Here is a 72,089-nt window from a genome sequence, read left to right on the forward strand (position 1 = left end):
AAAGATTTGTATAGCAGCAGTGCATAAAATCGGTGAGTTTTAGTTTAGGGTGGGGGAGAGGAACGAAAGAATGTGAGACGAGGAAGCGTTTATCGTAGTGCTAGTCTGTGGTGGTAACAGACTACTAGTCATCCGGTCAGCACACAATAGAGTACCACGTGGCTTACTATTTCCTAATGTTGTTCGAATTTTTCGCAGTCGAAGCCGCCATATCAAAATGACGCATCCTTTCTGTTCTCCAAAATAAAAAATAAATAAAATTAGGAATGAAATACAAATACTAGTAATAGAAAAATCCAGAGTTTTATTTTTGGTTGCTATTTTGCAAAAGAGAAAGTGGAGAGAGAGTGGGAGAGAGCAAAAACACGACTCCCATTTGTGTATTCTTCTTCCTTTTTCCTTTAATCACACACACACACAGAGAAATAGAGAAAGAATGAAAACCCTAGCTCTGGTCACTGTTTAAACTACTGAAGAAATCATCGATGAGGTCAGTCTAGATTTATTCTTAATTTTTAATCTCTCCATTTACAAAATTGATTATAATTTTTTTTTCCTCTTTTTTTTTTCCTTTTTTTTTGTTATGTTTCTCTTTGAAATCTGTCTTTGATTGAGTATTTGGGTTTTGTGTTTTTCGTTTTCCATAAGAAATGTGTATCAGGGTTAATCCTTGTTTGTTTTACTGTAGTAGTATCAGAGTTTTTTCTTAATCTGTTTGGTGGGTGATTATGGAAATGATTAGAATCTTTATATTAGGGTTTACGGAAGTTTGTTGGTGATGCAGCTGATGGAATTTCTTGTGTGTAAGATAGATATGGCTATGGTCATAATTTGTGTATGTTATACAGAAATGTAATTGAGAATTTCTGATGTTAGGGTTAAAAAGTCTGGTTAGTGAAATGGATATGAAATCTAGAGAGTAAAGGAAATAGTTGAGGTTTAGGGAAAGATGGTAGCTGAAACCATAGTGTTGCCTAGCCCTACCTTATGAACAAGAATTGATACAACTTAGATGGATTGGTAAATTTGTACCACCCTTTAAAATGTTTTCCCATTATTACTAGTTCATTTGGAAAATATGTGGTATTCATGATGCTGTTAGAACTGGAGAAATTTCCATTACGACATACAACCGCTCTTCAAACATTTTGAGGGTTTATATGCCGTCTGTCGATAGATCTTAGTAATCATATGGGATTGAACATACATGTAACTATTATGATAGTATTCAACTAGTGAAGACACTTCAAGTAGATATGCTTGTGGTGCCTCTGTGTATGTTTTTGTAGTAGCATGGCACAAACTCTGGGCTGTTGTGACCTTAAAAAAAAAGGGCAGCCTCGTTCGAATCTCCTACTTTGCCCATGCATTTACTAATGTGGTCATGTATGGACTAGGCGTGAGAATAGAAGTAGATGGACTAAATGGTCGATGAGTCTCGCCTATTAGGAAATTCACTCTTTTGAAGAAGGGAAAATTAACACCAATTATGTGTCTTCTTGAAGTGCTTTTAACCCTAGCGGCTATGAAACTTTTCCGCAACTGATTATCTGAAAACTACAATCAATAAGTACATGTAAATGGTATTGACTGGTTTTCTGGTTCGTGTAAAATAATACAAAACAAGACTCTAGACACTCACAGATGGTTCTTACTTATCTGCAGTCATCAAAACTCAATAATACCCATCGATTAGTGATGCATCTTTTTCTCCCTTTCTTTCTCATTTTCCAAAAGATATTGTCTGATAGGTTTTTTCATGTTTTAAATTTTTTGGTTTCTGGTTCTGGTTTGCTTTCTGGAATGTTAAGCTCATTGCTGTTGGATTTGTAAATTTCTGGGACTGGGTCCAATACGGTGAGGATTCTGTTTATTTGTGGATGCTCAATTTCTTAGAAGTAAAACCGGCTTGTGTGAATTACATCAGTATAGTGTTTTTCTTCTTCTTCTTCCATTATTTCCTTGTTGTACTCTGATTTTGTTGAAGTCTACTGTGTGGTCTTGCTTCTGTGATACTTGGCTCAGAAATGCTATTGTTTAATTAAAAAAAGAAATTGATAAGTCATTTTCCTTTTGGTTTTGGTTTATGGATTAGGATGCTCAAAAAGCAATCCATCTAGCACTCTGCTGTTTTAAATTCCCCAATTGACAAAAGGAGTGGAATTTTTAGAGCTCAACAGGCATAGAGCAATTGGTAGTACTGTTTCTAGCACTAGAGTTTTGGAAAGTCTGATTATATTGTGCTTTGCTTATGCATAGCAGCTTGTGATGCATCTCATTTTGTTGGTATTTTTTCTCAAAATCTAGAACTATTAAATAGTGTACTTTTTGTTGTTGTTTGACTTGACTGTGCCATAGACAGAGAGCAATATCATTAACACGCATTGTTGATGTTGAGTGATCTGGATGCTCCAAAGCATTTGAGTTCAACATTTTGAATCCTCCTAAAATGAAACCAAGAACAAATGGGACACATAGAGTCCAGAGATCAAACAGTTCGCAAGGAGAGGGTCCAAATTGGATCCTTATAGCAGGCGGTGCTTTGTTGAGTACATTATCAGTTCGGCTCGGATACAAGCTCAAGCAGGTTATGGATACAAGACGGATGGAAAATAACAGTGACTCATTGAAAGGTCTTATACTATGTAACTGATTGATATTTGTCTAATGCATAGAAGGATCTAATATGATATAGTTTCTTGGTTGCAACTATTCTCTGAACTTCACTAAACTAAAATTTTGTTAGTTTTTCAGGAAATCGAATATCCAGTGACAAAAGGAAGTCAGGTGTGTGCACGCTGCAATCAAACCAATTTTCCTATACCCAAAATGGAGATGGGTACTACAATTGCCTTTCAGGTGCAACACTGCGATCTATTAGCTTAACCTCCATTGAGTCCACACCCAGATTAAATTTCCAGTCTTTCTGTAGAGCTTGATTCCCTAGTCTTGGTTACATATGTTTTTGGTATGCAACCATCTTAACCCTGCAACTGAGAAATACGTGTTTCATTTTCATAGGATCACAGTTAGTTTTTCCAAGTAGCAAGAAGAGGGGTCCAGGTCACGTGTAAATATCACATTTTGTCTCGCACAAACATGGCACGTTGTGCTGCTGTATGCAACATTTTACATGATTTCCAACAATTAAATATACCAAATTCAACACTGGCCCACTGGGAGTCTTTTTTTTCTTTGTTTTCTTTTATGTGTGTGTTTGAGAGTGTGCGTCCATAGTGTCAATATACTCCCATGTTATGCGTCATTATTCATTCTAGATGAGCAATTCAACTATATTATGCTGGTAGTGGTAAATGTGCGCCTTATATTTTCTCTTGGTTCTTAAAAACTATGTATAGTTTCCTATATGCTATAGAAGCACCCTTCCAGTGAATTAAGTGTCGAGCTGTGATTCTGCAGATGTATTGTCTCCTCAAGAATCCACATTGAGAAAAAATCTCATGTCCAAGAGCATCAGTTGTTTAGTTATTCAATATAAATCAGATAGTTATCTTTTGGATTTTTCTTTTGTAATTATGATCTGATTGTGTTGTGCAATTTATGTAGAATGGCATGTGTTATCTGATTTATTTCTATTTTTACGTTCTTGTTCAATTTGGACAAAGTTATCTGGATTAAATGCGTAAATCTTATTGTAAACTAAATAGCATATATCTGCTTGTGTGACTTTACAGTGGATAATCCAATCTCGATTTTGAGAGACCCTTACCCTTCTTTTCGTTCTCTTCGTTTGGTCTGTATCAGGGAGTGCAGAAGATCTGGTGGAGGTTAAGTGTCAATCAAATGGCCCTATGATGAAAGAAACTACCATGCCACTTCCGTTAGTGACTATCCGTCCAGAACCTAACAGAGAAAATGGTGTTATGTGGTCGACATCTCCCGATCGCCTAGAGCTGCCTCGGAAGCCATTCCACCATTCAAACAGTTCGGACTCTCCATGTGTTTCTGAATCTGGGTCCGATATCTTCACCAAACGTGAAGTGATACAGAAACTGCGGCATCAATTGAAAAGAAGGGATGACATGATTGTGGAGATGCAGGATCAGATCATGGAGTTGCAGAGTTCACTCGGGGCTCAGCTAACACATTCTTCCCTCTTACAGTCCCAACTCGATGCTGCTAACAGGGACCTATTCGACTCAGAAAGAGAGATCCAGAGGTTGAGGAAGGCAATAGCAGATCATTGTGTTGGGGAAATGAGTCATCCTGAGGATCCAACAATGGCCAGGAACTGGTCAGCGGAAGGACTAAGTAATGGGCATGTGAATGGGTTCCGTGATGGAGAAAATGATTTGGAGTTTGTGGCCAGGGGGAGAGGAGATATAGAAAGATGCGGACTGTTGAAGAGAGAAGTGGGCGATTTGAAAGAAGTTATAGAAGGAAAAGACTATTTGTTACAGAACTATAAAGAACAAAAGGTGGAGCTTAGTTTGAAAGTGAGGGAATTGCAACAAAGATTAGCTTCTCAAGTTCCAAATATTTTGTAGACCTAGAAGAACAGTTTTGTGCATTCTTTTGTGTTTCTTTTTATTACTCCCAACTGGAAAGAAAAGCTTTCTTCCCTCTTTCTTCTACCCTCTCATTGTCTAGGTAGTACGTGTTTCATGTTGCGTTTGTGTGTCGTATCAGAGAGAGAGAGAGAGAGACAGTGGTTAAAGTTGTAGGCAAGCTTCATTAGGATCAATTAACCTTTTGTAGACAGACCAGAATTTCTGTTCTGGCGTCTCTAACCAATCTATCAAGGGAACGGGAGATCAATTTCACTAACACAACCCTTAAAATATATAATCATCACGGTAGTTCCTGGGTAGTACCAGAATTTTTACCATTGTTCTTTTATATATATATATATATATATATATGTTGTTTATATTGGTGTTTTTTTTCGTTTATGGCTGTGAAATTCATATTGGAGTATCTTTTAGTTACGGCTGTGTTTGTGAAATTCATTTCTAATAGGCAGATAAGATTGTGATTTGTGATGAAAATGTTATTCCCCACTTTCTTATCTTCAAGGATTAATTTTCTCTGCCTCTCTGATTAATTTCTGTCAATCCTGTTAAGTTCCACACATATCAGTTACACATGCACCGTGTTAAAGTTATTTTGAGACCACCCTGCACCCAACACCAGTATCAAACTAACACACACTAGAACAGATAGAGTCTGTACATTTGGAACGTAATTAATCATCTCTTAACTTGTTATAATAAATTTGAAACGAAGCCCCATTACTGCAGCTTCCAGAATTGATTTGCCAATTTCTGTCTAGATATAAAAAATAGCACGTATTTGAAGCTCATTGATAGATCGAAATAATAGAGGAGAACAGGAGATCAGGAACAACGAGTAAACTGTACTAGGCTGGAAAAAGGAAGCTTCTCTTGATAGAATCTGGGTGGTACGTAAAATGGTTTAGATAGAGGACATTAACTGGCTATGCAAAAGCGTATTAGTGTCATCAACTACTCAATGTGAAGAGGGTATCAGTGGCAGAATTTTATCCTGCTTCCGCAGAGGGAGATATAAGTAACTGAAGAAAAAAGAACGCAGATTGATATGCTTACTCATGATCAACTCTATGAACACCTGTTATAACCTAAAAACTTATATCTATGTCAACAAACTTACTAGGACTTGGAGAATAAAAGGAAAAATGAGACTCAGCAGATCCAATCCTCTTTCTGTTTAGATGAAAAGTACCATTCTACCGTGCAGAGTGGTGCCAGTAAGTTAATAGATAAATCCAACTATTTTAGAATCATAACATGACAATCTGGTTTTCAGAAATCTCGTACAAGGATTAAACCCACATTATACCATTGTTTCCAGACAATTATACTCTGCTCTACCAAGATGTTACCATATTATTATGCAAGACAGGTCCCAAGACTAGAGGAACTCCAAGACAATCGAGGGTTCAAGTACGAAGGTAAACAATGAAACACCTTGATTTATCAGAAGACATGGTTGAAAATAAATTAGGCAAACCGAATTCCATCTATTCAGCTCACAGCCACAAATTTGGACGGCTAATTCCAAAAAAATTAACATGGTAACAACACCTTGTTTTTGGTTAGGACAAAATCTGGACAATAGAGCCAAAACTGCATTGTAAAGCAGCCGAAACAAGGTGTCGACCTCTTTTGATACTAGATGCTCAATGAAACTTCCTATTTGGTGTTTTCTAAATACCTGTTATGACCATAAAACATATATAAAAGCAATGAAAGAAACAAGAATTTCACACATAAGATACAATATAGGGTTAAGGAGTGATGATACAGAATAAATCTAGCAACTAAAGCTATATTTATTTATTTCATGTATTTTTCACCTTCAAGTGTTGCCACCGATTATAAAACAGGGAATTGCCTGGTACAGATGATTCTGCCTTTTCCTTCAATTCTTATGACAGGGGTTCCAGGGTAGCAAACTTAAATAAGATAACAGTTTATGAAATCGAGCTAAGTTTTAAATATTATTAAGTCATATAAAGTATGTCACATTACATAACCAAATGAAAAAGCTTCTGTGGCAATTAAATTTGACTGAATAACAATCTTTGATTACATAAAAATATGCAAAGAAATGAAGAAACATTATATTAGTACAGCACATAACAAGTGTAAAAGTGATGCCTATCATATCATTGAAGAATACGTGAAAAGCCCGCTCTGTTCTTTCATGATAATTTGTCTGAGCAGTGGAAGTACCACCCTCAATAAAAACAGCAAGCAGAGATATTGAATAATAAATACAACAAATGAAGACGGAAAAATAATACCTCTATATAAAACGCAGAACTAATAATTCCACTGCATCACCTGCTGCTAACTCTAGTTCTTCAGTTCTTTCCATCCTGTTCAAACTTGCTTTGTTTCCTTCTTATACGCTTCCATTTCACTCAACCAAAGATCTGCAAATTCGCAATTCTTCCACATCTCAAACCAAGGTCCGCCTGTCGTATAATGTATAGCTTTTGGTTGTGTGGAAGGATCATTCTCATCAACCTTGTTATGACCCACGAGAAAATTCCAAATAAAAGGGACTGATCCAATTTCACTATCTTCAAGCCAAGTGAAGCGATGAAGAAAAGCACCTGTTTGGGTATTCACCAGTTCAGGCGTCAAAATCTTATTTTTTGAATGACCACAATTATACAAAACCATTGAAGACCAGTTCTTTCTTGGGTACACAGTTTGAACAGCTCCATCCATTTTAGTACTTTCCTTTGGGGTATAATCATGTTGAACACACATTAGCGCGTAACTATCATCGATAAGCTCAGTTAATTCTTTAATATCTGTAGTATATAAAAAATCACAATCGACAAACATTGCCCATCCTTCATAATTTGCGAGATACGGTGTTAAGAAACGAGAGAATGAAAATTCTGTACTTTCAGTTGGACCTCTTTCGCGCCAATACAAACCACTAGTCCTTAGATCTGATTGTTTAATAGGAATTACTTCAACAGGAATTGAAGCTCGTTTCAAGATCGAGTGTTTACAAACCTCATAAGCAAGATCTTCACGTGGATCGTATCCGACAAAGATCTTAAACACCTTTTTGTTTCCATTATCAACAGGGTGGTGAACATCATCTCCGTTGCATGAATTCATCACTGCTGAATCATTTGAGGGATGTTCAGATGGCATTTTGAAAATGCTAATGTTGTCCTAGAGAGAGAGTAAGTTCCAGATCTGGTAAGAGAAATTCATAAACCAATATAAGCAAAGATTATATTGACATTTGTGATTTTTGTTAACAAACTTTACTAGGTAAATGAAAACATTAAATTGAATAAATATCCATACTTAAAAGGCCACAAAAAAACTCAGAATCACTTAAAAAGGAAACGAAAATCAGACACAAATGGAAACACTAAATTGATTAAATTTCCCTTGGCCGCATAACAACTCAGAATAACTTATAAAAGGAAATGAAACACAGACATACCAAATAGTTTAAAACTTCGGAATTTCTGCAAAATAAACTAGTAATCGACTCAATATCTCTGATTAGAATGAATCCTGATTGTAAAATTTTGGAGTAGTTTACCCTAATTGAGATAAATCCAAATCTAAAAGATAGCAAGATCTACAATAGAAAACATTAAACGGATTACCAGATCTATGGTCTTAAGGATCTACATTCCTAATTAAATTGGTGAAGTAAAGAAGATAATTGGACCATGAAAACGTACCTTGGGATTTCTGTGATTACTTCCGAATGCAATCGAATCACTAGCTACAATCTTGATCTTCAATCTAGAAATCTAATCACAGATTATGTGTTCGACGTAAACATAAACGATTTGCTAATAATTTCTAGGGTTTAGAAATTAGATTTTGCGTTTAGAGAGGGAGGGAGGGAGGGAGAGAGGGAGGAGAAGCTTAAATGAAGGAAGTGAAGACTCAATTTAGTCTTTTTCTTTCTTTTCTTCTTGTGATATTTTTCCCGCGCCAATGGATATTATTGGTCCGTGTTTATAGAGTGTACATATTTCCACTACCACCGACACATTCGGTTATCATTATTTTTTATTTTTTTATTTTTCTTTTATCGGCTGTATTAAAACAGTTGGCGGGTTCCTTGCGTAAAACCAATGGATGTAGTATAATAATCAGATGCTACACGTCTTCTTCTATGCTCTCCAATTCTCTGCTTATATGACTTTTTATTTCCGAAAAAAAAGTTAAAATATTACTCCGTTCGTTCCTAGGCTGGTTTCTATAAATGGATGTTTCAAAAAATAGATTGGGAAAGTCAAATGTTACTTTAGTTTTTTGTGGTCATTTTTCTCTTAACTTCTTTTGATGACAAGTTTCATGTGGACCATTTCACTTTACTTCTTTTGCTGACAAGTGTCATAGGAACCATTTCACTTCACTTCTTTTATTGACAAGTGTCATGAGGACCACTTTTAATGATTAGTTCTCTTAATATCCTTAATTTTCTCTAAAAACAAAACCAGCCTATTAATTAGGAACTGAGGGAATAACTTTTTGATTCAGACTTTTGCTTTAGAAGAAGTAGAAGGACTTTTCCAATTGTAAAGAGTTAGTACTCCCTCGTCCAACTAGAGATTTTCAATAATAAATGGAGAAAATATTTTTGCTTGCCAAAAACACCAGTACAAGCACCACTAACACCGCAATCGCATACAACATAAAAATTAAATTTCCCTAAATCACTGATTCATAATTTTCCCCAAATCATTAAACACCACTATTAACATCCACTCATCTCCACCACCACTAACATCCACCACCACCGAAACTCACCACTACCACCACCATAATCAAGGAAAAGAAATCCAGTTTACCCATCTCCAATTTCACAAATCGTTCTTAATATCAAACCCCCATTAACAAATTCACAATCAAATAAACAAACAGCTACAACCCATTATCAATATCTCCACTCAAACAATCCAACCAAAACCCAAATCCAACCAGCTATTAACCAATCTAATACACAGAATTTGATCAATATCCCCACTAAGATCCCCTTTTCAAACTCAATCAACAGATAAAATATCAAATCAACAATCTAAAATCTTCAAAACCTAATTTCCCCCTCCACATAACCCCGAGATGATTCATTAAATCGTAAAAAAATATAATCAAAACCCTAAAAAAATCACTACCACTGATAAATCAAAATCGATATACAATCAGATTCAAAAAGGAAATAACATATTGAAGTAATAATTTTCTGAAACCTTTCTTTCACCATTATTTTTGTTCTTCTTCTTGTTCTGAAATTAGAGACCTAAATTATTTACATACGAGCATCAAGGTTAGATTTAAAATGGAATTAAAAATCCTGTAATTGGGTGAGGAGTTTTCTTTTTTTTTTCGTATCTACGTTCAGTTGCAGAGAGATGAGGAAGACGAAGAGATGAGATTGGGAGTATGGTTTCAAGGTTTGATTAGGGTAGCTATAATCGTGGCCATCTATTCGGGTGTGGTGTTCAGATTCGGACACGTGTATACAAGTATAACTGGACGTTATGGCATTTTTAGCAATTTTTCTAATTCTTAAGGCTAACATGGTAATAAGATAGGTTCTGTTACAGATATAGTATTTCCGTAAAGTCAATGTCTTGACTTAACAGTCAACGACGGATCCAGGTACCAACCCTTAATATTTGAAATGTTGGGTACCAAAGCAATGTGTTGGACATTTGCTGGGTACCAAACATTAAATATCCCATTTATGTACTTTGAAATAAAATGTAATGTAGTGAGACTGTTTAAATTAATTGATAGGATAAAAGCATTTACATTAAATCTAAGTTAAGTTCAACCATTACATTACATCTAAATAAAACTAAACAACTAAATTAAAAATAACTAGTATATTTAATCAAGGCGGTATTCATCTTCATCTTCTTTTGGGGAATCGGCATCGTCTTCCCATTCTCATATTGGGCAGGTTGTTGATTTCGTTGTTCATTCAGTTGTTGTTTCACCCTATATACTTCCTGCTCCCATAACCTAAGTTATCGTGAATTCATTACTTTTATGTTTATGAACAATAGCTTGTTCCTGTTAAAATATTTGTAATGTTGTCTCGCGAAAGATGACTTTTTCTAAATTTCCTTATTGCTAAGCCCCGGTCCTTACTTCTATCTTGTTCGACTAGATGGTCGTTTTCCATGTACTCGGAGTAGTTGAACTCGTTTGAACATCCATCTGCTAACATTTGGTCTGCATCTCTCGTTGTTTTTCCGGCTCTATGACCCCCTCCTCTTCTTCTTTTGACATTGGTGTTGAGTTGTTCCTAACTAGCTGGAATCCCAGCATGTGGAGATGCATTTCCTTCTGGTGAGCAGGTGCACCATTTTGAAAATCCTGCGAAATTGGACCATGGGGTGATCTTGTTGGCATTTAATTACCTTCCAACACGCATGGATTAAAAAATTTAAGTATCCTCGAAATGTTGAAATAACTTTCATGTTGGATACCAGTTTTGTGGGATCTTTGCTACTCTTCTCGACGTCCACTTCTTTTGCATCGGAACATTTGTATGATCAGATCTACGTATTCAGTAACATCCTTGTTAGTTGCATGAAAACGATGAGACAACCCTTCGGGATCGCGATTATGGATGTTACCGGTTTTTTCACGAAGTTTTTCAAAAAACTTTCCATAAAGCGTATTCTTTTCCTACTGGCAACCATTGGTTTGATCTAATATAAAGAGTACATAATTCCTACAAATTGATTCATATTCATTCATCGTAAACTCGGCATCATAGACTCGACTAGATCTTTGTTGCGTTTGTTGTTGTGATTGTTACATTTGTTGTTGTGATTGTTGCAAGGGGGATGCCATATTTGTTGTAGAAAGGGATTTTTGAAAAAATGAATATTGAGATGGTATGAAATTTAGAAATTTAGAAATAGAGGGTATAGAAGGTGTGAATTTTAAGTTTGAAATGAGATGAATTTATAGAAGAAAAAAAACTAGAGCAGTTGGATGATTAATATCATATGTAGTTGTTGGCGGACGAACAACGGACATGCGGGTTAATTAAGTCGCCAGCTAATTTACTAAGGCCGCTGGAAGTTAACGGTGAACCGCGTGGTCAGAGACGAGACGCGCGGCTGCTCAAGAACCGGAATTGTTAAATCATTTAAAAAATTGTTGAATCCATAGGAACACCCCTTACAGTGGAAGAAGTATAGTATTAAAAATAAGTGCTTATATTGTAATCTTATTTCTTGTTTAGTATTTAGTATCCCACTACAATCTTTTTCTTCTAATCTGTCCGTTTGTATACCATTTTTGTTCTTCAAGTTAATGAAAAAAAGAGTTAAAAATTATTAAAATCCTATTAGTCCAAAAATATTTTTGGATTAATTAATGTTGGAATTGCCCTCATTTGTAAAGTGAATGTCTTCTAGCATTGTGTGATATTTATCATAAAATTATTTCTTATAAATGAAATATGATTAAAGGTCCTTATTTCACTTATAAATAATATACTAGTTTTTAGAGCACTGCTCGGTCGAACTCGCAAGTTTGTTTATTTCAAGCTTGTTGTCAATGTAAGATGCACAAAACTATATCTTGATTTCTAGTCTACTTAAGTCAAGTCTCGGATTAGGATTAGAGTATGGTAGTTAGGTATCAGACATCATTGAATAACACTCGAAGATTGAAGACTGGAGAACAAATGAAGACATTTGCGACCAAGGTTGTGAAATCGTGAATCGCAACACGAATCGATTTTATTTTTATGAATCGAATCGCATATTGAATCGCGAATCGAAGATTCATGATCGATTTTTATATGACTTGAGAAAAAAATTACACAGATATATACACACACATAAAAACAAATAACATACATATATATACGCTTCATTCATAAACATTTAAGTATCACATACTCAAAAGTGATATAGAATCTATGGTTAAGTGTCTAACTATCCCCAAAAAGTATGCTTCATGTGCCGAACTAACCCAAAATATCTGCAAAATATGAAGCCTTAACCAAAATATACGCAAAATATATACGCCGATAACTATAAGCCTATATCTACTTATATGTAGATAAGTACCCAACAAAATATAAAATATGTTCTCATGTCATGATAAAGTTATTGATCTCCCATATCATAACCATCACCAGAAAACCATTTATTGTCACTTTCTGCATCTATTTCAGCTTCACTCATTTCTTCCACATAAGCCTCTTCCTCTATTTCATCCTCTTCAACTTCTTCCACATAAATTCAATGAATTACAGAGGAATTGAATCAAAAAATTAATGAGAAAAATTTGAAAAACATATCTCCTACGTAATTATATTGTCTTACCAAAAATCAATTCCATGAAAACCTCTTTTATTAAGAAAATAAGAACCCAATTTTGAAAACAACTATGCAGAAAAATCAACTAAGATCACACAATTGCAAACAAAGATCACTAAATACATGATAATATGATATCATTTCAATCACTATACAGCCTAAACTAATCAATATAAATAACATTTTCCTTAATGATTCCACTTCCACTTGACTTACACGATTTCGATGATTGAATTTGTTGATTTCATCATAACCCACTCAAATAACTCCTAACTTGCATCTTTGATGGCTTATTTTGGGGGATTTATTTTGTTTTGCTACTAGAGTGGATTTTTTTGGAACCCTAGAAATGGGTTTTGGAAGGGAGGAAGAGAGACGAAATAGACTGTAAGTCACTGCATATTTGTAGACCCCTTTTTTGACCTTTAAACTTAATAAAAAATGGAAATATTCAAAATCGTAAATCACATCTGTGAAGCGAATCGACGGTTCAAAAAGTGAATCGTACGCGATTTGAGAAAAACGATTCATAAGTACGCTTTGAATCGTTTTTAATTTTTTTGACTCGAATCGGACGATCCGAATCGTAAATCGGTCGATTTTAAAAACCGTGTTTGCGACAACTTCATCAAGAAAAAAGGTATGTGAAGATTGAACCGTCCTATTATCTCACGATATTTACCATTTTATATTATGAGACTATATCGTATGAGTTTAGTAGAGTTAATATTGCAAAGAAGAAATTTTGAGTCAAGCTTGTCTTGATAGATCTCTCGAAATATGATTCAAGCAATGGATATTCTTAGATCCTTAACAATCTTGGTTAAGAACAATTTGTCGTTCATGAACTATTTTTGTTTCAAGACGACCATTTAGAAATTTCCCAAGCAATGATATTTATTATTTATGACTATTGGCAATGTTTCAAATCTTTTAATGAGAGTTTCAGAACAGTCTGAATTCCGCGAACAGGAAGGTACTCATACCAGGTACGCATACCCCGTTGATCTGGGTTCGAGAATGAGGGAGGTACACATATCCAGTATGCGTACCCGTGGGGTCTGAATTCGTGAACTGGCTAAGATACACATACCTGGTACGTGTACCCCTGGAGCTTGTATTCTTGAACTGTCCATAGGTATGCATACCTACCCAGCTCTGATTTAAGCAGAAGCTCACGAACTGTTTTACAATTATGTTCGGGTTTGCTACAACTCTCATAGGCACTTCTAAGACAACTTTTTTCACAGAATCTCTTGATCTTGTGGATTATAATTTAAGTCTTGAATACTTAGCAACATGAACCATCATTATGCACGGTTCTAGAACCCTAAACCATAGTACATATTCTTCTGCTTAATTTCATGGAGTACTTCTCACATGCTTACATGAATTCCTAATAATAATTTCATCTAAACTGAAAAAGTTTTTACTTGAATTCCAAGCAATCCTACCTTGAACGCAAAGCTACTTAGAGCCTTGAAAATCTATAAATAGAGAGATTTCTGCAACAATATTTCTCAATCCCGGGAACTATTGTGTCCTAGTTGCTAAGATAGAGTCATCCTCTATAACCTAGGTTTCCTATGTGAAACATAATCAGGTTATGACTTCGAAGACTTCACTTAGGGATTCGTGAAGCCCGGTCAGAATATCTTTTACCTGATAGTTCGTGTATCCAAATCTTGTTTTTATTGATCTTTGATGTTTTAGTAATCTCAGATCTGGAACGAGATCGATTGAAACCATAAAGTTCTCTTCATCTCAAATTTTGTGATTCCTCAAGATAGATACGTAAAGTCTTCTTTGATTTGTTTGGATTTTTCTTGAGAGGTGGTATGTAATCCAGGCTTCTCAGTTAACTGAGTATAAGTATTCCAGATTCTTGAGGTTTACTGCACTTTGTCTACTGCAAACAAACTTTCAAACCTTGGTTAAAAAATCAAAAGGGAAATCAGATAAGCTTATCTGTTAGAGGAAGATTGGTATCAAAAGTCTTCACCTAGGTTGAAAGAACTCTTAGGATATAAAGGACATCAGTTAAGGGAATCAAGTGAGCATAATCTTGTGAGGTTCAAGAGGAGTAGAAATACGGCTGTAAATGAATTGATTGGAGATCTAATGTGGTCTCAACTACATTCCAGTCTGAAGTCTAATAGTAGGAAAGTAATTGTAGTGGTTTAATACAATGTGGTATTCAATGCTGGACGAGGTCCTAGGATTTTTCTGCAGGTGCAGTTTTCCTCGTTCACAAAACTTTTGGTTCTTGTGTTTTTTATTTTCCACATTATATCGTTTTATCTTTATCACAAGGATTACACAAATAGTACGTAGTCTATCTAGGTAGTTTAAGTCCATATTGATTGAGATTAAAAACAAGGATCGTTCTTGTAGAATTTGCATCTTGAAAGATAGATTATAAGTTTCGTACTTGTAGAATTCTAATCCTCTTAATTAGGATACGACAAAATTGATTTTGGATATTGATTTTTGAGATCGTCCAAGAACTCTTCTACACAATCAGGTACGTGGACCTTTGATCTGTCTATATATATATGTATATATATATATATATATATATTGATTGTGGAAGAGAAAAGATAAAAACTCTACATATATTTTTTTCAAGGTTCTTTGCTTTAAACCTACTTGCAATGTATTGGATTTTGTCCATACAAGTTTCCGAACAAAAATTTGGTGGTGTACTTGGTACCTTCTCCTTTTCAATAGTCATCAACGCTGATCTGGAAGCCATGTGATGATGAAAGTGCTTTGGATTATTTCTTTAACTCCCGTATTTTTCACATGACGCATGCTCAAAAATGCGTCATGGCCTGATGTTAGAGCACTTCTCGGTCGAACTCGCAAGCGTTATTATCTCAAGCTTGTTTGTCAAGTTTAGTTGTCAAAACTACAAGTCTTGATTTCTAATCTACTTATAGCTATGTCTCGGATTAGGGTAGAATGTGTAGTTGAGCTTTAGACTTCACAACGTTCATCGATTGAAGACGAAGATCTACTAAGGGGAGCTTGGAGGAACTTCTTCAACAAAAGGTATGTGGAGACTTGAACTCATCTATCACTCAGAAGTCTATTATATTCTATCTCCTATTGAGACTAAGTCGTATAGCTATATAGACTTTAACATTATACACATTTGATATTTCTAGTTGAGTTTAACTCGCTTATATCTTTCTCGAAATATGTGTTGGAAAGCTTTTTGCTTTAACTACGTTCATCATTATTCTTGACGAAATTCAAAAGATGATCATGTGAAAATCGCCTTGTAACATTTTACATGAATTGTGTGAGACGGTCATTTGTTGTAGACTCGGAATGTATCGTATAGATCATTCGATCACTTGAAAATTTACTTATAAGCTAATAGATTGTGTGAGACAACTATTGTCGTCTTCTAAGAATGTTTCAATGATTGAAATGGGAGTTTAGAACAATTAATCATTGTCTGGATATAGCACGGTATGCATACCCGTATGAAAATTGTTGTAAGAATGATGATTCAGGTCCGGGAACCAAGTATGCATACCCGTATGTGAACGATTTTAACTGTGAAAGTCCAGGAACTAAGTTTGTGTACCCGTTTGCAAGCTGTTTCACCTGAATGTGGTCTAGAACGACAGTATGTGTACCCGTTTGCGAACTGTCGGAAAATATCAAGTCCGGAACGACAGTATACGTACCCGTTTGCGAACTGTCGGAAAGGATTGAGTCTGAAACTTAAGTTTGCGAACCCGTTTGCAAACTTATGTGGCTAAGTTCTAAAATCGGTTAAGTATGATTTCATACTCATGAACAAATACATTTATAAATTATGGAACGCAATCTTTGCAAACCGTGGATAAAATGTTCATGAACTGATTCTTTTGAATTCAATCCGATTTTGCTTCAATTGTGTCTTGTATACTTCTATGAGAATATAAACAATTGAACAACTCTATAAGTAACACAATTAGATTCATTTTATTATCATGTGGTCTAGAAGTTGTTAGAGCATAGCTCGGTTGAACCCACCAAGCGTTGGTATGTCAAGTTTGGTTGTCATATTTTAGTGAATCAAAACTCATTTAAAGAGTCGCTTGATTATGTACTAAAGTCAACTTCGTATAGGTTAGATTGAAAGTATTAGGATATGAGACATTACAATTATTACGAATATTTGAATAAGTGAAGAAGTATTTCCACTTGAGGTTAGTGATATTTGACTTGAACTGTTTCATTCCCTAACATATATTTCAAGTCGTGCATATTGAAAACAAAACTGCGAAGCACGAACACTCTAGTTAGACATAGTATTAAGGAATACAATACGAGGTTTATTGCTTAACCATTAAACTTTGTAGATAAGACATCGACATAATCGTTTAAATGCTATTTTGATTATGTAAGGGTATGAGGTGAGGATTTCATCCTAGGAAACAATGTTTTACATGTGTTTTAAGGAAGTAAATTCATGAACTTGTTTTGTGAATCGAAAAAGAAATCGCCAGGCGTTATTGGTATTGTTATTCATTGCATATCTTGTGAACAACCAATATGTGTGATTAGTATAACTGATCATGACTTTTTTGTGTTATTGGTAAAAATATTCACAAAGACATGACTTTTTTATTGGTATGACTTTTATTAGTGAAACCGATCTTAAATAATCACCTGAGATGGTATGATCGATTTTTTGTTATCGGTAAGACCGACTCTGGGTAAAACGGATCCGATCCTAGTAAGAGGTGCAACCTATAACAAAGAGGAATTGATCCTTGTATGAGGTGAAACATGTTTTAGCAGAAAGGGGAACCGATCCTATGGACATGTGCAACACGTTTTTAGGCAAAAGGGAACCGATCATATGGACATATGCAACGCATTCAAGTTAGATACCATATATATGTGGGGAACCGATCCTAGTACCTTGTCAACCGAATTTTGGAAAGCTAGTGTGACTATGCACAATACTCACATGGAGGTAGAACCGAAACTTGTTTTGGTAGAACCGTTACACCCATGATTTGTGATTGAATGTTATTTGATCAATCGCATAGTTCTTGAAAGTCAGATGAACTAATTCTAAACTTTTTTGGAAGTGTGGAAAATCGGTTTCAAAGTTGTAAGTATGAAAGAGGACTTACAAAATAAGGGTCTTGACATACTTTGAACATGTGCAGTAACGCTAATCTTTAATTGTTCAAACTTATTCCTTAATAGCTAAAGGAAGAAAATCCAAGGATCGAAACATAAATAAGTTAAGAATATTTTATTTAAGGTCTTTAATTTTATTTTCGGAAAATGATAATTAGTAATGTGCATTTACTAGTTGAAGATTTTCCAAAGAGATTTTCGGTCCATATTTTGGATAGAGCATTTCCAGGAATTATGAAAACCGATTTTGGAATATATTGCATATCTTGAGAATATTTTCGGTTTTGGAAATTCCTTGGTGTCCAAACTTCCTTGTCTATAAATACTTGAAGTTTGCATTTCTAGCAAACCAATCCTTCATGACAGCAAACTTCCTCGGTTGTGTTGTTACTTGTGAAGCCGCCTATTCGGAGAGGGGAGTAACCTAATTAGGCGAAATCTCTTATGGCCGCTCAATTTAAAGTCTTATTTGGGATTGAGAAGCTCTATTGGTACCGTTGGTGGGAAACTAGATAATTGCGGTTTATCTTTTGTTTTCGATTGATTTGATTGATTAACTGTGGTTGAACTTTGATTTCACCTAGTTTGTTTATGCTTGAGAATCTTCTCTTCTGATATAAGATTCACTCAAACTAGATCGAAGTTTCCACAGGGATCTTTAGACTGTTTTTAGATCTAAAGACGTCTTGTGATAATCCCTTGTTAACAGACTTCATTTTGTACGTGATTGATCACAAGAGATTCAAGTTGTTGTGTGAATGTGTTTATTGAAGATCCAAGAAGATTTGAAGACAAATAAGATATTGAAGATATCTGATTTGGGGTTCATAATCTTTGGTGTGCACAATACTTGTTTCGGTATAGAGGATCCAACTATAATCGTTTTATCCATGTGGTAGATTAGATTGATTAGTTGTGTGGATCGGAATCTATACAATTCTTTGTGATTAAAAGTATTGATTGCAAAATCTTAACAATTACTTCGGTAGTTGATCATAAGATAGATCTAAGAACCTGACGAAGGAGTTTATTCAGATAAACAGAAGAGCCTTTGTCGAACTCACATAACTTGGTTGAAAAGAGTTGCTACCAAACAGATTTGTTGTTCCTTTATTGTTTGGAATACGAACCAAAGGGATTGTTCCAAGTACGTGACTTATTCATAAGTTGGAGGCGTGGGAATACAAACGGAACTATGTGAACTATAGGTTTAGTTGCTTGGTCTCAACTATACGAAGTTGGTTTGATTTTGTATAGCGGCTTAATCCTGAGAGTATTCAATTTTGGACAAGGTCCCGGGGTTCTTCTACATTTGCGGTTTCCTCGTTAACAAAATCTTGTTGTGTCTTTTACTTTTCTATTTCCGCAATTATAATTGTTTTTATTATAGTTAAAAGTAAAATACACAAACATTAATTCCTATTTACTTTATAAGTAATCCTATTGTGTTTGGTTAAGACCGAACCTTTTTATCAAGTAAACATACTTCGTTGTTGTATTGTCTCGATCTCGTATCCATAGACGATCACACGAAGTGTGAACCGATTAGTTGTATTGTCTCGACTCATTCCATAGACAATCACTTTCGGAGAAAGGACTTATAGGTAGGAAAAATTTTATATTGAGGTATATTTGGGTACCCTCTTCTTTTCAATTGGTATCAGAGCAGGCAAACACGAAAAGATCTAACAATTTGTGTTTGGTGCGATCCAACCTATAAGATATGGGCCAAAGCAAAGTTAAGCGAGAGCGCAAACTAAAGAAAGGCTCAATTAACGTATCACAAGATATGAGCTCAAAAGGAGATTGTTCTTCAATCTCGGATTGGTCAATTGATGAGATCTCTAATGAGACATTTTTGAGTTATATTCTTAAGATTTCTAATGAAATATCAAGTGTGAAAACTTCTGAACTAAAGGAATTGAGTAAACAATTTCTTTTCTGCTCTAATTAACTTATTTCAACACTTGAAAGAAAACGATATTTAACATCAAAGATTGAAAATCTCTTTGAAGAGCATAAATTGCTAAAAGAAGAAATCACACAACAAGTTTGTGACTACGAAAAAAGGATGAATATTGAACGTCATCATGTAGAAGCTTTTGAAAAAGGTCTGGAAAAATCTCGAATTTTTTTTGTCTTCTGGAAAAAGAGCTTGATGAGTCTAAAGTAAAAATGAACTCTCAACAAGAGTGCTTCAAGGAAAAAGAAAAAAGTCTTCTTTCCAACATAAAATGTTTAGAGAAAACTCTTAACTCCACTCTTGATGAAAATACTTCATTAAAAGAGGAAATCTCTATGCTGAGAAAACTTAATGAAAGCTCAACCAAGTGATCTTCCTTGTTGGAAATAGGTAGAAGTCATGGTGACACACGTGGTTTAGGATATGAAGGTAGTAGTACTGTTGTTCCCAATTGTGAAATAAAGTTTGTCAAATTTGTGTGTACTCAAGCAGAAGATTCTCTAAAAGAAAATGCTGAACATAGCAGTGGAGAAACTAGTAGGGACAAACAAACAATTGATGTTCTTTCAAACCAGAGGAAGAAAGCTCATGAAGACATGAAGAAATCGAAGCCACGAAGATTAGAGAAAAACAAAGGAGTTTTTAACAATCTTGCACAAACAGGTAACAACCAACATTGTAACTCTTATTATACCAAATGTTGTTATTCTTGTGGTAGTAAAAAACATGTTTAGAAGATGTGCAAGATTCGTAAAATGCAAAATGCTCTCTGTTTTGTTTCAAGAGAGCTGGGGAAAATAAACCTTATTCCTCGACTCTTAACCAACAGAGTAAAGGACTATTTTACTGATTCTTGGTCTACCCAGTATATACCAAAATCGTTTAGAAAAGAGCATAAGAGAAATGACTTTAAACGAGCAAGGTTTGACTCTCATCCTTTTAAAGGTACAGACTCTGAACCATCCCTTCATTATGATGACTTATCGTATGGAAAAGGAAGAACAGTCAAAAATAATGCATTGTTTCTTAAGAACAAATTTCTCTGTACCCAAGCACTCCGGTGTTGTAGAGATTTGTTTAAAATGGGTAATTCCAGTTATTTCCTTTTGAGAAAGATTACTGAAAAATCTCTGTATAAAAAGTTTCTTTTTATAAGTGGTTAAAATTTTATAAGAACCAAAATTCTTATTGGAATTTTTCATGGTTTTCAATAATGAAAGACTTAAAGAATGCCATATCTGATTTGATATACTCATGTAGATTTCATGATCTATTAACTAGAAAAATTCATATAATCCTTATCACTGAGAATAAGAGATCATACAGCGAATTTGTGGGAGAATATTGTATCCAGGAAGTGGAAAGTGTTTTGGATTCCTCTAATAAAGAAAATTTTTAAATCTATTATGATCTGTGCTCATATCAGATCATGCCATCTCTTGCAGAAGTAAGGGCTACAAGCCTATGTGGAGGAGTCCTTGAACTAATAAGAAGAAAGGAACTCCTGAAGGAATTATCTTCTGTTGCCCGAAAGGAAATTATTTATCATGTTGTTTGCTGGGCATCTTATAGAGAATTTCGTGATCTTCAAATGATTAGTTTTCACTCTACCAATCTTGAAATGTTTGAAGAAAACCTTGATGAAATCATGGAAACAGAGGATAACAAGGATGAATAAGTTTAATCTCTTGTTCAAGAAAATAGACATCAAATTTTGATTTCTTTCAATAATTGTATTAAGTCTATTATGAATAAAACCATCTTATTATGAATAAAATTATTTGATTTATAATTTTTCTTGTGATAGTTTTTGATTTACATAGCCTGTGCTTGAATGATTTATTATTGCTATGTATGTTTATGGGATGTTTATTTTCGGTTTTACTACCTTGATATTCGATCTCATAATGTTGTGAACCCTTATGGTTTGGGTGACTTTTTGATTTAGCAGGATTAAGTTCTAGCCCATGTTGGTAGGCTTTATCAAAGGATCATGAGGGGTTCTGATAGAAACAATATGTGAAAAGGTCACAATATGTTGAATCGGTTTTGGTTTAGCATAAAAGCATATGTGTTTCGAGGGTTTTCAACTTTTGCTTGCAATAGTTAAAAATTGGTTTGCAACCTCTCTCTGGTAAAGGTTGGTTGTTGTTATTCTTTTGTTTTGCATAAGGATGACAACATAATGATATTTCGATATCAATTCTCCCTTGAAAAAGATGCAAACATATTGGAGAAGAGGATGCGAAATTTGAGGTAACGAGTTTGTTAGTTAATCGTTTTCCTGTTTAAGAAAAGACTGATTTTATTTCATATATTTATTGCTTTTGCGTAACAAAACTTCGGTACAATTGATGTTTTATTCCATTATGTGTGTATGGATGTGTGTATGATTCAATTGGTTCCGGTTAAGAAAACCTATTGTTATCTTGCTTTATTGTGTGGTATCAATTGTTTAGGCTTACAAAATTTCGGTGTAATTGCGGTGCTTTAATGTATATGTTGTTTCAATAGCTTCCAGTTGAGGTGAATAATTATGCAAGTTGATTTATTTGGTTTGTATGATTTGTTTATGGCTTAACGAAAGAAAAGGTTTACGGGATGAATTGTTTAGTCCAATTCGATTCAGGATAAGAGAAACTAAGTTAATTCTAATCTTAGTTAGACTTATCAAAGTGGAGGTTTCGGTTATTCAAGTCTAATCGAATGCCTTAACAAGGCTAGTTAACTAACCTAGTACCTGTCTTGTTTAAAAGTTAAAGGTCTAAGTTATATGGATAATTAGAATCTGATGAGAAAAATAAAGTTATCTTTATTTTGGTCTTATCGAACAAGCGATTGTATTTGTACAATCGGTTTAGCAAAGGAACTAAGTTGCTTAGTTGATTTTTGGTTTGCTAAACTACTAGGGGAAATTGCTTCGGGAAATTGTTTACTTTGTAACATATCAAAAAAAAATTACTTTGTAATTTAGGTTTTGATATTGGTTATCAAAAATGGCGTGTAACCCTCGTGCTTAACTCTATAGATTGCAAGTCTATTTTGAGATTTGTAAGATCCTTTTCGGTTTGTCCTTTATTTTTTCGTTTCTTTGTCATTTTGTGACAAAAAGGGGGAGGAATATATGGAGTAAACAAGTGATGCTGGCATTGATTTATATTGATTCGAATCACTAAGAAAAAGGACATTGGTGCTTAAACGTTTATCCAACGAAAGAGTAAAAGCATAGACTAAGGGGGAGTAACATATCATTACAAAGGGAATAACAAAGACGTGCGGATTGATAAAATCTACCTATCTTAATTTTGGGGGGAGTAATATTCTTTGTTATTATAATGTCAACATCGGCATTTAAGGATTGAATGTATATATGTTATTATGTTGTTGAATTCCGGAATCAAGTGTATGTGTAATGAATTCTTGTAATTTGTTTATCCATATGATGTAAGAGTTTTGTCACTAAAATTGACAAAGGGGGAGATTGTTAGAGCATAGCTCGGCTGAACCCACCAAGCTTTGGTGGTTGTCATATTTTAGTGAATCAAAACTCATTTAAAGAGTCGCTTGATTATGTACTAGAGTCAACTTCGTATAGGTTAGCTTGAAAGTATTAGGATATGAGACATTACAAGTATTGCGAAGACTTGAAGTAGTGAAGAAGTAAGAAGCTACAACGACAACATCATCCTTCCACTTGAGGTTAGTGACATTAGACTTGAATTGTTTCATTCCCTAACGTATCTTTCAAGTCGTGCATATTGAAAACAAAACTGCGAAGCATGAACACTCTAGTTAGACATAGTATTAAGGAATACAATACGAGGTTTATTTCTTGACCATTAAACTTTGTAGATAAGACATCAACATAATCGTTTAAATGCTATTGTGATTATGTATGGGTATGAGGTGAGGATTTCATCCCAGGAAACAATGTTTTACATGTGTTTTAAGGAAGTAAATTCATGAACTTGTTTTGTGAATCGAAAAGGAAATCGCCAGGCGTTATTGGTATTGTTATTCATTGCATATCTTGTGAACAACCAATATGTGTGATTATCACAACCGATCATGACTTTTTTGTGTTCTTGGTAAAAATATTCACTAAGACATGACTTTTGTATTGGTATGACTTTTATTAGTGAAATCGATCTTAAATAATCACCTGAGATGGTACGATCGATTTTCTGTTATCGGTAAGACCGACTCTGGGTAAAAGGGATCCGATCCTAGTAAGAGGTGCAACCTATCACAAAGGGGAATTGATCCTTGTATGAGGTGCAACATGTTTTAGCAGAAAGGGGAACCGATCCTATGGACATGTGCAACACGTTTTTAGGCAAAAGGGAACCGATCATATGGACATATGCAACACATTCAAGTTAGATACCATATATATGTGGGGAACCGATCCTAGTACCTTTTCAACCGAATTTTGGAAAGCTAGTGTGACTATGCACAATACTCACATGGAGGTAGAACCGAAACTTGTTTTGGTAGAACCGTTGCACCCATGATTTGTGATTGAATGTTATTTGATCAATCGCATAGTTCTTGAAAGTCAGATGAACCAATCCTAAACTTTTTTGGAAGTGTGGAAAATCGGTTTCAAAGTTGTAAGTATGAAAGAGGACTTACAAAATAAGGGTCTTGACATACTTTGAACATGTGCAGTAACGCTAATCTTTAATTGTTCAAACTTATTCCTTAATAGATAAAGGAAGAAAATCCAAGGATCGAAACATAAATAAGTTAAGAATATTTTATTTAAGGTCTTTAATTTTATTTTACGAAAATGATAATTAGTAATGTGCATTTACTAGTTGAAGATTTCCCATAGAGATTTTCGATCAATATTTTGGACAGAGCATTTCCAGGAATTATGTAAACCGATTTTGGAATATACTGCATATCTTGAGAATAGGTTTTGGAAATTCCTTGGTGTCCAAACTTCCTTGTCTATAAATACTTGAAGTTTGCATTTCTAGCAAACTAATCCTTCGTGACAACAAACTTCCTCGGTTGTGTTGTTACTGGTGAAGCTGCCTATTCAGAGAGGAGAGTAACCTAATTAGGCGAAATCTCTTATGGCCGCTCAGTTTAAAGTTTTATTTGGGATTGAGAATCTCTATTAGTGTCGTTGGAGGGAAACTAGATAATTGCGGTTTATCTTTTGTTTTCGATTGATTTGATTGACTAACGGTGGTTGAACTTTGATTGTACTTAGTTTGTTTATGCTTGAGAATCTTCTCTTCTGATATAAGATTCACTCAAACTAGATCGAAGTTTCGACATGGACCTTTAGACTGTTTGTAGATCTAAAGACGTCTTGTGATAATCCATTGTTAACAGACTCCATTTTGTTCGTGATTGATCACAAGAGATTCAAGTTGTTGTGTTCAGGTGTTTATTGAAGATCTAAGAAGATTTGAAGACAAAGAAGATATTGAAGATTTCTGATTTGGGGTTCATAATCTTTGGTGTGCACAATAGTTGTTTCGGTATATAGGATCCAATTATAATCGGTTTATCCATGTGGTAGATTAGATTGATTAGTTGTGTAGATCGGCATCAATACAATTCTTTGTGTTTAAAAGTATTGATTGCAAAATCCTAACAATTACTTCGGTAGTTGATCATAAGATAGATCTAAGAACCTGACGAATGAGTTTATTGAGATAAACAGAAGAGACTTTGTCGAACTCACATCACTTGGTTGAAAAGAGTTGCTACCAAACATATTTTTTGTTCCTTTACTGTTTGGAATACGAATCAAAGGAATTGTTCCAAGTACGTGACTTATTCATAAGTTGGAGGCGTGGGAATACAGACGAAACTAGGTGAACTATAGGTTTAGTTGCTTGGTCTCAACTATACGAAGTTGGTTTGATTTTGTATAGCGGCTTAATCCTGGGAGTATTCAATTCTGGACAAGGTCCCGGGGTTTTTCTGCATTTGTGGTTTCCTCGTTAACAAAATCTTGCTGTGTCTTTTACTTTTCTATTTTCGCAATTATAATTGTTTTTATTATAATTAGCATTAAAATACAAAAACTTTAATTCATATTTAATTTATAAGTAATCCTATTGTGTTTGGTTAAGTCCGAACCTTTTTATCAAGTAAAAATACTTCGTTGTTGTATTGTCTCGATCTCGTATCCATAGATGATCACACGAAGTGTGAATCGATTAGTTGTATTATCTCGACTCAGTCCATAGACAATCACTTTCGGAGAAAGGACTTATAGGTATGAAAAGTTTTATATTTAGATGTATTTGGGTACCCTCGTCTTTTCAGAAGTGTTAAGATGAACATGGTTAAGACAAAAGTGTTCATATGGCTAACTTCGGTTAACTGTTATTGAGCCAACTCAATATACACGTTTAGGTACGGTTACTCATATCTATATGAAGGTATATTTCATTTGTGTGTAACAAGCTAAGACCATCTAATGGTGAATATTGATTGCTTTGTTCCAAAGTTATAAAACCTTGATTTGAAGACTATATAAGGGAGAACTCTAGCAACTGGGAAACCTGATCCCCACACCTCCTGTGTGATACTAGTTGCGACTAGAGTTGAATCTCCTTTAACCTAGATTTTTTCTAAAACCATTATAGGTTAACGACTTAAATACTTCATTGGGATTCTGAATCCATACCCAACTATTTTCTTTGTAGTTGCTTGTTCTGATCTTACTTGTTCTATCGTATCAAGTACTATCTTCTCTAAGATTTGCTCGAGATTTATCTCCAATAAGTAAGATATAAAAAATAATCACAAAGCTCTTCGTCTCATTCTTTGTGATTCCACAATAACTTGTTCTACTACAATATAGTTAAGTTATTGTGAGGTGATTGATATTTCTAGGTTGTTCTTCGGGAATATAAGACCGGATTATTAATTGGTTCCTGTTCAACTTGATTTATCAAAATACGGAACAAAAACTTCGTAGGTATTTCTGTGGGAGACATATTTATCTATCAGAATAGACTTTTCTGTGGGAGACAGATTTGTTTATCAAGTCTTCGATTTTGGGTCATATCAACTCTTAGTTATGGGTGAGATCAGCTAAGGGAATCAAATGCGTAGAGTCCTGCTGGGATTTAGAGGCATAAGGAACGCGACTGTACCTTAATCAACGTGAGATTGGTTAGAGCTCAACTACATTCCAGTACGAAGTTAACTTGTAGTATGATAGAGTCTGTAGCGGCTTAATACAGTGTGGTGTTCAAATCTGGACTAGGTCCCGGGTTTTCTGCATTTTCGGTTTCCTCGTTAACAAAACTTCTGGTGTCTGTGTTATTTCTTTTCCGCATTATATTTGTTTATATAATTGAAATATCATAGGTTGTGCGTAGTTCAATCAATTGGTAAATCCAACCTTTGGTTGTCGATTAAAATTGATTGACACTTGAACATTTGTCTTTGGTACCGCTCAAGTTGTTTCTCATAATAATCACGCTCACGGATTCTATTTGTTTGATTTGCTGATTACATTGAGAAACAGAGGTATAACTCTTGGATATCCCTGATTGAGTCTAACTGTCTAGTTGATTCTCTTGGAACTATATTGGAGTTAGTCCATACAAATTGCCTAAACGAAATATTGAGTGTGGTTTTTAGACCCCCGCTTTTTCACCTGAGATGAAGCTTCATCTCAAGCTTATGTTGCGTGGTAAGAGAAATATTCGCTTCGGTCCAATATCACGCAATTATTTCCCTTTTTGTATGTTGCATTGGTCAAGAGACAATAATGCACCATCATGGCACGTCAAGCCAGTTGGATGGATGGTCTAGAACAAAGTATCGCCACTATGGCGCATTATGGAGGTTACTTTGACCTAGAGTCAATATTGCAACACAAGGACGCATTACACTAGAGCATGATGGCCGAGAGCAATATTACACCATCATGGTGCAACTAGTAAGTTGGCATATGGGCCAGAGACAGAAACACATCCATCATGATGCTTCATTCAGAGATACATGGAAACAACCATGAATAATGAAGCGAGCACGTCAAAGCGCTCCCCAGCTTTCAGTTGTAGAAATATCAATAAAACATATATATGGAAAGGTAGTTGGTTGAACGTACATTGAGGAGGAATGCGTCTAAAACTTCATAGTTTATCTTATATGATGCTGAAACATCATTGTGGCCCGTAGCTTGTTGAAGAGAGATTTATGATGCTTAGGCATCAAAGTTACGAAGTTGAGAACTAGATATGTGCCACCATGGTGTAACACGAAGGAAAGGATAATGACGCACATCATTTGCAAAGGTTCCTATCGAAATGACGAGGGTACTAAGTACATTGCAATCTTTTCGATATCAACCTATATGACAGATACCTTGCATGATCTAATATAGACACAGACTGTCAAGAAGATAGCAACCACAAGGTATACACTAGGTATAAAAATATGTCTCGAAACCGAAACAGACTATAGGGATCAACCCAATTATTTTGATTAACGTACAAGTGCAATTACTTTATTATAATTAAAACTGTAATTATAATGCGGAAAGTAAATAAAAGCGCACAACACGATTTTATCAACGAGGAAGCCGCAGATGCAGAAAACCCCCGTGACCTAGTCCAGTTTTGAGTACTCTCAGATTTAAGCCGCTATACAAAGACTACTACCAAATTCGTATAGTTCAGACCAAGTAAACTAACTCTAGTTACCTAGTTTCCTCAGTATCCCTGCGCCTTCAACTAATCTGGCCAATACACATGATTCTAAAAATAGAGTCTGCTATCTTAAGTTGCTTCACCAATCATGAAGACTTCTTGCACTCAACTTGTTTGGAAATAAACGGGTATTTATAACTAAATTATACTGAAGAAAAAAAAAAACTAATAAGAATATCAGAGATAAAAACTTGGATAAGGATTTCACCGTCCATCACTACACATGTTACTTACTCATGTAATAATATCATTATCACACTCTTTTGGTACCAATAACCCAAAAGTATACCAATCGGTGTAATACTTAGTTACGCTTATTAATGTCAACAAGTATTGCAATCGCTAATACATGAATTCTTTTTCACCAAATAACCTAGTGCTCATTGCTAAAAGATTCAACATGAGGAAATCACTAAGGTCTGTGAGACGATTTAATCGTAGGCAATACCAACACAATCGTGGCATATTCATGTCATCAATAGAAGTGGCCAAACTTTCTATAGCTTCACCAGTCATCACTGCCAGCACGGCATCAGCTCCATAGACAATACTTCATCGTTATTGTCAACTTCATTTTCGTATCATGATCTCTTCCATAAATCTCAGCGAACTCAAACCATGAAAGCAGCCTTAGCAACAACAGATTATGTTCCTTCTTGGAAGTACCATTAACCTTTGGAAACACCCATTGATCATTCTTGGTCATCGAAATCCACTTGTTCGTGTTAATTCAATCGCCATTAATAATGGCAGATGCGTACATATTCCCTGAATCCCCGAAACTTTCTTCTTGCTCGAATCAGAATTAGAAAGGAAGATGATGGTGCCCTGAGTAAAACTGCAGTTGATGTTATCACCATTGGTTTCCTCGAGTAATTTTGCAGGCGCCTGTAACACTTATGTGCATTCCTAAATTATGCAATTTTGACTTGCTTCAAATGTTTGTAACTTCTTCATACGATGTTAGAATGATATCATCCTTTCGCCATTTGCTTCGTCTTTTTGCTTCTTCAAGATGACGAGAAGAATTCCTGGTTTGAATGAATTCAACTTCCTTTATACGATGTTAGAATGGTAACAAAAATACAAGGTAATTCACAAAAAAAACTAGAAAGTAACTGCAAGAAGACAATGACTAAAATATGTAAGTTATGCAGTTATTAATATTGTGTTGAGACCAATGGCTAGAAGAATCTCAGGACAAAAGGAAAGTTAAAAAAATATAAGGAAACAAGAATTGCATCATAATCAATTATGATTTTCATGTTATCCTAATTATGTAAATCGTATAGATAATAAATATTGTATATTATACATTCTTGTTTATCACATCAAGGCTAGTTTGGGGTTATAAGGATTATTTGGGGCATATCACTACGTGACAAAATTAGGTAAAAGTACTAAGGTACCCTCACTTTTAAAATTCATTCCTAATCTTTATCCTTCTAAATTTAAAACCATTTCAAAACCAAAACTTATTCAAACCATTTATCTCACAAATTAAAATTCAAACTCAAATGCATCCATCGATTTTAATAACATCGATCGATTTAAAAGAAATTTCATTATCCATTTTTTTCTTAAAAAAACGATCAAACTAAACATCGTCGTTCGCAACTCATATCTCTTTATTATACTTGTGATTGATTTATCTATTTAAGATTGAAAACTACAAATAATCTTGGGTTACTGTGTTTAACATAATCAGTCGATGTTCATGTCCCTATTACCGATTCCTATGACAATCGGTCAATGTTCATGAACACGTCAATCGATTGTCCTGAATGTGTTTAACCAGAATAGGTAAAAATTAATGCCCACATAAATCGATTATGGTATGGAAGAGATGCACAGTTTTTTGTATGATTTTTTTGTTAGAATCGGATTATGTGGATGTTCACACAAACCGATGACGTGAAACAGTCGGTTTATATGTGACTAGGAAAAACCCGATTGCTAGAATCATATTTTATCGATGCATACTTTAACTGATTCTGGATATCCTTCGTGAATAGCGAAACACCAACCCAGAATCGGTTTATGAGTGCATGAACGTAAACCAATTATGGGTAGTGTTTTCGGAATAAAATTCAAAATTTTCAGTTGTTTGATTTTTTAAATATCGATTTACATTGTTGATATCACATCTAAAACGGTTAATTAATACCTAAAACAATTAATTAACACTAATTAAATTGATTTATAATGACCCTTTTTGTTATTTAGTAACATGCCCCAAACTAGGAAGGAACTATATAAAATAGAGAAGTTCTTTTTCTCCATTTTCATCCAAGGGAAAATAATCAAATCTATTTCTTTAATTTGATAGAGGACACCCCGGAACTGCAGGTGCAGGTTTCATAGGTAGGGATTCGACGGCAAGATCTGTGGTAGTGGTGGCACAACTTAGGCATCGCCATCGTTCTAATAGCGGAGACGTCGACCATGCTGACAGCGTCGAGAACGCCGAGAAAGAAACTGGGAAAAAGTACAATTCAAAATAGACTCAGAAAATACGGTTCATAAATTCATCTACTGAACCACCATGGTATATAGCTGGAATGATTGTTGAAACCAAGCGAAGAATGCTCAAATTCCGCAATATACTATCAAACACAACTATGAGAAAGGAAACCAAGCAGCAGATAGTCTGTCAAATCATGCGACGGAATCTGGAAATTTCTCCGTAATAATTTGGGACCAAACAATCCCAACTTTTTTAAATCAAATTGTATTAAATGATTTTATGGTTATGACATACTATCTTGTGATCGCTATTTAGTAGGATAAATAAAGTTCATACTTCAAAAAAAAAAAAAAATGCACGTTCGAGTAACAATTAAGCAAACCTCATAATATAAGCATCACCAACTTTTATATTTAAGAAACTGCTTAGCTAAATTAGAATGCACCTACTTAAATACTTGTAAGTCAGGATTTTACACAAGTATGCATTGGCGGAAGGATCGTCGCAACAGATATTTACCAAATTTATCGAGTTATATTTTGTTTCCTTCGTCTAAGTTTTTCCCCATTGGATTTTTCTTGTTAAGGTTTTAGCAAGGAAGCATGGGCATGTTCTAAGTTTTGCACATTTCAGGTTTTACTCGCTTGAGGTTTCCTATTAGATTATAGTGAGTTAGACACAATGGTCATCAAGATAAATGCTATTAATGCGCTTTACTTAAGTATCTAAGAAATCCTCGTGTCTAAATTTATTAAATACTACTTAATTCTCTATTTATTCAACATATCAATAATATATTAATCTCCTTATATATCTTCACAACATTTATTGAGTCTGATTTTGTGCACACTCTCTAATAAGTGTGCACGTGACATATCTCCTCCACCTATTTAATTTAGAGAGATCTAACGAGGATAAAGATTCTAAACATGGATAATAATGGGGTCATTAGTTAACTAATGAACCAATCAAATTACGTGTCAAATATGCACTCTTTAGAGGAATGTGCAAATATTAGACTCACCTGTAGAGGATTCTAAGCCTTAATTTATATAATTATTTTTTTTCAATAAAAAAAATTATTCAGTTGTCGGGTAAAAAAAGCTTATTTCAGAAACAAATCTGGCTCACGGGTTTTAATTTAAGACATTTTTTGGTACTAAAAACCCCCACACATTTTTTTCCTTAGAGCAAGGGCTATGGGATAAGTGTAAAAAAAACACTCATTCACTAATAAATTGAGTGAGGGACTATGAGAAATAGTGATTCTCTGAACCTGGGATAACAAAATAAGAGATTAGAAGGCACATGATCAGCCGTTTGGAGTGTATATCTTTTTTTAATAATAAAATTAATATGGGACTCACATCAAACGGTTTAGGATAAACAAACGGGCACCTAGCTCAGCTGGTCATTCATGTTTCCCAAAATTTCATGCGCTCCAGGAGGTCCCAGGTTCGGCCTCCCAATGGCGTAATATTGCAAGAATTAACATGGAAGGTAAAGTTAGCTTGTCCCCTTGTGACACAATCTCAGCCCCCATCCGCTTCGACTCCCTTGGTTAGGTTACCCATGAGACTCGCTGGTAGGCTAGCACGACAACCTGCTCAATTAATGTAGTAGTACGTTGTTGGAGCTTAGCTTGTTACGCTTCCAACTAGCTAATGTACGTAATACTCTTTATTATCTAATAAAATGAACACTAAAGAAATAAACAAAACTAAAAAAAGAGTGTAATAGTAAAATTAATACGGGACCTGCATCAAACAATTTAAAATAAATAAGAGCGGGTAAACATCAGCCATTTTAGGGTTTTTTTTCCAAGCCTGAAGATCAACCTCTCAGAGCTTATCCAATGTTATGTATGTAAAGATAATGTCTAAGTTCACATATGATAGACATTCATTTTCCCTATATTTTTTCTCCAACCCCAATTTCTTAAACAATGTGAAGATGACATGGCTAAATTTTTGTTAGTCGTTGTCAAGGTGAATGTCAAGTTTTAGACATTCATCTTGACAATGTCAAGCTATCGTAGTAAGCTTTTCCTTAATTAAAATTAATTTCAATATAATAAATAACTATTTTTAGCTCTAACCAAATCTAATAGTTACTAAAACTAAAATTTACATTTAATAAAAAATCATAAACAACACCATTGGAGATTAAGCAAAAATTGGTAGCTTTTGTTTATTTCATTTTTTAGTTCCCCACCCCACCCCCTACACCTAGCTTTTATTTTCAGATGATATTCTCATTTTCACAAAGGCAGATATGCATAATATAACAGGTATACTGGATGTGCTTGGAAATTTTGGTATGTTCTCTGGTCAAATGCTTAATTTTGCTAAATCTATTGTCTACTTTAGTAAGAATATTAGTCCTGAAAATAGAGTTATCCTTGCTAATGCTCTTGGAATGACTGAGATGAAAGATATTGATAAATATCCAGGAGTTACTTTGCTTATGGTAAGGGACAAAACTAAGGCTTTTAAGCCAAATCTTCAGTCTTTTGGTTCCAGGTACAAAAACTGGAAATGTAAAACTATGAATCATTCAGCTAGGACTACTATGGTAAAACATGTGATAAACACCCTCCCTTCTCATCAAATGGGTAGCTTTAGGATTCCTAAAACTATGATATCTCAGATGATACTTTGCAAAGACAGTTTTGTTGGGGTAAAGAAAAAGGCCTTTATTTCATTGGTTGGAATAAGCTTATGCTTTAGGTGGATTAGGCTTTAGAAACTTAGAGCATTTTAATACTTCTCTTCTTAGTAAACTTGCTTGGAGAGTCTGTAATGAAGAAGAGTCTCTTTGTTTTAAAATACTTAAAGCCAAATACTCTAAAGATGGTAGTTTTCTGCACTTAGATAAACTGAAAGATGATTGCTATTGGTTATGGAGAAGTTTATATTCTGGTTTAAAGATTATAAAACAACACACAATTTGGGCTGTTAGATGTGGTACAAAAATTGGCATATGGATAGATTGTTGGGTTATAGGACTTAATAGCCCACTTGTACCTATTGTAGGTGCATCTAGTTATAACAATTTTAACTTGGTTTGTGATCTTTTTTTACCATGCACAAGAGAATGGGATATTAATATTCTTAATTCTCTATTTTCTCAAGATTATGTTGATCTTATTTTAATATGCAGATTCCCATTTCAGGAGAAGACTTTATTATGTGAAAGCCTGATAGAAAAGGAAAATTTTCAGTAAAAAGTGCTTACAACACAATATGTTTTGATGATGTTAATAGCATTGTTTCTTTAGATAACATTCCTAAAGAGGTTTGGTCTCACTTATGGCATAGTAGGATTCCTCATAGAGTGCAGCTATTTATTTGGAAATGCATCAAAAACATAGTTCCAGTTAGAGCTAAAATTTCAGTCTATAAGCCTGAGATTCAAACTGTTTGTTCTCTCTGTGATTGTAATATAAAATCTATGAGACATATGTTCTTCGAGTGCCCTTTTTCTAGATCTATCTGGTTAGGAATGAATATCCATACAGATACTGTTACAGGTTATTTTCCTAATGTCCAAGCCTGGATTATCTCTTGGTTCACTTCAAATGGTAACAATGATACAATTCTATGTTTGAATAATGCAAACTACGTCTGCAGATTAATGCATACCATGTGGTACATCTGGAAAGAGAGATGTTCTCTTATCTTTCAAGGAATTAAGCCTAATTTGCAAAGTACAAATACTAGAATTAATAATCTTATAAGGAAATGTGTGGATTGTTATGGTTCTCTGCAGAACCCACTTAATAGCTTACAGATTAAAGTTTGGACTCCTTCTGAAAAAGATTTTGTGAAGATTAACATTGATGGCTCTTTTATCCCTGCAACTAGAAAATGAAGCATTTGTCTAACAATCCATAATTTTGCAAGTATCTGTCTAGGTGTTCAAGGGATGAAGTTTGATGAGGATGTGGATGAGGATTATGGGGCTGAGCATTTTGAGTGCGAAGCATTGGAATTGGCAGTAAACTGGATAGAAGAGTTGCAGATAAACAAAGCTGTTTCTGAGATTGACTGTGATAATGTAATAAAGTCTGTGATGGAGCAACAATTGCAGGTTCATTGGTTCAACCCGAGCATATTTGAGAGATTTAAAATTAAGAGTAGTAGAGGTAGTAAACTTTGGATTTTCAAGTCCATTCATAGACTTGGTAATAATGTAGCTCACTCTTTAGCTCGTAAAGCAAGAGATGAAGAAGAAAATTTCATTTATATGTCAAACTTCCCAGAATTCATTACTGCTCTGGCAAAAGATGATTTCTGCTGCAATGCAGCTAATTAACAAAAAATCTTTATTAGTATCAAAAAAAAAAAGAAGGGAAAATTGGTATGAGGACATGTTGCTTGCGTTGCCACCTCGGAAACACACACAATCACTATTGGAAGAACTCTTAGTCTCGCTGCTCGACACTCTTTCACTTGAATTAGTGTGTGAAGGAGTTCGGGTGAAAACGAACCTCTCCACGACCCATAGTAACACCTAATTTGATCAAATTTGAACTCCTTCCTATTGAGTGATACCTGTTGCTCCATACTCCTTGCTCTTAGTAGAAAAAATAATTATTTATTTAGCTTTTGAGTAGAATAAGCTTCATTTTAGAAACAAATCCGGTTCACAGGCTCGTATTCGCCATCCAAGTGAGTTTTTTTTTAAGCATAACAAGTGCGCTGTTGATCTTTACGTACATTTCATCGAGCAAGAACTTGTATTAAATATAACGACCATTTAGATGAAATCTTGGCCTTTTTTTGCTGGGTCTCTCTTCAGCCCTCATATCATTATTCTAACAATCATTCTCGAATGAACAAAACTGTGGGGTAAAGAACTTCACCTTGAGCGTATTAACAATGAACAAAATGAAAAGAAAAAAAATGTTAAAACTTGTGCGTCTTGTTATATGAATTGCTCAGCATCTGCTGAGAACATTCCAACACCAAGACATTTCATCACAATTACAAGGTGATAAATGAAATCACATTTATATTAAAAAATAAAAATTCACAATGGGGATTCCCAATCAGGAAAAACAAACTCTAGAATTGCGATTTTGCTCCACTGATGATAAGGGGATAAAAATATAAACACCAACAGCAGACTGAAAAGGCAAATAATAATAAAAATAAATTGAAAACAAAACCCAAAAATCGAAAACGGAAAAACGAATAGGATCATTTTCTGATACACATTGGTTCAATTGTTTGATTCCGTTGGTGGAGAATCGGATTCCAGTTTTGGAACAATTGCCGATTTTAGCTCAATATGTGATACACGGACAGCACCAATTAGCCGTTCAGGCAACTCATCAGTAGTGTTTCCCTGTTGAAATATGCTACCACAACTTAATAATACCCACCATATATACCGATAAGATATTTACTGTTCCAGATTGAGCACCTATCAAGTCCTATATTTATATTTAAGTTCATAGCATCAAATAATTTCTTATAAGATGGAGATTATAATCATTTCTGTAGGTTGGCGCCTTTGCCATTTAAACCCTATATTCCTGTGTATTCCTAAACGATATTATGACATTTGTTTGGCCCATCAGCAGTGTATAAAAGAATATACCTGTACAAGAAAAGCCATGTCGACAACTAATGTTGTAATTACTCCGCAAACAAGACCCAATACACCATTAGCAACAGTTGAAGAACCAATATCAACATCTATCTGCACCAAAAATAGATACACTGTTAGACTGTGCACATTGTCCAAACCCACAAGCCAGACATATCTATCTACATCATAAAATGTAGGTCACCCCAGTGGGATGCTCAGTTCATACTTCTAAGTACGTTGGACCACGGATGTAGTTGCAATCAACTGCTTTCCCCAATAAACAAGGGGTACTTCCAACACTCTGCCGCACAATCCAACTACCCTGCAAGATAAAATACACGTAAATTTAGAATAATAAATTCACAAATAGAAGCACAATTTTCTCTTAAGACTTATGGATAAGCACTTGAAGAGTGGTGATGAATTAAAGAGATGGAGAAGACCTTGGGAACCGACGGAATGAGCTTCATCCGACTGTTGCGGAACTCATCATCTCCATCAACAAAACGTTGCAAGAGGGATCCTGGTACTAATTCCTTTGTTACGAAGTAAAACACCATACTGTAGTGTGTTGATCCAGGAACCTAAAAAGAAACAATCCACCAATTCTTACTGACTCGGATGCATCATGTGATGTTATAAATTGAAAAACAAAACATAAATTAACTTACTTGTAAATTGACGGCCAGTGAGAATAGCCCTTTTTCTGAAGCTACCTATACAAGTAGCTCATCAAAAATTTGTTACAGATAATCCTTCATGGAAAAGTTCAAGTTCGCCGTAACAGGAAAATAATTTTTTTGGTGCAAAACAAACAATAATCAGGAATGATGTTTGTAGACCATCGATCGTTGTCATTAGACTTCGATAAAAGCGATAAATAGAGCAAATGATTCATAGAACCATCTTCCACTCAAGATACGTAAAGCGGGATGGAGAAATTCGTTCTGACCAAACAGTGCAAAAAATACAGCCAGATTGTGTTTTTAACGCACTTTCTTCTGATAACCTTGAATGAAACACGAATCCATAATCCATGTAATCTCATTCCCAATCAATATCCACCCCAAGTAGTTATTTTAACCACGTTGTTGAATGATTTAAAAGCACTTATCACAAGGTTTTTCACTTTTTTATTTGAGATTGACAGACTTTTAAAATTCTGATAGGTTTTAAGACATTTTATCATGTGACAGGAGTCTGTCTTGATTAGCTGCTCAAAACTCAGGTAAACCAGGTAAAATGGCTAGGTCTGATCATTGGGCACGCACATCATGTGCACTATGCACTAATGGCCTGTCTCATGGTATTTCCTAAATGCAAACTACAAAGTAGCAAACAGAGAAATTTATGACACTTACTTGTACCGCACAGCCTTGACGCCTTGCCACGTGATCCATACGTTTTGTGTCCTTAAACCAATCAACTGCCACGAGATCCATCATATGCTTCCCTGCAGGAATCTGACATATATAGGGCAACTTTTTTAAAAACACCGCCATCTCAGCCGCCTTTAACTTAACTATCAGAATCTGTATGCACTAGGAAGAGAGAAACTATCACAATCACCTTAGATTTGTCAAAACAAAAGTTTCTGCTACGGACTCTGAAGTTGTTCCCGTCTGATATCCTCCAACAGTCACGTGCATTATCGTTGTCATTCCGTCGAAGATTGCCAGAGAAGCAAGACAAATCAATTTGATTATCCGGTTCTTCTTCAACGGCTTCAAGTCATGAATATTGTAATACAGCGTGAATAAACTTGATTTCAGATGTAAAAATCAAAATCCCAGATTAAATAAACAGAAATCTTCCTACCTATATGTTTGTTTTCATTCTCAAGTGCATCCGAACCTGCCTGAATTATTAAATACATAATGAGAGAAGGAGAATGTTCCAACAATAACAACTAGAAAACCTGTCCAAACAATAATAACTAGGAACATAAAAGAAGCCCATTATAACATATTGTGAGCTCTAAGGAGTGGCAGTGCAAACCTCTTGTTCAGCCTCTGCCAATTGAAACTCTTCATCATCATCTGAGTACTCATCCAACATAACAGAATTTCTGCCTACGGAATTTATTTGATCCAGCGATGAAGGCTGGGACGAATGCCCTTGTTTCTTCTGATTTCTCTTTGAAATGGTATCTGAGGTCATGTTGACCATGACTGGTATCCTTGGAACAGAGAGCTTTTCATCTGTTTGAGCAAACCACTCACGCAAGCCTGTCAAAGTAAACATGCACGAAACCAGAAACCGGAATAAGCACTGATTGGGAATGGGTCGAGTGTGAAAACCATTAAACCCCCAAGATCAACAAAGTTGATAGGAATATCCGAGTAGCCTTCTCTTCTCCTATTGCTTTCCGCAGAAAAATAACAGTTCTAAAGATGACAAGAAATCACACTGCAACTACAACAACTACAGAGCAGCAGGGGTGTGAAACCCATTAAACCCCTAAAGATCAGCAAAGTTTTTAGGAATTCTGTTGCTTTTCATGGAAAAATAAGTTATGAGTTCATCCAATTTAAAGATGGCAAGAAACCACACTGCAACTATGAGGACTAAAGAGCAGCAGGAGAATACCTCCAAGGCTAAAACCAAAACAAATTAAAGTACCCACACTGATTGTTCAAAGATAAAAAAACATCACTTATCTTCTTTGCCTAAAGAGTCTCAGCTGAAACAAATGAGAGATATGGCTCATCATTCAGAAAGCTAACGATTTAGATGACGCAAATAGCACATGTAACACGAATCCAGAAGTTACGCATTTCAATAGTGGATCATGGTCCTCAAAAGTACAAAGGAACTCTTTTATAGACAACTGTGGAATGAGATATCACATCCCTACGTGCCAAGTCTACTGAGGATGATGTCGTGATAAATAAATTCTTACAAATCATACCATGTCGGAGCATGGTGTACCTAAGTGCATTGTTAGGCTCCTCGGTATGATAGGGGAATCAGATGCATGAACTTACCAGCAACGCTATTCAACATCTGAAGTAAACAATGTTGCTGAAATGATGGAAAATAACCAACACCCCACCCTTTCAGATCGATTTGCATTAGATGCTGAACCTGTGTTCGAGGCCTCCCATTTCGAGGTTTAAGAGGGGAAATATTGAATCCTCCACCTGCCAACAGTGGTACCCATCATTACACCAGAATTATGGCTGAGTAAATTAACATGCAAAGAAAATTCTAATAGTTCCCAATATAAATTTAATAACCACTTATCAAAAGAGAAAATATACTTTCAACATGGGCGCGAACAAATCCTGGCTGTGAACCACAGTTCTCATGCTCCCTAGATCGAAACAATACAACTGCACAAGTACAACCATTGCGAAATTGGTATTTCGAAAATTCACTTAAACAATATGAGGTTTGTTTCTTGTTTGAAGGCAGAAGTGGTAAAATGCTGACCATAACTTCCATCATCATTTCGACGCCAATAACGCACGTAGCATAGATCACGAGGCCACACAACCCTGTGGTAGGAAGTATTAGAGAAAAAAGATCCCTGCTTAAGAATTTGAAGGGTGGAATGAATGATATTACTTAGTTTTTAAAACCATATGAGCGAGAAATTACATAGGGAACCAATCCAGCTGCAGTCTATGGTAAAGTATTGCGGTATGCCCATCCACCTCCTCAACTAAGCTGCCATACTGGAAGCTGCAATCCCACCTACAAACATGATATCCGAACATAACATTAAGATGATGTGATTGGTAGTTAGTCTCCAACTACAACACTGTAGTTGGTTAACAATCCGTAATTGAGATGATGAGACGTTAACTGAGAGGAGCCACTAAGAGCTTTTGTGGTAAAATTCATACTGAATCAGTACTTTTCTTTTAACCTCCTGCCTTAAGGCCTATATAATATAAATATCTATTAATTAAAAATCCCATGTAACTTTCTGAAATATGTAGCACTCAATCAATGATCAGCAAGAGTTAGGACTGAATATGATTATTACGCAATATGTTTACACGGAATACCCAGTTACTTACTCAAACCGTGTTGCATCCATGCTCATTACAAGCTCAAATATTTCTTCGCATGTAGCCTCCACTACACCAACGGCCTTCATTGCTCGACTATAGCTCCTTGGCTGCATATAATGCAGTTCGCATTTGCACATTTGAGTTAAAAAGTGCAATGCAATACATTTTCTTTAAAAGCTCAAGATAGACTAAAAATAATAATGAGGACATAAGTACGCACAAGGTAATCAACTTCGAGAAGCTCTTCAAAAATGCGAAGCCCTGCAATGTTCAGGACCAACTTAGATTAGCTATTTCACCAATTCAACATAAACACAGAAAGATTTGGTACGACTTAAATCTTCAAATAAAAAACTTGACAAAGCCAAGGACACCCTGGATTTAAAACTTGCCATTCTGGCAGTTGACAAGGCGCCAATGCTTTCTAGAGAAGACTTGATCACTATTATTCTGGTTCGATAAATCTGAGTCGATCTCCCGGGTCCAATCAAGCACTGACTCAGGGGGGCCTGCCATTAGGTAATGAACAATTACACTTTTGAAGTAACACCTTAAACTAACTCTGCAAACCATATAATAGTGGATGAATCTGAACCCACCATTTCCTATAGTTGTTCTCCTTAGTAAACTATGACTGTTCTCCTCCTCTTCGTCACCTTGTGCACTTCCCCTGAACAAAGTATTATTACAAGAGAAATTTGCAGGAAATGAGCATGACATAAGCAAATGATTAGCAAGCAAGATCAGGTGATCCATCCAAATAGTACTGGAAACTGGAAATGAGAACAGGTTATGTGATTCGATGCAAACATGCTGATGATGATAATAATGCGAGCCAAAAGAGAGAAAGAAAATGTCAAAATATACCTGTATGTGAAAAACAGAAGGATCATTTTCAGGGCAAACTCCATATTACCATGTTAAGTTGCAGCAAATTTTCCTAAACTAATAAGCTGGACCCAAAGCAAAAAGGCAAGGATATGCCATATATTTTTGCGATGCATATAAAAGGCAAGGATATGCCATATATTTTTGCGATGCATACCACACTAGGTGTCTGGAATCCGATATCCCAATCTAGAATGTGACTAAGACAGTAAAAGATTCTTATGTTGAATAAAAATTTATGGATGGAAAATGATAAAGTTACTACTTACTGGCTCTCACGGTCTGATGATGAGGCAGTCCTTCCATTATCTGTTCCATATTTATTTTCAAATGAGACATATGCCCTGTTACCATTTGGAAGTGGTGACTCCTGATGCTGCAGTAGGGAACTATGTCATCTCCCCGTATACGCTTTTATCAAATTTAAAAATAAAAATGAAGCAAAAGATAGAAAGATTTTAAGCTGTAGAGCATGAAATAACGCAAATAACAGATATTGTAGTTATAAGAAAGAAAAAAAAAAGGCAGGGGTTCCATCATTTCTTCCTGTGGCTATACAGTCCTTTGGAAAAGACACTTACAGCTTGGACATTCCAAATGGATTACCTTACAGTACAAAAAATAAAATGATAGAGATATCTCATATCTTTAAGAAATGGTAGTGTGATTTTACAATTCTGCAAAAAAAAAAAACTCTACTTTTCTTTATTAAGGTAGAATTCCTTTTAAGATAAACAATATAAGTAGGGTGACAGTTCAAACATCACTCACCAGGTCAGTGCTCAATTATTCAGATATAAATACATCAAGGAGAGTAGGGAACCTGATCGATGACTAGTTCTATCTTTTCTTTCCAGACTAGTGCCTCTTGGATGTTGAATGCCGCCATCTAAAACAACAAAGAAACCACTATGAAGATCTCTCCAAGGAAGATACACAAAATAACGTGTTCTACAGGATGGTCAAACCAAAAGAATGGAAAATTAATGCCTATAATGAGTGCGTATTTATTGGCAACAAACGTAACCCCGTTGACAGCAATTTATTGAAGTAAAAGTACGGTACAAACAAGATACACTTGTTTCATTCTCCAATTTACTTAAGCCATGCAATGATAATTTGATAAAATATTATATGCAAAAACAACATAAAAACAAAATAAGTATGCGGAGAAACATTTTATAAACGCGATAAACTCTAGGAAATGAAACCCGTTTGACTGAGCTGTGTCGGATGTGGAGAACCCAAATCCCAGATTCAAGTTATAAGAGATTCTTCGGAACAAATTGCATAAACCAGGTGAAGCTCACAAGGAATAGGATGACATATTGCTCCTTGTAAAATATGACACTTGACTGGGCGTGGGTGGTTGAGTTACTTCTCTCAAAAATAGGTGTCACCACATAGAGGTCAAACATGGATGGTTAGATGTAACACGATAGGTGCCATGATGTGCCACAACTGGGCATAAGAATTTAACCTACCAACTGAATAAGGTATTCCTGAACTTAAGAAATCAATAAAATTAGGCTAACTGCAGTTAACTGAACTAGCTGCTGCACAACAAGCTTTCTGCTACTTGGAAACTGTCCAACTAGGCTTCTCTGACAATAGACGACAAGTAAAAATAAATCAATCATGATGGCTTGTATAAAGTAAAACAAAGATTACAAACCGTGATGCGATGGTATTTCTCTTTCTTGTTATAGACCGACAGCACATATACCATCTGCAAAACAAAAATAAGGTTAGAGTTGGCATCTAGTAATAACAAAAATTGACAGCAAGATTAGCAATCAGAAAAGATGACAAATGACCGCATATTGAGAGTGTGAAAAGCATACTCAAATGCGGATAATTACAGATTACTTTTGCAACAAAAGAAATACACTAACGACATAAATATTCAATCAAAGTGGAGAAGTAACTTATAATATCCAACAATCCCTAGGCATAACAAGGATAAGCGAGAAACCCGGAAGTCTGCAAGTGAATTCGCAGAAGTAGGAAAAATCTTGTCATCTGGGAAGGATCAAAGAAGGTCGTGAACCTGAATCTCAAACGCATAATTCTGGGACATGATACTATAGTAGTCATAAACAAGTTGCGAGCTAGTGATTTCCATGGGACGTGGAACACAGATGTTTTGCTAAAAGATGTTCTTGGCTTCTCAATTGCAAACACTTTTATCATCTACATTCCAAGGTCTTGTACTATGGTGGCACAGAATCTAGCCCAATGGGCTAAAACAAGAAGTTGATTAGTGTTTTGGTCTAGGACCCCTGTGGTTGCTACACCATACACGAGGCTCAGTTAAAACTATACTGTATTTGCAATAAACAAAAAAAATGGGATCAAAATTTGTTCAAAGCATAGAATGACACTTCGCCTCAGATCCAGATTTGAGAATTATCACCTACCATGTGTTTGAATGATTTTCATGTTGGACTACTGTACTAAATCTTAGAGCAACGTCATGTGGTATCCAAACAAATCAACTTTAAGGAAATAACTTGCCAGATTCGAAGAAACGAGAAAATATAATGATAACATTTGATCCAAAACTAGGAACAACAAATAATTAACACTTCTAGAGCAAACTTCCCATTTTGACACTGAATTTACCAGTTTCACTTACAGATACTTAGCAGAGAAGAGTTGGCGACTATTTATAGAATTCTCTGAATTTTGATAACCAAAATGAGCTTGATATATAATTGCAGATGCAACAGGCATGTGTACGCCTATGCAACTCTTGCAGATGTTATATATGAGCCTAGTAACTAATTATATAATGTTTATCAGCAAAGTAAAGAATTGGCAGAGAACTAATATACAGTGGAGTCCTTTTGGCCCTCAGTCCTCAGATAGGCAAAAGTAGCATGTCTTTTAAGACAAGTAACAAATAAGGATAGCTCAAAGATATAAATCTCACAGACAATTGAGTTCTTAAGTGTCTAATTCCTTATGTATAAGCTTTGAAGGTATACATGCCCACAGAAGCATATTAATCAATGTTTCCTGCTTTTGTCTGGAAAACATCAAACAAAGTTTTATAGGAAAGAGGTATCTAATTTCACTCTATGCCATGGTAAATTATAGTTATTAGAAATATATGCAACGCCGTCACTAATGTAATTAAGCCGGGGTTAAAGAAACAGACCAAAAGCAATTCAACTACACCACTTGGCTTTACTTTAACAAAGATAACGACAAGAAATCAATCTCATTGAATTCTATACACGGGAAATCTATATTTGATTCTCACTGTTTCTAACCTTACAGATTCTACTCCGTTTAACTTCTTAAATTACAGGGGAAATCCACATATGGTACTTACAGGTTACACAAACAATTTAATAACATTTTATGTTATTAGTTGGTTGTGACTTTTTGTTTCTAACCCTTCATGTTCAATATGAGTTCATCATGAGTTTCAATTCATATTGAGAGAGAGAGAGACTCACATGTCCATGCTGCGTCTTCAATCCTCGGTCTTCTACTCTACAGTTACCATCAATAAGAAGAGTCTTGACAGGAACCTGTAATAAGTGAAGAAAACAGACTCACATAATTAAACTTGAAGCAAAGCTGAAGAAAATAGTACCTTAATTCATAACCTAAATATACTCATCATCTCGAACAAAATCTTGTGTCATAAATTTCAAATCACATCCTCAAGATAAAACCAAATTTTTAATAGAAAATTCCTATGTAGAATTCATCCAAAAAGGAAAACAGTTTAATCGCCTTAAACAAAATCAAGTGTTACAATTTTCAGATTAATCGACAGTAATTGTTTCTCAAAAGTAAAAAGAAATCAGAGATTACCACATTATCAGCAGGCTTTTTCTTGTAATAAGCGAGTAACCTAGATTCCAGAACGAAATATCTCATGTGAATAAAAGAACGACCTATCTTTCTTCTTCCACATCTAACCATCCATCCTTCGTACACAACCTTCGTCATTTGTTTCTTCCCTCACTTATTTCAGGAGACCCAGGCCTTCAAATGATCTTTGATACACTGTTCACCGTAATCATCAAAGCTTCCCAATAACCAAATCAGATTCCAAATCAGAAATCCACAAAATCCACTAAAATCCAAAGACTTTAATGGAATTCCTAATTTTTCAGATCATCTAAACCTAAAACTAAAAAGTCAACAAATTCTTTGAATTAATTATACGATCATAAATGAAATCGAAACCAAATCTGGACCAATTTACTTTGAATCTCTAAGGATTGGTATAAATCGTGATTCTTCTTTCTTCCTCGTTAAAAACGTCGACTGAAAAATTTAATGATCTGTGTCCTGGGTAATCTGGTTTTGAGTACCGTGGAGTTGAGTTCACGGTTATGTCAGATCGAGGAAATCACCGGAGGTGAAATAGCCCCGGCAATGCTGACTTAGATTGGCGGGAAGTATAGACGTCTTCGCCAAGAAGTTTGTTTCGAAAGAGAGAAAGAAAGAAGTTTTGAAGAGAGGGAAAAAGAAACAGAGAAAGATTTGGTTTCTTTCAATTTTTAATGTTTTTGTCGAGATTTCAGACGGCCGGATCTGACTTACTGACGTAAAGAAAATGATTAAGTTCTCTTTCAATTTTACCAGTAAAAATCATTTTTTTATAGTACGAGTTTTTAATCGATAATATACACCAGGAACTACTGCTACTTTCTTAATTAGCGTTACCTACCTACCATACCTCAGTTGCTTAATTCGTACTTTCGCAGACATGTTGAAGAGGGACTCTCGTCTCTCGATGGACGACTTCGCACTTACCCTTGTATTGGGACTAAACACGTCGTCCTATCAAGAATTAACCAGTAGACTTCGTAAAACAGAGTTGCGGAATCAACTTTGATGGAGGGTTACAAGTGATGGTATTGAGGATTACTAATCAATCTTTATTGTTAAAGTGGATTTGGAGATATTGGGAGGGGGAAAAAAACAGTCTTAGAGGAAGATAGTTAACCAAAAATTAAAGAGGAACACGGAGTTGATAATGATGGATGTCGATACAAAGCCTCGGTGTAGAAGTCTATTGAAGAACGTAGTGAATATGGTCCCACAGTTCAATCCATGTCACGATTTACGGTGAGAAACGGCAAAGGGATCAGGTTTTGGAAGGATAGATGGTTAGATAGAGGGAGATTGCAAGACTTATTCCCCGTTGTCTATAAAGTTGCTAAAGTGAAGGATACGACTATTGCTGATATGATTGTGGACAACAGTTGGAGATGTGAATTCAAGAAGGTGTTGATTGCGAATGAGAAGCTGGAATGGGATTTGCTGAGACGTGATGTTTCTCACATACGGGATCTTGTAGCAGATGATGAATTGGTAATTATGGAGAAATTCAGTGCACAAAAGTGTTATGAAGCTTTGGCAGGTAATTTAGATACTTGTAACTTCAACAAACACCTGTGGAAAGGAAATATCCTAACAAGGTAAGCTTCATTCTTTGGGCTTGTTTTCGTGATTCATTTCCGATTATGGACATGTTAACTCATCGCGGCACAGGCATTGAAAGTGATTTATGCGTTCTTTGCAATGGTGAGAAGGAGATTAAAAATCATATGCTTATGCATTGCCCCTACTCGTTTGAGATATGGGATAATTTTATTAAGGCTTTCAAGATCTCTTGGCCCATGTCGAGAACTTTGCTCGAGTTGTTTGAAGTTTGGTCGACGAATGTGCTTCATGGTAAAGGTAAAGAGGTGTGGAAGATTATCCATAACGCCATTTGTTGGATTTTTTAGAATGAGAGAAACGGAAGAGTTTTTGGTGGTCGTTAGAAAAGTGCAGTGGAGACTATAGATCTTGTAAAACAGCTTGTAGTCTTGTGGTCTTATGATACCACTACTTTCAAATTTGTTACCTCTAGTCTCATTTGGAGCAATTGGGAGGATCTTATGAGTGAGTAATTCACTTTGAACTTTGTAAAGGTTTTTTTTCTTTTTCCTTTTAACATAACCTTTTCTTCAGAAAAAAAAAAAACTTTGATGAGTGCATTGTCATCTTTGTGCCTAGAAGACGGTTAGTGGTGCATAAGATCGGATGTATGCGGATAATTTGTTGATAAAAGTTTCACACGGAAGTTAAGTAATGATTAAGACAAGATCATGATACCGATCGAAATGGAAATTAAATAAAGGTATACAGATATTTCCTAGTTGATTTTTTTCTTTGTGCAAGCAGGACTTGCAGATATTAAGTACAATTACAACCACTAAAATCATCCCCGACTAGATTTAGTATGTCAGCTGGGATGTTTTTCTAAAAAAACAGTAAGATTTATGAGGGAAAAACTCAGAGAATTTTATTCAATTACAAAAAGAAAGATTACAGAAAGGATATGTTTTAATACAAAAGGGGAAGGTGATGTTACAAATATAACAGACTATTTTTGTAACGGTTGTTACAGTTGTAACTACAGCACTCTAACACTCTTCCTACACACACATGCATTTCACATGATTACATATCCTTACAGTCCCCTCTAACTGATATTGTTGCAAGCATAGAAGCTTGACCACAAGGGATAAAAATACAAAATGAAAAAGACCTTTTGTAAACAAATCTTCCAATTATTCTGCAGAGGATACATGGCTGATCTTAAATGCATAACTTATCAACTCTCTAATGAAATGTAATCAATCTCTACATGTTCTTTTCTAGCATGGAAGACTGGATTTGTTGCTAGATCATTTCCAGATGTATTATCACATAATAAAGTGAATGGAGTAATGAGAGAAATACCAAGCTCACTCAGCAGAAAGGAAATCCATACCACTTTTGCAGCAGCTACAGCTAATGACTTTGAGATTGTTGGTTGTTTCTTTGATGACCAGGACACTAGAGAAGACCCTGAAATACACAAAAATCAGATGTTGATCTCTTATAAGTATCTAGACTGAAAACGTGAGGGTACCAAAATAGGCCACCAACTTTTTTTAGGCAACCTGTATGGACTAAACTCAAATACAATTCCGAGAGTTCAACTTAATGAATCTCAGTCAATGAATTATACGAAGAGCTTATATATTTTTCTCTTACAATTAAAATGTTTACATAACCAAGTTTGTGAACCTAATTATGTGTGAGAGTACTTGGACAAATTCCAAAGATGATTATCCAAGAATCAATCGAGTCGTATCCAACAAACAAGGATGGATATATCTACTTTGATTGATTAACGTACAACTTGTGATATTTCAATTATAAAGATAAACAATATAATGTAAAAACAGAAATAACACAGACACCAGATATTTTGTTAACGAGGAAACTACAATTGCAAAAAAAAAAAAAAAAAACGGGACCTAGTTCAGACTTGAACACCAAAATGTATTAAACCGCTACAGACACTAGCCTACTATCAGAATTTCGAACTGGAATGTAGCTGAGACCGAATTAAACCATCACAATTCAGTTACAGTCACACTCCTTACGCCTCTTGAATCCCAGCTGGACTCTACGCAAATGATTCCTCTAGATGGCGTCCTTTACAGCCTAAGAGTTGCTTCAACTTAATTGGAGACTTTAAACCAATCTGCCTCTGATAGATAAGACTATATGTGATTTTCGTTCTGATCAACGATCAAGGTGAGGTATGAAATCGATAGCAATAGACAAAGTCTAGCTAACCTCAAATCTGATCTCATGATTCCCGAAGAGCGTCCTAGATTATTATTTACCTCAATATTCGAAACTTGTGGAATCACAAAGTTTGAGACGAATATACTTTTTGATTTTATCTATCTTGTTTGAGTGAGAAGCTCAACAATCAAAACAAGATCAAGATACTCGAACTATCAAGATAAACGTAGTTGGACCTGACATCACGAATCCCCAAGTGAAGTCTTTTTAGTCGCTAAACCCTATAAGGATTTTAGGGAGAGGACGACTTTAGTTTACAACTAGGACCAAGAATAGTGTCAGGGATTCAAAGATCCCAGTTTTTTAGGTTCTCCTTGTATAGACTTTCAAGACCAAGTTTGCTTTAGGTTTAAGCTAAGTATGACCGGCCAGGCAAGTGACGCACAATGATTACGTGTTACAATCAAAGTAGCCGAAATTGGTCTCCTCGGCCGAGTACTCGCTACAAGGTAAATGAACGAGGCGATTTCCGAGTCCAAGTTACTTCCGATGAATAGCCGAGTAATCGACCGAGGATACCGAGTAACCGACCGAGGAGACCGAGTAATCGACCGAGGAGATCGAGTACTCGTCGAGTAATTGTCTGAGGAGACCGGGTATTAGGTATAATTCATGAATCATGAGTATTATATATAAATATCGAATAAAAAGGTTCCGAGTATGAGGCTGAGTATTGGCGATTTCCAAGTCCAATCTCATTGCTCCTCGCTACAAAGTACCCCACCGAGTAGGATCGAAGAACTTTTTCGATTACTTTGGTTACAATATTGCAGGCCAAGTCAGTGATGCGCAAAGGTTGCATATTACTGTGTCGACTGTCAAGTGCTGAGATAGAAACACCCTGCAAGTCTAGTGACACGCGAAGGCAGCGCTACACTGTAAAGACATTTGGCTAAGTAATGAATCTTATTGGCCGACACAATGAAGCTTCATTGATAGAAATGCAAGGCAAGGCCAAAGTTGACAGATGCAACATGCGATGTTGGAATTAAGGCATATTCATGGAATTGAGTTGGCCTAAACTCAAGGATGATGCAAGAAGGTAGAATATGCCAAGAGTTGGTCTATGCATTCGTTCAAGGCTGGAAAACAAGCTAGTAATGCAAGCAAATTGGCTAAGCGAAGCATGTAGTGTATATGTAACCAGAATGAGCTAAGGAAGTGTACGAGATGATTGTAGGGTACAATTGTGCAATATGGAGACGAAGTTCAGTAAAGTGCAACAATTGTGCAATACTAAGGTCAAGTTCAAAAATGCGCAACAAAGGTGCAATGTGGCTCAGGTGGCGGTTACAAGTTGGTTATTGGCTTCACAAGCGTCCCAAGGGTGCGAGACAAGTTAGAAGGGTCATGAAATGAGTTTATAACCTTATTAGAGTGTCTATAACCGTTCAAGACAAGTGTGACTTCAATCTGCAAGACAACACAAAAGGTGGCGGTTGAAAAGCAGATTGGCGGTTAGGAAAACTACCTGTGGACATGTGGCTGTCTGTAGGATGTGCAAGCGGTTGCACAGAAGTTTTGGCCTGATACTAGTAGTATATATAGTCTAGGAATCCATAATGTTGGTGTTGTTAAATACAGAGAAGAACAACTTATTGTAGAGAGTGTTAAGGCATTCACCAAGAGGGTGAATGGCCTGTTTGGTCCATGTGATGGACCATTGTATGTAATCTTCCTTTAGTGCGATAAAATGAGTTTGTTGCAGTATATCTTTTTTTTCTTATGTTGCTGATTTGTGTGAGTTGTTCAATTGTATTTGATACATGGCAAACCTCTTATGCTTATGGCGGCATGAAGAGTTAGAGAGAAAGAAGAAAAGACTTCTGTTGTGAATTGCCTTAAGAGTGAAGGCAGATGTATACTTTGATGCAAGTATGCAAGGCTGATTACTTGTGGGTGAAGTTGATTCACTGAACCACATAGTATTGCCGGTTATGTCCCATGAAAATTTTAGGCGATTAAATGGGCATGTGACAGCAGGTATCAGAGTGGTGTTTGGGGACACAGTTCTTGAATTTTCTCTCTTTTACTCAAGTTGGTATCACTTGTTAGTAAAAATTCAGTGGTGAATTGTTTGGGTTTTGCTAGTATGGAGACTAGAAGAAGTTGGTCTTGCGCGGAAAGATCAATTGGAATGAACTTTGAAGCTTGAAGTAGCAACATGCCATGAAAGTTCCTGCCCAAAGTGTTAGACGAACAAGCAAAAGTCATTGAAAACCGGGTTTTCAAGTGATTGCATGACAAAACTAAAGAGTATGTTGACTTCTATGGTGCAAGTCAGATATTTAAGTTCATTTTTCTCACAAGTATGCGAAGATTATGCATTTGGAATGCATTATTTCTGAAAAAGCGGGGGTCTAACAACCACACCCAATATTTCGCTTAGCAATATGTATGGACAAACTCCAATATACTTTCAAGAGAATCAACTAGATAGTCAGACTCAATCTTAAGAAAAGTATATCCAAGAGTTATCTCTCTATTTCTCAATTCAATCCGCAATCAAACAAATAGGAATTTGCGAGCCTGATTGAATATAGGAAATAACTTGGACGGTATCAAAAACCATTTTCCAAGTGTAATCAATATAATCAACAACCAAGGGTTGTATTCACAATTGATTGAACTTATGCACAACCAAGAGTTATCTCTCTATGTTCCTATTCTTCCTTTCTGCAACTCCATTAGCTTGAGGAGTAATGGGTGGTGAGTATTCTTGAATAATCCCCAGTTTGTCACAAAATTCAAACACCTTAGTGTCCTTGAATTCAGTTCCAAAGTCGCTTCTAATTTTCTTTAGTTTGCAACCTTGTTCATTATGGATTCTATTAACAATAATCTTGAATTCACCAAGGGTTTCATTCTTATGAGCTAAAAAAGCCACCCAAGTGAATCTGGTGTAATCATCTACCATAACTAAAGCATACTTCTTCCCAGCTACTGTAGGTTGTTGAATAGGACCGAAGAGATCCATATGAATTAAATCAAGTAGAGCTTTAGTGAGAATATCTCGAGATGATTTATGTGGAACTTTCGTTTGTTTACCTTTTGACAGGCACCACAAACACCATCAATCTTTGCATTGATTTTGGGAACGCCTCTAACAAGTTCTTTGTTAATGATCTTAGTTGGAAGCCGATAATTGATTTGACCAAAACGCTCATGCCAAAGATGTGTAGATTCCACCTTAGTCAGATTGCAACAATTACTAAACTGACTATCAAGAAGATAACAGTTAATTTAAACACGAGTTTCCTGAAAAGTTTCCAGTTTTGTCTACAATGTCACATCCATTTGCATTGAAGACAATTTTATGGCCTTTGTCACAAATTTGATTAACATAAAGAAGGTTTGTAGTCATACCTTCAACGTATACTATATCATGGATTTCAGGAACGCCAGGAAGTTTGATCGTCTCCTTCTTGCTTATGTAGCAACAACTTACATCTTCGAATGTAACAGGACCTCCTTCAAAGTCACTTGAATTCACAAACCATGAAAGATCTCCAGTCATATGTCGGTTACATCCACTATCAAAAAACCATTGAAAGGGTGATTGTTGATTTTAGAGCAAAAGCTCCCATACTAACGCTACTATTTATTTGGGATTTCTTGTTAGAATTGTACACCTTTTTAGAGAAGTAAATAGTTGTTCATCTTTCTTATGAAGATTACTCGCAACCTTTAAACTTTTCCTGAAAGATGTACATGTATGTTGAAAATGATTGTGAGAATCACAGAACATGCATGGACCAACATCTTAATCTCATCCGAGTAGTTCTGAGTCTCATCAGGTTTCACAAAGCCTAAACCTTACTTATCCCCTGACTTGCGACAATTCCTAAGAGACGAATTAAAGGAGTTATTCAAATCCATTGAAGGAACTTTGACAGACTTCAAATCCTTATACTTTGCAATTTCTGCAATAAAATCAGAATTGATCCGGATTTGTTCATCCAACTTATTCTGGAGAATAACCACCTCTTTAGAACTTTATCTAAGATCAGAGTTAAATACTGGTGAAGTGTTTATCGAGACTTTACTATCCATAGAGTCATATCGCTACAAACACAGACTTATGAGGTCTTAAACGTGTTTGCCTGCTCTGATACCAATTGAAAAAGCGGGGTGTTAGAGCATAGCTCGGTTGAACCCACCAAGAGTTGGTATGTCAAGTTTGGTTGTCATATTTTAGTGAATCAAAACTCCTTTTAAGAGTCACTTGATTATGTACTAGAGTCAACTTCGTATAGGTTAGCTTGAAAATATTAGGATATGAGACATTACAAGTATTGCGAAGACTTGAAGAAGTGAAGAAGTAAGAAGCTACAACGATAACACCATCCTTACACTTGAGGTTAGTGATATTTGACTTGAACTGTTTCATTCCCTAACGTATCTTTCAAGTCGTGCATATTGAAACGAAACTGTGAAGCATGAACACTCTAGATAGACATAGTATTAAGGAATACAATATGAAGTTTATCGCTTAACCATTAAACATTGTAGATAAGACATCGACATGCTCATTTAAATGCTATCGTGATTATGTATGGGTATGAGGTGAGGATTTCATCCTAGGAAACAACGTTTTTACATGTGTTTTAAGGAAGTAAGTTCATAAACTTGTTTATGAATAGAAAAGGAAATCGCCAGGAGTTATTGGGATTGTTATTCATTGCATATCTTGTGAACATCCAATATGTGTGATTTAGTATAACCGCTCACGACTTGTTTGTGTTCTTGGTAAAACTATTCACAAAGGCCTGACTTATGTATTGGTATGACTTTTATTAGTGAAACCGATCTTAAGTAATCACCTAATATGGTATGATCGAGTTTGTGATTTGTTGAACCGAATATGGGTAAAGGGGAACCGATCCTATGAAGAGGTGCAACACATCACAAAAGGGAATCTATCCTTGTATGAGGTGCAGCAAGTTTGTAGCATAAAGGGGAACCGATCCTATGGACATGTGCAACACATTTTAGGCAAAGGGGAACCGATCCTATGGACATGTGTAACACATATAAGTTAGATACCATATATATGTGGGGAACCGATCCTAGTACCTAGTCAACCAAAATTTGGAAAGCTAGTGTGACTATGCACAGTACTCACATGGAGGTAGAACCGAAACTTGTATTGGTAGAACCGGTAAACCCATGATTTGTGATTGAGTGTTCTCGATCAATCACATAGTTCTTGAAAGTCATATGAACCAATTCTATACTTGTTTGGAAGTGTGGAAAATCGGTTTCAAGGTTGTAAGTATGCAAGAGGACTTACAAAGTAAGGATGCCGACATACTTTGAACACGTACAATAATGTTTATCTTTTATAGTTCAAATTTATTAATAGCTACAGGAAGAAAATCCCAGGATCGAAATATAAATAAGTTAAGAATCTTTTAATTAAGGCTGTTAATTTTATTTTAGGAAAATGAGAATTAGTAATGTGCATTTACTAGTTGAGATTTTCCAAAGAGATTTTCGGTCATTATTTTGGACAGAGCATTTCCAGGAATTATGGAAACCGAATTTGGAATATATTGAATATCTTTTAGAATATTTTCGGTTTTGGAAATTCCTTGGTGTCCAAACTTCCTTGTCTATAAATACTTGAAGTTTGCATTTCTAACAAACTAATCTTCGTGACAGCAAACTTCCTCAGTTATGTTGTTACTGGTGTAGCCGCCTATTCGGAGAGAAGAGTAACCTAATTAGGCGAAATCTCTTACGGCCGCTCAGTTTAAAGTCTTCTTTTGGATTGAGAAGCTCTACGAGTACCGTTGGTAGGAAACTAGATAATTCCGGTTTATCTTGTGTTTTCGATTGATTTGATTGACTAACGGTGGTTGAACTTTGATTGCACCTAGTTTGTTTATGCTTGATAATCTTCTCTTATGATATAAGATTCACTCAAACAAGATCGAAGTTTTGACAGGGATCTTTAGACTATTGTTAGTGCTAAAGACGATATTGTGATAATCCATTGTTAACAGACTTCGTTCTGTGCGTGATTGATCACAAGAGATTCAAGCTGTTGTGTGCAGGTGTTTATTGAAGATCTAAGAAGATTTGGTGTGCACAATACTTGTTTCGATATAAGAGGATCCAACTATAATCAATTTATAGTTGTGGTATATTGGATTTATTAGTTGTGTAGATCGGCATCAATACAATTCTCTGTGATTAAAAGTATTGATTGCAAAATCTTAAAAATTACCTTTGGTGATTGAACATCAGATAGATCTAAGTACCTGACGAAGGAGTTTATGTTAAGATAAACAGAAGAGCCTTTGTCCGACTCACATCACTTGGTTGAATAGAGTTGATACCAAACATATTTGTTGTTCCTTTACTGTTTGGAATACGAACCAAAGGAATTTTTCCAAGTACGTGACTTATTCATAAGTTGGAGGCGTGGGAATACAGACGGAACTAGGTGAACTATAGGTTTAGTTGCTTGGTCTCAACTATACGAAGTTGGTTTAATTTTGTGTAGTGGCTTAATCCTGAGAATATTCAATTTTGGACAAGGTCCCGGGGTTTTTCTGCGTTTGCGGTTTCCTCGTTAACAAAATCTTGATGTGTCATTTACTTTATATTTCCGCATTAATTAAAGTAAACTGCACAAACGTTAATTCCTATTTACTTGATAAGCAATCCTATTGTGTTTGGTTAAGTCCGAACCTTTTTATCAAGTAAACATACTTCGTTGTTGTATTGCCTCGATCTCGTATCCATAGACGATCACACAAAGTGTGAACCGATTAGTTGTATTGTCTCAACTCAGTCCATAGACAATCACTTTAGGATAAATGACTTATAGGTAGGATTTTTTTTAGCTTGAGGTATATTTGGGTACCCTCGCCTTTTCAATTGGTGTCAGAGCAGGCAAACACGAAAAGATCTAACAATCTGTGTTTGGTGTGATCCAACCTATAAGAAATTGAATCTATCTGATTCAGTTAACTTTATCCAAGAGTTTGAATACTCAAAAGTTGAAGATGTTACTACTTCATTGACTCATGATCCAGGAGTTGCGAAAACATTTGTGTCCATCTCTGATGGAAAGGAAGATGCTGATAAAGAGTTGGTAAAACTTCTAAAGCCTATAAAATCTCTGTCTTCTAAAGTGGTGTTATTAAAGACAGAGACAAATCTTCTTAAACACAAGATCAGAGATAAAGATAATAAATTGAATTGTCTGGCTAAAAAGAATATGGATCTCATTGTCAAACTAGAAGCTCTTGGTAAATCATTTATTGTTAAAGAGACACATCTTATGACTCTGACAAATGATTCTGTTGTGATTTCTTCTGATACCGAGGAAACTAAAAGTCCTTGATCGACTTTTACAGACTGTGATAAAACCGGTTTAGTCACATCTGAAACAGATTAAGATGATGGTAGTCTGCCTAACTACATCAAGTCAGAAGAGGATGAAAAACTAGCTTCCAGATCTACTGATGATCAAACGAAATCTTGTACAAAGGAAACTTTGAACCGATTCCGTGAAAGTGATCTTAAGGAATACAATTTTCAGTCACTTGACAGGAAACTTATACTTCTTCAACATACGGTGGTAAAAATATTGAAGGAAGTTTCTTGTCTTAAAAAACTGAAAGACCATTCCTCAGTAGAAAGACAGGTTATACCACTACCCGATAAGATCAACTCAAAAGAATTAGAAGAAATATTTGATAATCTCTTCTGGAAAAAGATTCCTCCTCATCCTTATCGAAACAATCCTTGTTTTGATTAAGAACGACTCCAGAAGAAAGGGAAAGAGAGAATCTCTGCCAAAAGAAACAATCAGGAGTTTCCGATTATTGTTTCAGATAATCACACTGATGTGAATCATAAGGAAGTCCTTAAAATGAGAAAATATGATGAAAATCTCATTGAAAGAATTAAGCGAGATTTATCTATCTCCGAGAATTCTCACGTCAGTACAATTTCTCCACATGATCACATCTCTAGAGTTAGAAAAGATCGTCATCTTGGGAGAAAATGTTTTGGGCAGAAATTCCCTAAGAGAAACATGAACTATGTTTCTGATATTCACTGTAAGCTAGAAAAAGCTTACTCCGATGCAACCTAGTTGTATCAAAATTGTGCATTCTCATCCTTTTCATGCTCTTATTCATGGATGGGAAAGGCACAATAAATCTGGAGCACATTTGTTTGTATAGTTGTTTATCAGAAAAGTTGTGAAACTTTATGGATAACTGCGAATCCATAGTTGTCTAAAAATGTTCATGTTTATCATGATATTCCAAAAATTAGGTTATATTTGGAATTTTCGAATTTTAATAAACCTTCCAACTTGGGAAGTTCGGACAAAGAAAATGAAATATATTGTCTAATATTTTCGGTTTCCCCAGATAACTTTCGTTCCGAAAGTTGTCTCTTTTTAAAGGGAAACTATCTCTTGTCTGTATTATGATACCCTGATCAATCCTATTTATATATTTATATATGAGCAAGCATGTCTCCAATAACTCGCAGTATCTCAAAGTCTAATAAGGAGGAAGCTCAAAGGGTTAAAGATTGTCAAGGAATCAATACAGAGAGGAAGAAGAAAATCATATCAAAAATCATGTCTGATTATGATTCTGATAGTTCAGTTGGTTCACAAGATGAGTCATGTCTATTGGCTTACAACCTGCAAGATCCAACCAAAACCAAGTGGATTCGTTCGGACAGTATGATTGACTATATCCAAGGTTTTGAGGAACTAAGAACCAATCTCATTATAACGGTTCGAAATCAAGATTGGATCAAAGATAAGATTGAGAAAACAAAAGATGATATTGCTGATGCGAAGATTCAAGTTGAAAAGCTTGAGAAACAAGAAGTGGTTGCTGACAAGTCTCTCGAGACATGCTTTAAAAGTTTGAACACTGAAGAAACCTAAGTGAACAACAAGAGCACCAATAGAGATTAAGTTATTTGCTGTAATACTTAATCTAAGAAAATAAACATCAATTTTTGATTTTCAATGACTGTATTAGGTCTATTATGAATACAATTATTTGATTTATAATTTTTCTTGTGATGGTTTTTGAATTACATAGTGTGTGCTTGAATGCTTTATTATTGCTATGAATGTTTATGGGATGTTTGATTTCGGTTTTATTACCTTGATATTCGATCTCGTAATATTGTGAACCCTTATGGTTTGGGTGACTTTTTGATTTAACAGGATTAAATTCTACCCATATTGGTAGGCTTTATCAAAGGATCATGAGAGGTTTTGGTAGAAATAATATGTGAAATAGTCACAATATGTTGAATCGGTTTGGTTTAGCATAAAAACATATGTGTTTCGACGGTTTTCAACTTTTGCTTGCAATTATTAAAACCGATTTTCAACCTCTCTCTGGTAAAGGTTGATTGTTGTTATTCTTTTGTTTTGCATAAGGATGACAACATAATGATATTTCAATATCAATTCTCCCTGGAAAAAGATGCAAACATATTGGAGAAGTGGATGCGAAATTTGAGGTAACAATGTTGTAAGTTAGTTGTTTTCCTGTTTAAGAAAAGCCTGATTTTTATTTCATATATATTTTGCTTTTTCTTACCAAAATTTTGGTACAATTGATGTTTTATTCCATGATGTGTGTATGGATGTGTGTGCGATTCAATTGCTTCCGGTTAAGAAACACTATTGTTATCTTGCTTTACTGTGTGGTATGAATTGTTTAGGCTTACAAAATTTCGGTGCAATTGCGGTGTTTTAATGCTTATGTTGATTCAATTGCTTCCGGTTGAGGTAAATAATTTTACAAGTTGATTTATTTGGTTTGTATGAATTATTTATGGCTTAACGAAAGAAAAGGCTTACGGGATGGATTGTTTAGTCCAATTCGATTCCGGATAAGAGAAGCTAAGTTTATCTTAGTTAAACTTATCAAAGTGGAGGTTTCGGTTATTCAAGTATAATCGAATGCCTTAACAAGAAATGCTAGTTAACTAACCTAGTACTTGTCTTGTTTAAAATTGAAAGGTCTAAGTTATATGGATAATTAGAACCTGATGAGAAAAATAGAGTTATCTTTATTTTGGTCTTATCGAATGAAGCGGTTGTATTTATGCAATCGGTTTAGCAAAGGGACTATGTTGCTTAGTTGATTTTTGGTTTTATAAACTAAACTGGGAAAATTTCTTCGGGCAATTGTTTCCTTGATAACATATCAAAACAAATTACTTTGTAGTTTCGGTTTTGATATTGGTTATCAAAAATGGTGTGTGGAACCCTCATGCTTAACTCTATAGGTTTGCAAGTCTATTTTGAGATTTGTAAGATTCTTTTCGTGTTGTCCTTTATTTTTTCGTTTCTTTGTCATTTTGTGACAAAAGGGGGGAGAAATATATGGAGTAAACAAGTGATACTGGTATTGATCTTATATTGATTGGCATCACTAAGGAAAAGAACAATTGTGCTTAAACGTCTATCTAACGAAAGATTGAAAGCATAGACTAAGGGGGGTAGCATATCATATTAATTGGTATAACGAAGACGTGCGGATTGATGAAATATACCTATCTCACCTTTAGGGGGAGTATTATCTTTGTTATTATAATGTCAACACGACATTTAAGGATTGAATGAATGCAGGTTATTGTGCCGTTGAATTCGGGAATCAAGTGTATGTGTAATGAATTCTTGTAATTTGTTTATCCATATGATTATAAGAGTTTGGTCACTAAAACTGACAAAGGGGGAGATTGTTAGAACATAGCTCGGTTGAACCCACCAAGCGTTGGTATGTCAAGTTTGGTTGTCATATTTTAGTGAATCAAAACTCATTTTAAGAGTCGCTTGATTATGTACTAAAGTCAACTTCGTATAGGTTAGCTTGAAAGTATTAGGATATGAGACATTACAAGTATTGCGAAGACTTGAAGAAGTAAGAAGCTACAACGACAACATCATCCTTCCACTTGAGGTTAGTGATATTTGACTTGAAATGTTTCATTCCTTAATATATCTTTCAAGTCGTGCATATTGAAAACGAAACTGCGAAGCATGAACACTCTAGATAGACATAGTATTAAGGAATACAATATGAAGTTTATTGCTTAACCATTAAACTTTGTAGATAAGACATCAACATAATCGTTTAAATGCTATCGTGATTATGTATGGGTATGAGGTGAGGATTTCATCCTAGGAAACAATGTTTTTACATGTGTTTTTAAGGAAGTAAGTTCATAAACTTGTTTATGAATCGAAAAGGAAATCGCCAGGCGTTATTGGGATTGTTATTCATTGAATATCTTGTGAACATCCAATATGTGTGATTTAGTATAACCGCTCAGTACTTGTTTGTGTTCTTGGTAAAACTATTCACAAAGGCCTGACCAATGTATTGGTATGACTTTTATTAGTGAAACCGATTTTAAGTAATCACCTGAGATGGTATGATCGAGTTTGTGATTTGTTGAACTGAATCTGGGTAAAGGGGAACCGATCCTATGAATAGGTGCAACACATCACAAAGGGGATCGATCCTTGTATGAGGTGCAACAGGTTTGTAGCAGAAAGGGGAACCGATCCTATGGACATGTGCAACACATTTTTAGGCAAAGGTGAACAGATCCTATGGACATGTGCAACACATATAAGTTAGATACCATATATACGTAGGGAACCGATCCTAGTACCTATTCAACCGAATTTTGGAAAGCTAGTATGACTATGCACAATACTCACATGGAGGTAGAACCGAAACTTATTTTGGTAGAACCGTTAAACCCATGATTTGTGATTGAGTGTTCTTGATCAATCACATAGTTCTTGAAAGTCAGATGAACCAATTCTGAACTTGTTTGGAAGTGTGGCAAATCGGTTTCAAGGTTGTAAGAATGAAAGAGGACTTACAAAGTAAGGATGTCGACATACTTTGAACACGTACAATAATGTTTATCTTTTATTGTTCAAAGTTATTCCTCAATAGCTACAGGAAGAAAATCCCAGGATCGAAATATAAATAAGTTAAGAATCTTTTAATTAACGTTGTTATTTTATTTTAGGAAAATGAGAATTAGTAATGTGTATTTACTAGTTGATATTTTCCAAAGAGATTTTCGGTCATTATTTTGGACAGAGCATTTTCAGGAATTATGGAAACCGAATTTGGAATATATTGAATATCTTTGAGAATATTTTCGGTTTTGGAAATTCCTTGGTGTCCAAACCTCCTTGTATATAAATACTTGAAGTTTGCATTTCTAGCAAACTAATCCTCCGTGACAGAAAACTTCCTCGGTTGTGTTGTTACTGGTGTCGCCGCCTATTCGGATAGGAGAGTAACCTAATTAGGCGAAATCTCTTACGGCCGCTCAGTTTAAAGTCTTATTTGGGATTGAGAAGCTCTACGAGTACCATTGATGGGAAACTAGAAAATTGCGGTTTATCTTGTGTTTTCGATTGATTTGGTTGACTAACGGTGGTTGAACTTTGATTTCACCTAGTTTGTTTATACTTGAGAATCTTCTCTTATGATATAAGATTCACTCAAACAAGATCGAAGTTTCACAGGGATCTTTAGACTGTTGTTAGTGCTAAAGACGATATTGTGATAATCCATTGTTAACAGACTTCGTTCTGTGCGTGATTGATCACAAGAGATTCAATTTATTGTGTGCAGGTATTTATTGAAGATCTAGAAGATTTGAAGACAAAGAAGATATTGAAGATTTCTGAATTGGTGTTCATAATCTTTGGTGTGCACAATACTTTTTTCGGTATAAGAGGATCCAACTATTATCAGTTTATCCTTGTGGTAGATTGGATTGATTAGTTGTGTAGATCGGCATCAATACAATTCTTTATGATTAAAAGTATTGATTGCAAAATCCTAACAATTACCTTTGGTGATTGAACATAAGATAGATCTAAGTACCCGACGAAGATAAACAGAAGAGCCTTTGTCCGACTCACATCACTTGGTTGAATAGAGTTGATACCAAACAGATTTGTTGTTCCTTTACTGTTTGGAATACGAACCAAAGGAATTGTTCCAAGTACGTGACTTATTCAGAAGTTGTAGGTGTGCGAATACAGACGGAACTAGGTGAACTATAGGTTTAGTTGCTTGGTCTCAACTATATGAAGTTGGTTTAATTTTGTGTAGCGGCTTAATCCCGAGAGTATTCAATTCTGGACAAGGTCCCGGTTTTTTTTTTGCATTTGCGGTTTCCTCGCTTACAAAATCTTTTTGTGTCAATTACTTTATATTTCCGCATTATAATTGTTTTATTACAACTAAAGTAAATTACACAAATGTTAATTCCTATTTACTTAATAAGCAATCTTATGGTGTTTGGTTAAGTCTGAACCTTTTTATCAAGTAAACATACTTCGTTGTTGTATTGTCTCGGTCTCGTATCCATAGACGATCACACGAAGTGTGAACCGATTAGTTGTATTGTCTCAACTCAGTCCGTATACAATCACTTTCGGAGAAAGGACTTATAGGTAGGATTTTTTTTTATCTTGAGGTATATTTGGGTACCCTCGCGTTTTCACGGTGGTCTAACAACCACACCCAATATTTCGCTTAGTAATCCGTATGGACAAACTCTAATATACTTTGAAGAGAATCAACTAGACTGTCAGACTCAATCTTAAGAAAAGTGAAAAGACGAGGGTACCCAAATATACTATAATCTTAGAATTTTCTACCTATAAGTCCTCTTACCGAAAGTGATTGTCTATGGACTGAGTCGAGACAATACAAAGAATCGGTATTCACACTCTCTGTGATCGTCTATGGATACGAGATCGAGACAATACAACAATCAAAGTGTGATTACTTGATAATAGGTTCGGACTTAACCAAACTCTATAGGATCACTATTAAGTAATACGGAGTTAACATTTGTGTAATTTACTTTAAATTATAATAACAACAATTATAATTGCGGAAAACAAAAGTAAATGACACAACAAGATTTTGTTAACGAGGAAACCGCAAATACAGAAAAACCCCAGGACCTAGTCCAGAATTGAATACTCGCAGAATTAAGCCTCTATACAAAATCAAACTAACTTCGTATAGTTGAGACCAAGCAACTAAAACTATATTTCACCTAGTTTCTTCAGTATCCCTGCGCTTCCGACATTCAATAAGTGCACGCACTGGAACAATTCCTTTGGATTGTATTCCAAACAGTAAAGGAACAACAAATCTGTTCGGTAACAACTCTATTCAATCTCAGTGATATGAGTTAGACAAAGGCTCTTCTATTTAATCCAATAAACTCCTTTGTAGGGTTTAGATCAATCTATCCAACAACTACCAAAGTAGCTGAGTTTAGATTATGTAATCAATAATAGGATCTATCAAGGTACTAAATACTGATGTCGATCTACGCAACTAATCAATCAAGTCTATCAAATATAAACCGATTATATTTGAATCCCAGCCGATCAAGTTTTGTGCACACTAAATATTATGAAACAAATAAGAAATTTTCTTTGTCTTCAAATCTTATTAAATCTTCAATAAACACCTGCACACCACAACTTGAATCTCTTGTGATCAATCACACACAGAACGGAGTCTGTTAACAATGGATTATCACAAGACGTCTTTAGATCTACAAACAGTTCTAAATATCCCGTCGAAACTTCGATCTAGTTTGAGTGAATCTTATATCATAAGAGAATATTCTCAAGAATAAACAAACTAGGTGCAACCAAAATTCAACAACCGTTAGTCAATCAAATCGAAAACTAATAATATTGCAATTATCTAGTTTCCCACCAACGGTACTCGTAGAGCTTCTTGATCCCAAAAAAGTCTTTAAACGAGCGGTCGTAAGAGATTTCGCCTAATTAGGGTACTTTCCTCTTCGAATAGACGGCTCCACCAGTAACAACACAACAAGGTAGTTTTGCTGGCTCTTAGGATAGTTTGCTCGAAATGCAAACTTGGGTATATAGACCAAGGAAGTTTGGACACCAAGGAATTTCCAAAACCGAATATTCTCAAGTTATGCAATATATTTCCAAATTCGGTTTTCATAATTCCTAGAAATGGATTGTCCAAAATTTACCGAAATCCCACTAGAAAATCTCCAATTAGTAAATGCACATTACCAATTTTTAATTTCCAGAGATATGCATTGTAATTGCTGGTAATTAAAAGCATATAAAATTAACACCCTTAATTAAAAGATTCTCAACTTATTTCGGTCTGGGGTTCTCCTTTAGTTATTAAGGAATATCTTTGAACAATAAAAGATAAGAATTGTTGTACGTGTTCAAAGTATGTTGACATCTTTATTAACCAAATATATTTTTCGGTATTTCTAAGAATTCAAGAGAAATAGGAAAACCGAAAAGTTAATTTTGGTTAAGTTCTCACTAGGACCGGTTACAGGTCTCACTGGGATAGGTTACACCAATCACTAGGACCGGTTACAGGTCTCACTAGAATCGCTTACACCAATTACAAGGATCGATTACACAATTCTTTTGTGATCGGTCATACCAATTACCAGGATCGGTCACACCAATTACAAATATCGATCATACTGTCTTAGGTGATTACTTAGGATCGGTTACACTAGTAGAAGGCATACCAATACATAAGTCAGGCACTGTGAATAGTTTTACCAAGATACATAATAAATTATGATCGGTTGTACTAATCACACATATTGGTAATCCAAAGATATGCAATGAATAACAATACCAATAATCCTAGCGATTTCTATTTCGATTCACAAAACAAGTTTATGAATGTACTTCCTTTAAATGAATGTAAACATTGTTTCCTATGACGAAATCTTCACCCATACCCATACACATAATCACAATATCATTATACTATTATGTGGATGTCTTATATACGAAGTTCAAATACTTCGTATTGTAATTCCTTAATACTATATCTACTAGAGTATAATCATTCACAACTTTGCAGTTATGTTTTCAATATAGCACGACTTGAAAGATACGTTGGGAATGAAACAATTCAAGTCAAAATATTACTAACCTCAAGAGGAAGGATGATGTCGTCGATGTAGCTTGTTACTTCTTCACATTCTTCAATTCTTCGAGTAATACTTGTATGTCTCATTATCCTAATCTTTCTAGCCTAACCTATACGAAGTTGTCTCTAGTATATAATCAAGCGACTCTTTAATTGAGTTTTGATTCACTAAAATATGACAACCAAACTTGACATACCAACGCTTGGTGGGTTCAACCGAGCTATGCTCTAACAAAAAGTATATCCAAGAGTTATATCTCTATTTATTAATTCAATCCGCAATCAAACAAATAGGAATTTGCGAGCCCGATTGAATATAAAAAATAACTTGGACGGTATCAAAAACCAATATCCAAGTGTCAATCAATATAATCAACAACCAAAGGTTGGATTCGCAATTGATTGAACTTACGCATAACCTGTGATATTTCAATTATATAAATAAATATAATGCGGAAAAGAAATAATACAGACACCAGAAATTTTGTCAACAAGGAAACCGAAAATGCAGATAAACCCCGGGACCTAGTCCAGATTTGAAGACCATACTATATTAAGCTGCTACAGACACTAGCCTACTACAAGTTAACTTCGGACTGGAATGTAGTTCCTTACGCCTCTAGAACCACGCCAGATTCTGCGCACTTGATTCTCTTAGATGATCTCACTCACAACTAAGAGTTGCTATGACCCAAAGTCGAAGACTTGATAAACCAAGATAGTACTCAATCACCATAGAAAATAGCAAGATCAGAACATGCAATTACAGATAAAATAGTTGGGTCTGGCTTCACAATCCCAATGACGTCTTCAAGTCGTTAACCTAATGGGTTTTGGAAAAACCTAAGGTTAAAGGAGAATCGACTCTAGTCGCAACTAGTATCACACATGAGGTGTGGGGATTAGGTTTCCCAGTTGCTAGAGTTCTCTCTTATATAGTCTTTAAATCAGGGTTTGCAATCAATGTTACCTTGGTAACAAAGCATTCAATATTCACCGTTAGATGAAAACCTAAGTAGACTCAAGCTAATGTCTTTCAACCGTTGGATCTAACTTAGCTTGTTACACACAAATGAAAAATGACTTCATTTAGATATGAGTAACCGTACCTAAATGTGTATACCTTGTTGGCTCAACAATAGTTAACTGAAGTTAGCCATATGAACACTTTCATATCAACCATATTCATCTTAACCATAACTAGTTCAAATGACTCAAATGAAACTAGTTCCGGAGTTGTTCAATTGTTTATATTATCATAGAAGTATACAAGACACAATTGAAGCAAAATCAATTTTGATTCACTCGAACCAATTCATCAACATTATAGCCACGGTTTGCAAAAGATTGTGTTCCTTATTATATAAATGTATTAGTTCATGAACAAACCGATTTTAGAACACAACCTACTCAAATATGCAAATGGAGTGGCCGGACTAAGTTTGGGTTCACCAGTATGCGAACGAGACGCATACCTTCCAAACTCAGTTGAATTTCCGAAACTTGAAACTCACGCCACTATGCATACCGGTATACATACTAAGTTCTCGGAATTTCATTAACCAACCAGTACGCATACGGGTATGCATACTATATATGGTTCCCGGACTTGGAATAACATGCAACAGTTAGCATACAAGTACGCATACTGTGCTATATTCAATCATGATTATTTATTCTGGACTTGGAATAACATGCAACCGTTAGCATACAAGTACGCATACTGTGCTATATCCAATCATGGTTATTTGTTCTAAACTCCCGTTTCAATCATTGAAAATACTTAGAAGACGACAATAGTTGTATCACACAAACTATTAGCTTCAAAGCAATTTTCAAGTGATCGAATGGTCAATACGAAATATTATGAGTCTACATCAAATGACTGTCTCACACAAATCATGTAAGATGTTACAAGACGATTTTCACATGATCATATTTTAACTTTCGTCAATAATATAAGATGAACTTGGTTAAACCGAAAGCTTACCGACACATATTTCAAGAAATATGTAAGCGAGTTAAACTCAGCTCGAAATATCAAATGTGTATACTTGAAGTCTATATAGCTATACGAGTTTTGTCTCAAATAGGAGATAGAGTAGATAGACTTTTGAGTGATAGATGAGTTCAAGTCTCCACATACCTTTTGTTGATGAAGTTCCATAAGCTCCCCTTAGTAGTTCTTCTTCTTCAATCGATGAACGCCGTGAAGTCTAATGCTCAACTACATTTTTATCTTGATCCGAGACTTAGCTATAAGTAGAATAGAAATCAAGACTTATAGTTTTGACAACTAAACTTGACAAACAAGCTTGAGATAGTAACGCTTGCGAGTTCGACCGAGCAGTTCTCTAACAATATCCCCCTTTGTCAATTTTAGTAACAAAACTATCAATACATATGGATTACAGAATAAACAAACTTTGTAGCTTCTCATCCAAATGCTTGATTTCCTTGGTTCTTCAACATTACTCGAAATCTTCGTCACTTCCAAGTACTCTAGTGATTTTGAACATGTTCAAATCGGCATCATAGTTGTTGAAGATCTGTAGCTATAACAATATATAAAAACAAGATGTTTTCGTATTGTTATACAGTACCATGGTATTATTACAGAGCATCAAAGTCCAATTGTATCACAACTTTGACAACAATACTGTGGTGATATGTATCACTCCCCCTATTCAATACTTCATCTCATATGAAAACCAATCCCCCTTACATAATGATCCGCAAACCATATGTATTTGTAGTATGAACTACATATTAATTCTCCCCCTTTTGTCAATATAAATTGGCAAAGGTACGAAAACTAGTGGGATTATAATGAAATTCTCATAGAGACACTTCATGACTAAAAGAGAACATATCAACTTTGTTTAGATGTAATCATATAGTCGAAACTAAATACATTCATCAAGGAGTTAATAGTGATACAAGAAAACTCTTACAATATTCCACAGCCGCACTTCCCACAAAGATTTGGCAATTAACTCTCCCCCATAAAATGTCATTCCTGGAAGAACAACAATAACGACCTTACTTTTACAAGAAAAGAAGGATTTAAAAGTATACTTTTATTCCTAACAAAACTATTATCTAAGGAGAAACAAATACGAAATTGAAACAACTCTACACTAACGTTCTAATCCTTGATTTCCCAAAAGATATGAATGAATCCAGGGGAAAAAGGCTAGAGAACTAATAAACCAGAACAACACCAATAGACTGCCGCAAGTATTGAAATATAGCAGTATCTAAAGGTTTGGTGAGAATATCAGCCAATTGTTGTTCGGAAGGCACAAATTCCATATTGATAATACTATTTTCGTAGAGATCTCTAATAAAATGATACCTTATTTCAATGTGCTTAGTTATTAAGTGCTCACCAGGATTCTCAGTGATGCGAATCGTACTTGAGTTATCACAAAAGATCTTCGTTATACCAGTGTCAATTCCATAATCAGTAAGCATTTGTTTCATCCGTATAAGTTGAGCACAACACGAACGTGCAACAATGTATTATGCCTCGCATGTAGACAGGGATTGTGAGTTTTTTTCTTGTTATGCCATGCCACAAGATTCAACCCAACATAGTAAAATCCCCCTGAAGTACTCTTTCAGTCTTCCATACACCCTGCCCAATCTGCATCTGAATAGGCAGTGAGATCAGTGTTAGTATCAAAAGTATAAGATAGACCATACCCGACAATGTGTTGGATATATCGCATGATCCTCTTTGCAGCTGCAAGATGAGATTCCTTTGGATTACACTGAAATTAAGACTTATAATTTTGGCAACTAAACTTGACAAACAAGCTTGAGGCTTGTGAGTTCGACCGAGTAGTGCTCTAACAATTTCGTAGTAATATCAGTACCATGTACATTACATGTGAGGTAATGGGAATTTTGCGAAAATTCATAAATTCAAAGATGTTGTTGGCCTTTGTAGTGGCAAAGAGAATTGAGAACCTATCTATGTGATAGATTTAAAAGTGTCTCGTTGTATCCAGTTGGATGAAAGATTAATATTATCTCTCTCAAATGCATGTACCTTGGCGGGAATGTAAAGTTTGATTGCGAATCAGCATTTTTGTGGCAATGTGATGCCATGAAAGAAAAATTGGATGGCCAATTCTTATCTAGCATAAAGCTTGTGGAAAGCTGGAGACAGAAGCGCAAGTTAGGGGAAAATCGATACACCACGGTCTTGCGTTTTCATAGTGTTCTTCGTTGATGCTAGATGCACACAAGGAGTGTGCTTGCATCTGGTTTATGAGTGGGATCAATATGCTTGGACAAGGGTTTCTTAAAACCTGCATTTGATCATAACCACAAGAGGATGTTCTTGTCGACTGCAAATCAACAATTGAGGGTAAAGACAAGATAAACTATATGTGCATTGAGAAGTAATGAGTTCCAAGTTTGAAGAAGAATGCAACATTCTTGCTTCATGGAACGTAGGCAATGGGTGCCTCATTTGCAAGGATTATTGGCCTTGTTTGCAACTGTCCAAAGGATTTGTTGGCGAAAGTCATTGATAAATATGACTTTGCTGAGCTCTATGGGGATGATCGGAATCACCAAGTTAAGTCCAGTTCAGTTGTGCAAAGGTGCACAAGTTTGTGTCAAAATTTGGGTGTTAACAAGCATGGCATATATGCAACAGTAGCATGCGTCAAATAGGATTTTGGCATGGCCAGGTTGCATGATGTGTCTGGAAATGCAAGTTAGGCCAAGTTGTAGATGCATGGAGAAGGAAGGACTAAATAGTGGTGATGCATAATATTCATGAAATCTAAAGCAACATGATAGCCTCACTTTAAAGGAGTATTCAACTAAGTGCCAATTATATTGTGCTTCGTTACGGGAGTTGCATAAGAACATTGACAGTTAGAAGAGTGCACGTGGCAATGCGATTTGTAACATTGGGGACAATAGGTGTTGTCTCGCTTCCTTATTTGTTGCTTAGAAAAGAAGATGAAGTCAGTATTGCAAGGCTTGTTAGGTTTTACAAGTTGCAATCAGTTGGTGCGGGTATTTTCTCAATTTTGAGTATACTTTCAGTTTGGGTCGAGTAGACCTAGGTGTTGGGAATTGTCTCTCTATGTAAGGTAGTAGCAAATGAGGGTATTTGAGACGATAGTTCTTGTGTATTCGTTCAAAGTAAAGCTAGTTCGTGTGTAAGATGTTGTTAGAGCACTGCTCGTCGAACTCGCATGCGTTGCTATCTCAGCTAAGATCTAAGCAATTGAACAACTCTACTAGTTCATTTGAGTCATTTGAACTAGTTATGGTACAGAAGAATATGATTGATATAAAAATTCTCATATGGAAAACCATTTGGTTAATATTTGTTGAACCAACTAAATGTACATGTTTGGGTACGGTTACACAAACCTAAATCGTGCATATCATTTGTGTGTAACAAGCTAAGTTTCGATCTAACAATTGAAAGATATTAACTTGAATCTAATCAGGTTTTCATCTAACGGTGAATATTGAATGCTTTGTTACCAAGGTAACTTAGATTGCAAATCCTGATTTGAAAGACTATATAAAGGAGAACTCTAGCAACTGGGAAACCTAATCCCCGCACCTCATGTGTGATACTGGTTGTATAAGCTAGAGTCGATTCTCCTTTAACCTTAGGTTTCTACCGAGACCCGTAGGTTAACGACTTGAAGACTTCATTGGGATTGTGAAGCCAGACCCAACTATGTTCTTTGTAGTTGCGTGATATGATCTTGTTGTTTCTATCGTACTAAGTACAATCGTAAGATTGGCTTGAGATTGATTTCTCCCATAGGCAAGATTAAAAGAAGTCACAAACATCTTCGTCTCATCGTTTGTGATTCCGCAATATATTCTTTCGCTAGTCGATTAAGATTATTGTGAGGTGATGGATAATTCTAGGCTTTTCTTCGGGAATATAAGTCTGGGTTATCAATTAGTTCCTGTTCACCTTGATCTATCAAAAGACGGAACAAAAACTCGTAGGTATTTCTTTGGGAGACGGATTTATCTATTACCGTAGATTTTTCTGTGTGATACATATTTGTTTATTAAAGTATTCGACTTTGGGTCGTAGCAACTCTTAGTTGTGGGTGAGATCAGCTAAGGGAATCAAGTGCGTAGTATCCTGCTGGGATCAGAGACTTAAGGAGCGCAACTGTACCTTGGATCAGAGTGAGATTGATTGGGGTTCAACTACAGTCCAGACCGAAGTTAGTTTGTAGTAGGATAGTGTCTGTAGCGGATTAATACAGTGTGTGTTCAATCTGAACTAGGTCCCAGGGTTTTTCTGCATTTGCAGTTTCCTCGTTAACAAAACTTATGGTGTATGTATTATTTCTTTTCCGCATTATATTTTGTTATATAATTGAAATATCACATGTTGTGCATTTGAATCGATCAATTGGGAAATCTAACCTTTGGTTGTTGATTGAAATTGATTGATCCTTAAACATTGGTCTTTGGTACCATTCAAGTGTTTTCTCTTGTATTCAATTAGACTCGTAGATTTCTATTTGCTTGAGTAAGTATTGAATCGAGAAATAGAGATATAACTCTTTGATATACTTTTATTAAGATTGAGTCTGATTATCTAGCTAGTTCTCTTAAAAGTATATTGGAGTTAGTCCATACAGATTGCTAATCGAAATATTGGGTGTGGTTGTTGTACCCCCACGTTTAAAGACCTTACAAGTCTGTGTTTGTTGCGATCTGACTCTATGGACATGAGTACTATCTCTGAT

The 72,089-nt window shown here is 35.4% G+C and overlaps 3 protein-coding genes across 9 annotated transcripts; 1 reads left to right on the plus strand and 2 right to left on the minus strand.

Moving 5' to 3' along the window:
* Nucleotides 1–265: 265 nt before the first annotated feature.
* Nucleotides 266–4,834, plus strand: LOC113301733. Of its 3 annotated transcripts, none has more exons than XM_026550535.1 (4): nucleotides 266–490; nucleotides 2,363–2,633; nucleotides 2,755–2,859; nucleotides 3,766–4,834. In XM_026550535.1, exons 2-4 carry the CDS (start codon nucleotides 2,450–2,452, stop codon nucleotides 4,506–4,508), a joined length of 1,032 nt encoding a protein of 343 aa, XP_026406320.1. In that variant the 5' UTR covers nucleotides 266–490; nucleotides 2,363–2,449; the 3' UTR covers nucleotides 4,509–4,834. The 3 variants fall into 3 exon arrangements, with proteins under 3 accessions (XP_026406320.1, XP_026406319.1, XP_026406321.1); XM_026550534.1 differs by having other exon boundaries at nucleotides 268–490; nucleotides 2,359–2,633; XM_026550536.1 differs by lacking the exon at nucleotides 266–490 and adding an exon at nucleotides 2,172–2,194 and having other exon boundaries at nucleotides 2,359–2,633.
* A 1,645-nt stretch (nucleotides 4,835–6,479) lies between these two features.
* LOC113301734 (protein CDI-like) lies at nucleotides 6,480–8,467 on the minus strand. Of its 2 annotated transcripts, none has more exons than XM_026550537.1 (2): nucleotides 8,231–8,467; nucleotides 6,480–7,727 (listed from the first exon to the last, which is right to left on the minus strand). In XM_026550537.1, the coding sequence occupies exon 2, from the start codon at nucleotides 7,680–7,682 to the stop codon at nucleotides 6,888–6,890; it is 795 nt and encodes a 264-aa protein (XP_026406322.1). In that variant the 5' UTR covers nucleotides 7,683–7,727; nucleotides 8,231–8,467; the 3' UTR covers nucleotides 6,480–6,887. The 2 variants fall into 2 exon arrangements, with proteins under 2 accessions (XP_026406322.1, XP_026406323.1); XM_026550538.1 differs by lacking the exon at nucleotides 8,231–8,467 and adding an exon at nucleotides 7,984–8,177.
* A 27,561-nt stretch (nucleotides 8,468–36,028) lies between these two features.
* Nucleotides 36,029–46,599, minus strand: LOC113301735 (protein ENHANCED DISEASE RESISTANCE 2-like). 4 transcript variants are annotated; one of them, XM_026550542.1, is made up of 23 exons: nucleotides 46,347–46,599; nucleotides 45,473–45,667; nucleotides 45,109–45,183; nucleotides 43,317–43,370; nucleotides 42,465–42,530; nucleotides 41,911–42,017; nucleotides 41,353–41,423; nucleotides 41,146–41,262; nucleotides 40,974–41,014; nucleotides 40,760–40,860; nucleotides 40,335–40,430; nucleotides 40,167–40,231; nucleotides 39,995–40,066; nucleotides 39,719–39,874; nucleotides 38,730–38,959; nucleotides 38,550–38,589; nucleotides 38,301–38,455; nucleotides 38,093–38,194; nucleotides 37,403–37,447; nucleotides 37,175–37,315; nucleotides 36,958–37,053; nucleotides 36,741–36,842; nucleotides 36,029–36,485 (listed from the first exon to the last, which is right to left on the minus strand). In XM_026550542.1, exons 2-23 carry the CDS (start codon nucleotides 45,608–45,610, stop codon nucleotides 36,360–36,362), a joined length of 2,196 nt encoding a protein of 731 aa, XP_026406327.1. In that variant the 5' UTR covers nucleotides 45,611–45,667; nucleotides 46,347–46,599; the 3' UTR covers nucleotides 36,029–36,359. The 4 variants fall into 4 exon arrangements, with proteins under 4 accessions (XP_026406327.1, XP_026406325.1, XP_026406326.1 ...); XM_026550540.1 differs by having other exon boundaries at nucleotides 45,473–45,689; XM_026550541.1 differs by having other exon boundaries at nucleotides 46,338–46,599.
* Between the last annotated feature and the right edge of the window lie 25,490 nt (nucleotides 46,600–72,089).

The sequence above is a fragment of the Papaver somniferum genome, chromosome 8 (genome assembly GCF_003573695.1).
Source record: "Papaver somniferum cultivar HN1 chromosome 8, ASM357369v1, whole genome shotgun sequence".
In the NCBI taxonomy this organism is placed as follows: Eukaryota; Viridiplantae; Streptophyta; class Magnoliopsida; order Ranunculales; family Papaveraceae; genus Papaver; species Papaver somniferum.

Excerpts from the sequence above, each read along its gene's own strand:
- LOC113301734 (XM_026550537.1), bottom strand. The coding sequence starts at position 7,682 with ATGCCATCTGAACATCCCTCAAATGATTCAGCAGTGATGAATTCATGC.
- LOC113301735 (XM_026550542.1), bottom strand. The coding sequence starts at position 45,610 with ATGACGAAGGTTGTGTACGAAGGATGGATGGTTAGATGTGGAAGAAGA. Across the intron at positions 41,263-41,352 it reads GAGAACAACTATAGGAAATG|GCCCCCCTGAGTCAGTGCTT; the intron begins GTGGGTTCAGAT and ends ACCTAATGGCAG. Across the intron at positions 36,843-36,957 it reads GTGGTCCAACGTACTTAGAA|ATAGATGTTGATATTGGTTC; the intron begins GTATGAACTGAG and ends TTTTTGGTGCAG.
- LOC113301733 (XM_026550535.1), top strand. The coding sequence starts at position 2,450 with ATGAAACCAAGAACAAATGGGACACATAGAGTCCAGAGATCAAACAGT. Across the intron at positions 2,634-2,754 it reads TAACAGTGACTCATTGAAAG|GAAATCGAATATCCAGTGAC; the intron begins GTCTTATACTAT and ends TTAGTTTTTCAG. Across the intron at positions 2,860-3,765 it reads GTACTACAATTGCCTTTCAG|GGAGTGCAGAAGATCTGGTG; the intron begins GTGCAACACTGC and ends GGTCTGTATCAG.